General features: G+C 40.9%; 5 protein-coding genes across 9 annotated transcripts in view; all 5 read left to right on the top strand.

Moving 5' to 3' along the window:
• The window catches only part of chd4b (chromodomain helicase DNA binding protein 4b), a 31,730-nt gene extending 29,125 nt beyond the window's left edge, over window positions 1–2,605 (top strand). For both annotated transcript variants that reach the window (XM_014410590.4, XM_014410589.4), the window contains exon 40: window positions 1,348–2,605. In XM_014410590.4, the coding sequence (XP_014266076.3) occupies window positions 1,348–1,550 (203 nt within the window). In that variant the 3' untranslated portion in view covers window positions 1,551–2,605. The remainder of the gene's footprint in view (window positions 1–1,347) is intronic.
• A 5,191-nt stretch (window positions 2,606–7,796) lies between these two features.
• On the top strand, window positions 7,797–39,752 carry ptpn6 (protein tyrosine phosphatase non-receptor type 6). Of its 3 annotated transcripts, none has more exons than XM_012919073.5 (16): window positions 21,071–21,613; window positions 21,983–22,008; window positions 23,435–23,557; window positions 24,959–25,153; window positions 28,365–28,548; window positions 29,771–29,887; window positions 30,166–30,294; window positions 31,674–31,770; window positions 31,884–31,963; window positions 32,092–32,238; window positions 34,257–34,388; window positions 34,498–34,652; window positions 37,230–37,297; window positions 37,430–37,581; window positions 37,880–37,944; window positions 39,466–39,752. In XM_012919073.5, exons 2-16 carry the CDS (start codon window positions 22,001–22,003, stop codon window positions 39,560–39,562), a joined length of 1,749 nt encoding a protein of 582 aa, XP_012774527.2. In that variant the 5' UTR covers window positions 21,071–21,613; window positions 21,983–22,000; the 3' UTR covers window positions 39,563–39,752. The 3 variants fall into 3 exon arrangements, with proteins under 3 accessions (XP_004550848.2, XP_012774527.2, XP_004550849.2); XM_004550792.6 differs by having other exon boundaries at window positions 21,931–22,008; XM_004550791.6 differs by lacking the exons at window positions 21,071–21,613; window positions 21,983–22,008 and adding an exon at window positions 7,797–8,855.
• Window positions 39,753–41,987: 2,235 nt separating this feature from the next.
• rbp5 (retinol binding protein 1a, cellular) lies at window positions 41,988–45,983 on the top strand. Its single transcript, XM_004550789.6, has 4 exons — window positions 41,988–42,401; window positions 42,800–42,984; window positions 44,771–44,872; window positions 45,705–45,983. Exons 1-4 carry the CDS (start codon window positions 42,326–42,328, stop codon window positions 45,756–45,758), a joined length of 417 nt encoding a protein of 138 aa, XP_004550846.2. The 5' UTR covers window positions 41,988–42,325; the 3' UTR covers window positions 45,759–45,983.
• Window positions 45,984–47,179: 1,196 nt separating this feature from the next.
• On the top strand, window positions 47,180–62,863 carry c1s.2 (complement component 1, s subcomponent .2). Of its 2 annotated transcripts, none has more exons than XM_076890070.1 (11): window positions 47,180–47,271; window positions 57,718–57,916; window positions 58,015–58,195; window positions 58,756–58,881; window positions 59,089–59,282; window positions 60,818–60,968; window positions 61,069–61,184; window positions 61,291–61,375; window positions 61,463–61,597; window positions 61,684–61,758; window positions 61,840–62,863. In XM_076890070.1, the coding sequence occupies exons 1-11, from the start codon at window positions 47,192–47,194 to the stop codon at window positions 62,664–62,666; spliced, it is 2,169 nt and encodes a 722-aa protein (XP_076746185.1). In that variant the 5' UTR covers window positions 47,180–47,191; the 3' UTR covers window positions 62,667–62,863. The 2 variants fall into 2 exon arrangements, with proteins under 2 accessions (XP_076746185.1, XP_012774524.2); XM_012919070.4 differs by lacking the exon at window positions 47,180–47,271 and adding an exon at window positions 57,458–57,600.
• Window positions 62,864–67,274: 4,411 nt separating this feature from the next.
• The window catches only part of LOC101486209 (ovochymase-2-like), a 9,381-nt gene continuing 8,115 nt past the window's right edge, over window positions 67,275–68,540 (top strand). Inside the window, exons 1-2 of the mRNA XM_076889646.1 lie at window positions 67,275–67,382; window positions 67,743–67,956. Coding sequence (XP_076745761.1) covers window positions 67,282–67,382; window positions 67,743–67,956 — 315 coding nt within the window. The 5' untranslated portion in view covers window positions 67,275–67,281. The remainder of the gene's footprint in view (window positions 67,383–67,742; window positions 67,957–68,540) is intronic.

The following is a 68,540-nucleotide window of genomic DNA, read 5'->3' as shown; positions in this document are numbered from 1 at the left end:
AGACAACAGTGAACTCACAGTAATTATCCTTCTAATGAAAAGTGTCTCAGTTATAGCAGCAGTAGTTTTCTCCCTCTGTGCCGGCGTTGGGCCAGGGGCTGTTTAACACTAAGACTACTTTTATTAAATGGCATGAAACAATAATGTGACATATTTTATATTTATTAAAAAAAAGACCTTGTGGAGCTGATAAAGCATGTGAGTTTAGTGAAAACAGTAATGTTTAAAGATCATTCGAATAGTGAATGAATGATGAAGAATTTATTTTTTTTCACAATCCAGTGGTGATGAAATGGTGAAAGTAATGTTTTTTTTCTTGTGTTTTGCTTTTGATGCTCTTTTCTGAAATGCCTTTTCTATATTTTTCAATTCTCTGACTATGTTATTTTGAAAAACTGCAGCACAACGATGAGAATAATTGCCTTTACATGTCAGGGTCATGGTGTTTTGAGTTGTTTGACAGTAGACAACTTCAGCTACACACGTTGTTTAAAAACAAAGGAGTGAGCATTGGAAATTTTTGAAGGCAGACATATTGGATATTCTTCAATGCTTTAAAAGTTCTGCTTCAGTTACTTCAGTTACCACAGTACGTTTTCTGAATGAGAAAAGGGCTGTGTAGGTAATGCATTTCAATCTTTAGTAAATATTTGTCCAAAAACTCCATTATATTCCATCATATTTTAACTCATCACCAGTATTCTGTTTCACTTTACATAAACAGACATTTCCGCCATAAACAAAAATTAGCACTGTCCATTAACACTGTTTAAAGGTGTCTAGAGGTAAACTGTCTCAAATTCAGGAAAAAGAGCCTTTTAAACTCACAACTATGGATTCAATGCATCTGTAATGGGCCTGGAACGAGATGAGACACTTTTGCCTCCAAGCTTGATTTCACACAGAGCTCAATATGGGAAATGTGTAAGGTTTATATTTGTCATTATTTTATGAGTGTTGGTGAAATGTTACAAATGGTACTGAAGGAGAGATACTGTGTAACTCTTGTGCTCCATATTTAATTCAGTTCAATTCCATTTTATTTATACAGCGCCAATTCACAACAGTAGTCTCCTCAAGGCGCTTTATATTGTAAGGTAGACCCTACAATAATACATATGGAGAAAAACCCAACAATCATACGACCCCCTATGATCAAGCACTTTGGTGAGAGTGGGAAGGAAAAACTCCCTTTTAACAGGAAGATTCCTGTTAAAGTTTTACAAACCCATCCTTACCGTTTTCTGTCCTCTGCTGCTTTTTGGGATGCCACACTGTTAATTTTAACCAAAAACCAAAATTTGGCTGCTCACCCCTGTTATGCCGATTTCTGTGCTGCATTTCTAGTTCTCAAACAGCTCGAGGAACTGCTGAGCGACATGAAGGCCGACGTCACCCGTCTCCCAGCTACCATCGCCAGGATACCCCCCGTGGCCGTGCGGCTACAAATGTCCGAGAGGAATATCCTCAGCCGATTGGCCAGCCGGGGCCCCGAGGTCACCGCTCAGAACCAATCACAGACCGCACAGCAGATGCAGGTGCCGCGCTGACCAATCCCATCGCACATTTCACACTCCCCAAACGAGGCCAGTCGCACACACCTCACCGCCATGTAGCAGACTTCTTCCCCCTCAGCCACCATGTACAGCACAGACAGGTTAGTACTTCTTCCTCTGCACCCACAACCCATCTCCGGACTCAGAAGAGCATCAGCTGTGCTGCTGGACTTTATTTTGAAAAGACTGGGACTGTAGATGTAGGGCGGAAGCGAATGTAAGAATCAGTTCTCTTTCTTTGCGGCAGACTAGATACAGATGTCTTTCTTCTCCACTGGGAATCAGATTGAACCCCTCTGTCCTGAACACTGAACTGACCTGTCCTTCCAGCAGGATCTAACATGTGTGTGTAACTATATGTATAATGAAGCAGAAGAAGCTTAGACCGGAGGGAAAGCAGCATGTTTGGAGTATACTGGTGCTTTGTGGTAACTTTTGGATTATTCCAGACTTCAAGGGATTTTATTGTGCTTGTTTTCACCTTTAGGAAATTGTGAAATTTTTGTTTGTATGTTTTTTTTAGAAGTCATTTAACTCTAATGTCCTCATCTGTATGTGTGTGCAGAGTGAAGGTGTGTGTGTTTTCTTGTATGCATGTGTGTGTTAAACAGGGCATAGTGGCGTGCATCTCTACTGCAGAATGCCTCGACACTGAGAGGGTGTTCCTGTCACTTTTGTATCAGTCAGTCAGATCTGTTACCTCTTCTTCCGTCCTTCTCAAACTCTTGCCTGGTCCGACTGGTGACCCAGTCGGGGATCAACTCTTTGTGCTCACAAACCCAAACAGCACCTTGACATTCCTAACTGCACCACAGATTTGCTTCATGGGAAGTCTCCTGTAATACAAACTCGCAATAGCTCCCCAGCTTTTTAGGTACATGGGATGGTGTTGAGGTTGATGGCAATCTTAAATTAATTTAATTTCTTACTGTCTATTGTTATGTTGTTTTCCATTATTGAATATTATTATTATGGTTACCACCCTGTTGTTTTTATCATTGCTGTTTGTTTTTATGGACTACAATAAAAAAAAAAAAAACTCAACAGTTTCTTGTTGTTGCCACGTTTTATTTTTAAACTGATTATATAGGTTTGGTTCTCCTTTTTCTTTTCTTGAGCACTGCATTCTTCTGCTTCTGTTTCTAACCATATGAGCGGTGATACTAAAGGGATGGCAAGTTCTATCAGAGAGTGACAACGCCAGACTCTGCGTGGTTTACTGTTAAAATTTATTTAGACACCAGACATTATTCATAGGTTCATTTTTTTTGACACATTGTTGCCTCTGCACCTCTGTATCCTATTCACATTGGTTACGCTTCCTAACAGGACAGATTGATTTCCCTGTAGTTTAACTGACTCCGTGTTGTACTGGGATGATCGAGTGCTTCCTTAATTTTTTGAGCAGTGCCTCAGAAGACGCATCTGCATGGATAATGAATGAGGCTGTCATAGAAAATGTAAACATAGATATTTCAATTAAACCGTCAGCTAGACACAAACAAAGGTCTTTAACTCACGGCAAGGGATAAAACGAGTGATTTACTTAAACCTCGGTGAAATAAATAAAGTAACAGTTAATTTATTTCCCATTTAAAGAGACACGGGTAACACTGAAAATGACCTTAAATTACTTTCTTCAGCCATGTGTTCTTTCTAGGGGGGAAAGGGGGCGTGTCCTGTTTGCCAAGGTGCAAGTTGCGTGTACGCACTTATTTTGTCCGCTAAGTAAGAATGTTTATGCACATATTGGCGAATGAGACTACGAGATACCCTCCTGGCTTTTTCCTCTAAGGTCACGACGAGCTTTGTGTCTTTAGTAAAACTAGTTATAAGACAGAAACTAAAGGGACCGTCCTTTTAAAGGAAGTTGGCCATAAATGTTCAGCTGCACTGTCACAAAGTGGCTCAGATGGTCATAGATTATTATTTTCCCATTTGTTGTATGCTCACCTTATTACTAAATTAGGCAGAGCACTCTGAATTGAATCAGGACATAAAGCACGGTCTTTATGTTGCTTTATTGAACACTGTCCATCTTACAACTAGCCACTTAACGGGGCTTCCTTCGGACAACAACATCCGGTTCAAAGGTCATCACCTTAAGACATAGCCATATCAATACATGACATCCCCCTTTTCCTTAGACTCAAACTTTAGTTGTAATAACTTTGATGTCTTTTTTTTTTTTTTCCAACACTGAACATTCTTCTTGTCTTACTTTCTAACAAGTATATAATCTAACTGTCTCACCACACATGTACCTTTCTTTTTTCAATATATACATGTCGAAATACACATATGAACTGAAACTTGCCAACTTTAAGTTACCTCTTCACCTTAACATATTATAGTTCATTTCACCACAAAATAACGAAACCTCTCGGGTATCTTTTTAGCCCTCTGTGATCTACTTGGTCTCTCTGGCCCCTGCGAGCCCTCTTGTGGTGTTGGAGTGAAGGTGTCAGTCTTTGTGGGTGTTTCACCTTCCTCCCTTTCAGGTATTGTGTCATAGTGTCCTTCTCTGGTCTCATTCGTCTCGTATTTCTTCACGTGTGGTATTCCGGTGATAGCGAGCTCCTGTTGGTGATTCAATAATGACTTGGTTTCCAGTTCTGCTTACAACTTTGTGTGGTGTTGCGTTGAATGGTGTTGTAAACTTGTCCACTTTGTCTTGTTGAACCAGCACTGTTTCTCCCGAGTCAACTTTTGAATACTCAGCTCCCCTTCGTTCATCAGCATAAGTCTTTGATTTTCCCTTCTGTTCAGCGTCTCTGTCACGCACGTCCAACTCCGTTGTTTTTGCCTCACTGATGTTCGGTAACTTTCCTCTCATTTTGCGGTTGAACAGTAGTTCTGCTGGACTTTTGCCCGTGGTTGGATGTTCAATGCTGCGATACACTGTTACATATTTTCTTAGCTCTCGCTTCCAGTCAAGTCCTTCGGCTTGTGCGATCCTGATTCTTTTCATCAATGATGCATTTTGCCGTTCCACTTCTCCATTTGCTTGAGCCCATTTTGGTGTAGTTCTTATATGTTTGATTCCATTAGTTTCACAATATTCTCTGAACAGCTCAGATTTGAACTGTGGGCCGTTATCAGATTTGATTGTAACTGGTAGCCCATGTCTGCTAAATATACAGTCAATAGAGTCGATGACTTTTTCAGCAGTTGTAGATGACATTACATCATACTCATAGTACCGACTGTAGTAATCTATCAGTACAAGTATTGAGTGGTTCGAAGGTAGTGGTCCCAGTAAGTCTACCGCCACATCTCGCCATGGTCCATCTGGTAAAAGTGTGTTTCTCAGTGGTTCAGGTGGATCTGGTCTGGCTACTATTTGACATCCGTGACAAGCTTTACAAAACTTTTCTGCAGCTTTGTCCATCCCTGGCCACCAAACTTTTGTTCTGAGATGCTGTTTGGTTCCAACAATTCCTAAATGTCCTTCATGAGCTAGTGACAGTGCTTGAGCTCTGAGGTTTTCTGGCAATACAATGCGAGTTCCCCGCAAAACTATGTAGCCGATGACACACAGTTCATTTGCAATGGGTGCATATGTTTTGCATTTTTCAAAGTGTCCGTTTTCAATAGCTCTTCGCACTTCTGTTAATTCTGAGTCTGTAGCAGAGGCTTCTTCAACCTCTCTTGTTGTGAGTGCTTTTGGAGTAGCATTAACTGCAACAAATCTCACGTATTCTTCAGATTCATGCTTATGTATCTCTTTTGACGTGGTGTCAGCCAGCAGTCTTGACAGTAAATCCGCAATGTTTTGCTTTCCCGCAATGTGCACTACTTTAAAGTCATATGGTTGCAGTCTGAGAACCCATCTTTCTATGCGTGCACAAGGTTTAGATTTCTGGCTGTATATGACCTCTAATGGCTTGTGGTCTGTGATGAGGTCAAACTTCCTGCCATACACATATGGATGTAGTCTCTCACATGCCCATACCAGTGCTAGGGCTTCTCTTTCTGTTTGAGAATATCTTCGCTCACAGTCTGTTAAACTCCGACTTACGTAGCACACTGGTACCTCTTCTCCGTTCTGTATTTGTATTAGCACTGCGCCCAAGCCTACAGGGCTTGCATCTGCTATGACTCTGGTTGGGGCTTCTTTGTCAAAATAGGCTAGGGTACCTGCTCTGGCTAACTCAGTCTTTAGTCTTTCAAATGCTTGCTTTTGTTCTGGCCCGAATGTAAACATAGTTTCTTTTCGAGTTAAACGTCTTAGTGGTTCAGAGAGTGTAGCAAACTGTGGTATGAACCTGCTACTGAAGCCTACCAGTCCAAGAAAGCTTCTCACCTCAGTAGCATTCTTCGGTTCTCGGGCTTCCACCACAGCTCTCACTCTTTCTTCAGTCGGGCCGATGCCTTTCTGTGTCAGCAGTATTCCCATGAACACGAGTCTGTCCATGTTGAACTGACACTTCTCTGAGTTTAGTGTCAGGCCACAGTCAGAGAGTCTCTTCATCACAGCATGCAGGCGCTTATCATGTGTTTCTTGGTCTGGCGCGTGTATGATTACGTCATCTGAAATGTTCTCAACTCCTTCAATGCCAGCTAGTGCATTGGCAATCTCATGCTGATATTGCTCACTAGCTGATGAGACTCCAAATATTAGCCTTTTGTACCGGTATACTCCGTTGTGCACTGCAAATGTAGTTATCTCTCTTGACTCCGGGGTAAGCTCTAGTTGATGGTATCCCCACTTGAGATCGAGTTTGGTGAAGATTGCAGAGCCGTTTAGTCCTTGCAAGATTTCATCCACAGTGGGTATAGGGTATCTTTCCCTGATTATTGCCTCATTTGCTTTTCTCATGTCTAAGCACATTCTGATATCTTTGTCACATTTCTTTGGGAGTACCACTACAGGATTTACCCAAGGTGTAGGTCCTTCTACACGTTCTATAATGTCCATGTCAATTAGTTCATTGATCTTTTTCTCCACTGCATCCCTCAAATGATAAGGTATGCGCCTCAGTGGCTGTGCTACTGGTTTCACATTTGGATCAATGTACAGGCTGATCTGTTTGGTGTTTAGTTTTCCTACTCCTTTGAACACTTTTGGATACTTTTCTTTAAGAGTGTGCTTTAAATCTGTGACAGCCGCCACATTTTCACCTATTTTCAACACTTCTAACTTTATGGCAGTCTTTTTCCCCAGGAGTGGTTCACCATTACCTCTAATCACAATAAATTCAGCCTCTTCAGTCCTGTCACCAATCTTGATTTCACATCTGAATGCGCCTTTAACCGTGAGTGCCTGTGCTGAGGAATATGCATATAAATTCCTCTGCTCTTTGGGTACATATGAGTGACATTTTATCTTTTCAGCTTTTAGCTTTTCCCATATGTTTTCTCCCATCACATTACTTGTAGCTCCAGAGTCAACTAACATTTTCAACTCTATTCCCCCAACAGAAAAGGTAAGTTTCTCAGGTATATTATCATCATTTACAGTAAATGCATAATCATCTTGTTCAACAGCATTCACATTTTGTTTCTTTTGTACGACACATTTTTGAAAAGTGGTCCTTACCATTACACTTGTGACATGTTTGTCCTCGTGCTGGGCATTTGGGATCTTTGCCCATGTGGTCAGTATAACCACACCTGTAACACTGTCTTTCTGTTTTATTATCATCTTTCATTTTTCCTTTTGGTCTGTTGTTCTTCTCTTTCTTTGCTGTAAAAATCCGGCTGACCGTGTCCTCTCCTTTCTTTTCCCCGGTGACGCTCATCGCCGCCATCTGCTCCTCCACACGTTCACAGTGTGAAGCCACCTCTAACGTGCGATTTAGAGTTAAGATAAGATAACCTTTATTAGTCCCACACGTGGGAAATTTGTTTTGTCACAGCAGGAAGTGGACAGTGCAAAAGTTATGAGGCAAAAATTAGAATACAATAAGAAGAGTTAAGCCTGGACCCTCCTCAAGCAGCTTTCTCCGTACATATTCAGAAGTGCATTTACTCAGGATAGCGTCCCGTATCTGGTTATCATTGTCAGCTTGAAAGTCACAGTCTTTTGCAGCTCGCCTCAAACGTGTACAAAATTGTTGCACAGTCTCACCTGGTGTTTGGGACAATTTGTGGAAAGTTTGGCGTGCGTATGCTGCATTCACTTGAGGAACACAGTAAGTGTTGAGCGCAGTCACCGCAGCGCTGTAATCCTTTGCCTCTCCCGTCTGTGGTAGAGTGGAGAAGACGTCCTGTCCGGCCATGTGCAGTAGAAGAGCGCGTCTCCGCTGTCTGATCGCGTCTGTAGCATCATCCGTCAAAATAAGACCTTTCCCATCAGCAAACAACTCGAAGGATGTTAACCAGCGCGTCCATCTCGGTCCGAGCGTAGCTGGATCCGTGTAGCAGGCGAACGGTTGAATACCCGACTTTTCCATGTTAGCCCACAAGTTTTTTTTTCGCTAACACCGTGCCGCCGCTGGGTCTACTTCTCACAAAAACAAATCCAGGTCCGTGTCGTCCTCGTCGCCATTGTTGTATGCTCACCTTATTACTAAATTAGGCAGAGCACTCTGAATTGAATCAGGACATAAAGCACGGTATTTATGTTGCTTTATTGAACACTGTCCATCTTACAACTAGCCACTTAACGGGGCTTCCTTCGGACAACAACATCTGGTTCAAAGGTCATCACCTTAAGACATAGCCATATCAATACATGACACCATTTTTTTGTTTTTTTTATAAAGGGGCGTTAAAAACTTCCATTAAGGCAGGTTTTTCTTTAATTTCTCACGCTTGCATGCACAAAAAAGTACACGTTCAGAACAGCCTGATACTGTTCTCGCACACAAAGCATGCCATAATTTGCATGCAAACCTGGAAAGACAAATTGGAATTTACATGGAAGCAAATGCAGCGAGGCGGAAAAACCCGAGAGAATTTGTATATGGAAGAGTTTGTTAGAGGAAGAGCAAAGAAGAAGGGACAGGAACAGGCACATTTTCTCCCACAGATAGAATCCTAATTAAGAAAATTGGAGTAAATTACAGGGCGGGAGGGTTACTGGGCCGGTAATGAAGCCTGATATCTTATCATGAAAGAGAGTGAGCCAGAGAGGAAGGCTAAACTTGAGCCTGACTGGGTGTAAGGAAAAGGGGATTTAACTTGCGCTCAAAATTCATGAGCAGAATGTTAAAGTAACCTGATGCTTTCTGTGAGTTTTACTCTGATCCGAGACGGAGGAATATTGACTTCGGGATTTACCCCACTATCACTTCCTCGTACAGACTAATCTAGGCTTAGTGCAAAGAGGAGAGTCCACATAATGTCTTGTGGGTAAGTTTCTTGTGCATATGTGACAAATATTTCTTTTTCTGCTGCTGCTTTGCAATACTTTTTTTTTTGTCATTGAGCTTCGTTGTTGCCTGTTTCTACTGCTGCTACTTTACTTTTTATGCTTTGTCTGTTCTTTTGTCTCTTTGAAGACTTTGGAGGATATGTTTAACCCTCAAACGACCAAGCAGAGTTAACAGATAAAATTACTGACTTTAAAAAAAAAAAAATTATACAAGAATGCTTTTTTAATGGCTTTATTTGTGGTTATTATAGCTATACGGGTCCCCTAATCCATGACAGATATTCTGAGCTGTCCTAATGTAATTAATTATAGTTTTTCATCATTTTTATGAGTATTTGCGGAAACAGTACATAAATTGCGTAAACAGTATTTGCGTAAACAGACTTGCTAGTTCACAATAGAATAGTAAAATGTGATAATTATAAGTGAAAAGTTACAGTAAAGTCAGAGATTACAATGTTTAAAAAATTGCCACATTGGTCGATAGATAGATTAGCTCTTTACTATTACTGTACATGTACAACGAAATTATAGGTGCTCCACGCCATCTCGCGGGTGCAAAAACAAATAGTAAAAAAATAAATAAATTAGGAATAAATGGCAAACAGAAGATATATATATATATATATATATATATATATATATATACACACACACACACACAAAACAAGAGAAAGGCACACAATAGAAAGCAAAGTGCTTGGAAGCAGTGCAAAGGGGCATGGTCCTATGAAAACTACAAAAAGCTGTCGGAGAAGTCGACAAATTAATGGCAGGTGGCATATTTATGATTAAAAATATCACAGTGGCACTCCATAAGTTGATTCTGTTCATCTCACGTAGCGTTTTTCAGTGGAAGAAACGTTTTGTCACTCATCCAAGTGACTTCTTCAGTCTCAGCTGACTGCATTTTATAAACAGTTCATTTGCATAATGACTGAAACCAGCCCAGTGAAGGAACAATGGGCCGGGTGGTCAGTTCCTTCATCGTAATTATGCAAATTCTCGTGACCATTGATCAACACCCGCTGATTAGACCACTGAGGTTGTTTGGTTTCCCCGATGTATAAATCCTGCAATCCTCCCGGCACTTAACAGCGTACACTATGTTACTCTGTTTGATCCTTGGGGTGGACCAGTTTTTGGCGCAGCGTGTTTTGAGGTTTAAAAGCCACAGAGACAGAGTCTCAACTGATCCGATACTCCTGACACATACGGGATAACTGCAGGTTTTTGCTTAGGCGGCGGTTGTCCTTCTCTCCTGAATCGGCTGAAGCTTTCTTTAGGCGCCTTCCCAGCTTTGACAAATGTCCAGCTGGGATAACCACATTTACTCAGGGCCTCCTTGATGTGATGTTCTTCTACTTCCCTGGCCGCTGCGTCTGTGGGGATGGTGTTCGCTCTGTGTTGTAGCGTCCTGATGGCACTCAGTTTATGCTCCATTGGATGATGAGAGTCAAACCTTAATTCACGGATCACATTAACTCGGTGGACCGACATCAAATTCACCAGGGAGGATATGAAAAGTGGCAGGTTAGCCTTCTTATTACTGAGATTTCCATCAGTGGGGGACATCTAAAAGCTGATGTGTACCGTAAACCTTCACATACAGATCAGTATCTAAGGTTTGACTCTTTGACTGTAAACACAGCAGGAAATTATGAGCAGGAGGAACAAAAAAAACAAACCAAAAAAAACAGGTAATAAAGCTCCAAGATCCCCGAGGAGAGTGAAAGTCTGTAGTTTTAGGACAGTTTGGATTTCCTTCAGTCTTTGTGGTGCATTGTACCTGAAAGCAGATCTGCAAAGGTTAGAGTATATGAGAAATATCTTGAGTATTTAACGGGTCTTGAATTGTAGTTGCAAGATTTAAATGTTGTGTGGCAGCTTTATAACTGAACTCAGGCTTCTGGACTTGGCTGAAGAGAATGTGGGTCATAATTCAGTGTAGTTCTGAATGCAGATCGAATGTATTCAAGCATTTGCTCACTTTAGTCCATTACCTGTCACTTGTGCTTTCATTACTTCTGTATGGAGTTTGCATTTTCTACCATAGTCGTGCAGGTTTTCTCTACTTTACATTGAAAAACCTGCCTTAACCTGCCTGTATGGATGCATGACACTCTCACAAAAGAGATTCTTTATTTCAAGAGTATCACTTCCTGGTTAGATAAAGGGTAATAAATGCCTATAGAAAATAAACATTGGTTCATAAATCTTGGAAAATATCTGAAGATGTCCAATTGGGATTTGCCTATTTTCTTTTCCTTTTTTTTAAGTACTTTTTTTTAGTAAATCAGGTAACACGCATATGGAAATTAAAAGGTCTACGCATACACTCACCAGACACTTTCTTAACCTGTCTAATTAATTCTTAATGCAGCAGCTCAGTTTATTAGGTTTATATGTAGATGTGGTGAAGATGACCTGCTAAAGTTCAAACTGAGCGTCAGAACGAGGAAGAAAGATGATTTAATTGACTTTGAACATGGTTTGGTTATTGGTATCAGGAGGGCTGGTCTGAGTGTTTTAGAAACTGCGATTTTCCCACACAACCGTCTCTGTGGAGCCTTGTTAATGTCAGAGTTCAGAAGAGAATGGACAGACTGCTTTGAGCTCACAGAAAAGAAACAGTAGCTCAAATAACCACTCATTACAGCCACAGAACAGCATCTCTGAATGCACAACATGCTGAACCTTGAAGCAGATAGGCTACAGCAGCAGAAGGCCACACCCAGTTCCCACTCCTGTCAACTAAGAACAGGACACTGAGGCTATGATTTACATGGGGTCACAAAAACCAGACAATGAAATTTTTTTCTCTCTCTTTTTTTCTTTTTTCTTTTCTGAGCCTTTTCAGTACCTGCTGATATTTTCCATCTGCTTTGTGTTGTTGAGGCTTAAAAAGTGTTGCTTTTCTTGGTACTGATGAGAAACCTTTCATCCATATCTACAACACATTGACCAAGCATCATCTACCAAAGTTCGCTTTGGAAACTTTGAAAACTGCATTCTGGCCTTTACAACCAGGTGCTGCTCACACAGTTTACACCTAAATGCACTGTTAATGACAATGAAATATTAGAAAAATGTCGCCTCATGCGATGAGTCTGCTGCAAAATTCAGATGATATCGTCAGAATTGGGTGTAAACAGCACAATAGCATGGATCCATCGTGCTTTGTATCAACATTTAAAGTGGCTGTTGTGGTGTAAAGATGTGAGGGATGATTCTTGGCACACTTTGGACCCTTAATACCAAGTGAGCATGAACAGCATAGCTTACCTGAGTGTTGTTGCTGACCTTTATGACCAGTGTGCCCGTCTTCTGATGTCGGCTTCCAGCAGGATAATGTGCCATGTCACAAAGCTCACAACTGGTTTCTTGAGCGTGGCAATGAGTTTTCTGTACTCAAATGGCCTCCACAGTCACTGAACTGGACATGTGTGTGCTTAATAGACTGGCAAATTACAGCAGGATTTTCCTATCCTCGGTCAGAAGGCACAGGTGACTTATATGATGAAAGAGAGGGTCCACAGCAATGATAATTAGGGTTCTTTTAATCCAAACATCTCCAGAAGTGAATTCGTGTGAGTATATGTATATGTGTGTGTGTGGTTCTGTAAAATAACAGAAATTACAATTAGCAAACAATTAAAGTCAACCAAACTGGTCTAAATAATACAGAAAGGGTTGAACAGAAATGACTAAACACCACCCCCTGGTGGACACAAATGGGCTGCTGCACAGGGATAGACTCCATCTTTACTTTGGGCAGCTCAGTTCACAAGGGTAGCGCCATTTTGGTCAAATCAGCGTGAATATACAGTGTCTCGTGGCTACACGAACAGCTGGAAAACTCTACTAAGCATCACCCAATGTACATAGCTAAGTATATGATAAGTTACAACCATAGAACAAACAAATACAAGGCACTTACTTATCATTCACGCACACGCACTACACATGTTCAGTACAACAGCCCAGCTCCACCAGCGCTATCAAGGTGGACCAGCGCAAACACAAACAAGGGATGGGAGGAATGTACCATCTTAGCAGTGGTTAGAGGGGGTCCGTGGAACAGTCTATATACACAAATCACAGGGGTTTTCTACAGCCGCCCCCTAATGTGTATAGCACATTAGTAAACATCAAAAACCCATGTGAATATAACTAAGGACGTTCAGCTGACAGTTCAGGTAACGTGATAAGTTTTGACACAGGCCGTTGGTATTTATGTTCCCCAATAGCGACTTCAGCTACTCGCACCTGTCCATCCGGGCTGGGAAACACCTGTGTTACCTGTCCTACGGGCCAGGAAGCCCGTGGGAGCTGATAGTCCACCACCATGACAGTCTGTCCCACTTTCAAAGGTGGAGTAGTCTGGTTCCACTTCTGGCGAGGCTGCAGTCCAGGCAGGTAGCGCTGAATGAACTGAGTCCAGAACCGGTCCGCTATGACTTGGCTGTGACGCCATTTTCGCCTTCCAAGTTCTTCTCTGGTGCCATATACTGCCTGGGGAAGGGAAGCATCGCGCCGCCCCATGAGCAACATATTTGGCGTGATCGGGTCAACATCTGCAATATCCGAGGAAACATATCCCAGTGGCTTGGAATTAAGTATGCCCTCTACTTCAATAAGAACAGTAAGCAACAAATCCTCTGGCACCGCTTGACCTTTGAGGGCAACTTGAAGTGCAGATTTGACTGAACGGATCTCCCGTTCCCAGGCTCCCCCAAAATGTGGAGCATGCGGAGGGTTGAAGTGGAAAGTGATGCTCTGTTCACTGAGCTTCTCCTGCAGTCGTGGCTCCATCACTTTGAATGCCTCCTGCAGCTCTCTGTCTCCTCCTCTGAAATTGGTGCCCTGATCACTCAGTATTTCAAAGGGTTTTCCTCTTCGAGCAATAAATCTGCGCAGAGCCATGAGAAAGGAGTCAGTGTCCATACCAGTGAGAAGGTCGAGGTGAATGCAGCGGGTCGTAAGGCATTTAAATATAATGCCCCACCGTTTTTCTTGTCTCCTGCCTATCTTTATAGTGAAAGGGCCAAAACAGTCAATTCCTGTGGACCAGAATGGCGGCTGATTTAATCGCAAGCGGGTAGCAGGGAGATCAGACATCTTCGGTGAAACAGGCTTGGCTCTCCACTTCTTACACTCCAAACAGCGATACTGATGCTTCCTTATGGCCTGTCTGCCTCTTAAAATCCAATACCTGCGTCTCAATTCGGCAAAGACACGTTCTGGGCCAGGATGCAGGAGACGTGTATCATAGTCTTTGATGATGAGCTGAGTAGTAGGATGGCCTGGTGACAACACGATAGGATGCAGAGTGTCAACATCCATCTGCTCTGCTCGCCGGAGGCGTCCACCTACTCGTATGAGGCCAAGCTGACTGTCATATTCGGGAGAAAGGTTGCTCAGTCTGCTGTCTTTGTACACCTCTTTCCCAGATTTAAGGGTGTGTACTTCAACAGGGAAGCTTTCTTGTTGCGCCTGTTTGAGAATTTGAACTTCTGTCTCTAGTCGTTGTGCTGCTGACATAGGGAGGCCAGCCGCCCCGTGAGAAGACAGGTGGGTGGCCTGCACCAAATCAGCCCAGGTGTTGTATGCAGGATCAGACTGTGCCAAATCTGTAGTGACACAGGCACAGAAAGCTGATTTCTTTAACTCAGTATTATCTTCAGTGTCTGTACTCACAGTAGGTCGTGCTGGCCACTGCTCAGATGCTTGTCTCAGGAAGGGGGGCCCATCCATCCACTGGCTAGGTTTTGACAGCTCACGTAATGGTTTTCCCCGGGTGATGTCATCTGCTGGGTTCAAAGCCGAGGGGACATACCTCCAGCTGGCGGCCTCAGTCAGCTCCTGTATTTCGGCAATACGAGTACCTACAAACACTTTATAGTGACAGGACTCGGACTGGATCCAGTTCAACACAGTGGTAGAATCGGTCCATAAAGTAGTCTCACTAATGGGCAGAGTAAGCTCACTGAGGAGGAGTCTAGACAGTTGTGCCCCAGCCAGTACAGCACACAGCTCTAAACGGGGAATTGACAGTTTCTTGCGGGGAGCTACACGTGATCTGGCCATGATAAAGGCAGTGTGGACCTCATGTTCTGCCGATTTAAATCTCAAATATGCCACTGCTCCGTAAGCACTCTCTGACGCATCACAGAATACATGCAGCTGGAAAGTTCCCTCTTGGGTTGCTGGGGCTATGTAGCATCTAGGCAGACAGATTTCTTGTAGATACTGTAACTCACTCACCCACTCTTGCCACCGCTGGAGTAACTCGCCCTCGATGGGATCATCCCAGTTCCTGTCATTCTGCCACAGACGTTGAACAATAACCTTTGCCCGGGTCGTGAAGGGGATGATGAAGCCCAGTGGGTCGTATTGAGAGGCGAGGATGCTGTAGATATTTCTCATGGTTGACTCCTGAGGAACCACTGGCCGACATCTGTAGGCAATCTGGTCTGTGGAGCAGTGCCATGCCAAGCCTAAGGTTGGTTCTTGGGGATCTGGTTGGTGTTCAGTCAACCACAGCTCGCAGGTAGGGGACTTTGCTTCAGAGGGGAGATGAGCAATGGCCTCTGGGTAGTTACTTGCCCACTGTCGGATTTCGAAACCACCAGTAGATAGCAACTCTCTGATGTTATCGACAAGTGGTCGTGCCTGCAAAGCAAAGGGCAGAGATTGCAAACAGTTATCGACATAAAATGAGCACAGCACTGAGTCTAGTACTTGTTCATTGCCATCTTTATGATCCTGCACATGGCGCTGAAGGGCATACGTGGCACAACAGGGGCTGCATGTGGTTCCAAAGGGCAGGACACACCACTCATAAATGTCCGGGCTCCGATCTCTTTCCATATCTCTCCACACGAATCTCAGCAGGGGCCGGTCATGCGGAAGAAGCCGCACCTGATGGAACATACCTCGTATGTCCCCACTCACAGCAACAGGGTGCTCCCTAAATCTCAACAGGACACCTATTAAGGATGGACCGAGAGTTGGACCTGGTAGCAGCTGATCGTTAAGACAGTCTTGCCTGTATTGGAAGGAACAGTTGAAAACTATCCTAGGCTTATTGTTATGATGCACAATATGATGGGGAATGAACCAGGATTCATCTGTGAGGTTTGCTTCTTCAGGAGTGAGTTTTCTTACATAACCTGCTTGTTCCAGTTTGTGTATTTCTGCATTGTACACAGCCGCTAGATCAGGATCTTTAATCAGGCGCTTCTCTGTGGACCGAAGGAGAGCCATCACTGCGTCATGGTCAGTTCGTAGTTTAGTGGAGTCTCTGCGGCGGAGCAGAGGAGTAGCATAACGAGCTACTCCATCCACCTGTACACGTTCTGTGGTTTTCTGCAGTAACTCCAGTGCCTCTTTGTCTTGTTTAGAGCGAGTTACCTCTTTCTCTGATCGAAAGGGGAGCACATCTAACTGCCACAGCTTCTCAACGTTCTGTCTTAACGCTTGAGAAGGAGATGGTAACAGGGATGTGTGCAGACATGAAGCTTCAGTAGGTAGATGTAGAAAGGTAGCTGGTCCCTGGATGGCCCAACCGAGGTTAGTGTTGACAGCAACAGGGCTGCCTAGTGGACCAACTTTGACAGGTGACAGAGGGGTGATGAGCTGGACATTATCTGAGCCTATAAGAAGCATAGGCTGCACATCCTTAAATGCTTTGATGGGAACGTCGGCCAGATGTGGATATCTCTGACGGAGTATGTCCACTGGGCAGGATTGTTTTGCCAGATTAAGTTCTTTAGCAGTGAAGACACGTCTGATGTGATGTTTGATTTGGGGAGAGCTGGGTGCACTCAGTTCAAAAGAAACCGATGCGCCATGTAACTGTGACACCTCCTGCCTGATGGTTCGTAGTTTGAGGGACTCCTCTGTGATATTTAATTGCAGGTAATGAACCGCTGCAGATAAAACAATAGTCCGCTCTGATCCATCGTCAAGAATGGCATAGGTGGACAGAGATCGCCCATTGTTGTGGAGGGTAACTGGGACCACTTTAAGCATGACTCTGCCTGAATGAGTGACTTGGTCCAAATACACCATGCTGGAGGCTGTACTCAATGTCAGGATACTCTTGTTTGAGCGAGAGGCAGCTTCATGAAGGATCTGCAGGTGTTGTTCTCCACAGGTGGCACAAGGTTTCTTCAGATTGCAACTGTCAGGCTGGTGACTCCGACCACATCTCCAGCATCTCTTATTGTCATTAATCCATGTAATAATCTGTGTAGTACTCAGCTTACTGAAGTCAGAACAGGAACTCAAGTAATGTTCTGTACTGCTACAGAAGGGGCAGTAGGGCTTAAATTTCTCTCTTTTCTTCCCTTTCATAGGTTCTTTACTGTCAGTAGGGGCTGAAGTGGTATTAGCCGTCGGTGTTGTAGGCTTGTCAGTGCCATAGTAGACTGATGAGGATGTCTTTAATGGTCGTGATGACTTGTCTCTACGATCTGAGCGGGGTTTATCAGATATGTAGCTTTCTGTAGCCCTTCGTGATATCTGTATGGCCTGTGACTTCCTCTCCAACCACTGTGCAAAGTCAGGGAGAGTATAGGTGTTAGCTGAGTCACTCCGCAAGATGCCCTTTGCAAGACAATATTCAGCAAAACTGTCTTGATAGGAGAAGGGGAGTTTACTCAAAAGCCTGTCCACATGGGAACCACACTCTAGTTCGCTCTTAGCAGCTCCTTCCATGGAGTTTAGTAGTCCCACCAAACTACTAACTGATAGAGCAAAGTCTTCAAACCCCTGTGCATCTCCAGCTTTCACTGTGGGAGCTCTCAAAATGTTGTTAATTTCACCTTGGACTAATTGGCGTGGTTGTCCATAGCGCTGCTGTAGAGCCTGCATTGCTTTACTGAAGGGCATAGTGTCATGCACATACCTCTTTGCAAGCTGAAACGCAGGAGGAAACTTTAGATGATCCAGAAGTACTTGGAATTTGTAATCCTCAGACAGGTGTGGGTGTGGTCCCAAAACTCCATCCAGACCTTTCTTCAGTAGCAGGAAATCACTTTCTTTTCCTGTGGTGAAGCGGATCAGGTTGGGTTTTGGGATGCCATAAGAAGAGGAAATAGCCATCTCCATCAAGTTCGGTCTCTGAGAGGAAAGCAGAGATGAGGAGTGTTGTGGGCTGCTCTGAATTACATCATGCTGTGAACTGACAGGTGCAGCTGGAGCAGGATGCTGATAGGTATACTGTGAGCTAACAGCAGGTGGCAGCACGGGTGTAACGTATGGCTGACTGAGAGGTGGGCCTGAAGTCCAAGGCGGATAACCTGGAGAGGGCATGCCAGGCGGCAGCGTGACAGGGTACTGCATAGTGCCAGGGATACTAAACTGAGCAGCACTGTGTGGCACAGACCACTGTGGGGTTGATGACTGCCAATTCAGGTCTCTTTGCTGATACCAGGGAGGATGTGGCTGTTCTGTTGCTGTAGATGCAGACCGGGGTACCACTGGTGTTGGCTGAGCAGCTGATGGCATGGAAGAGTGGACGTATAGAGGGGACTGAGGAATAGGTCGGTTAACAGGGAGAGTAGGAGCTGTTGACTGTAATATTTGAGGGTTATCAACATGATGAGCTGTGGAAGGGGAGGTCTGCTGTACAGTATGAAACTGAGGGCCAGGTATTACTGGAGATATGGGAGGGATGTTTTCTAGTCCGCCCATAGGAGGAGCTTGTGTAGGATTATTATCCACAGTTAGTAAAGGCATACTATGGCTCCGGACCTGGGTTTGTAACTGTACTTGGGGGGTTCTTTGGCCAAAGTTCAAAGACACTTGTATAGCGCTCTGTATCTCCCTCATCTGCTCCTGTACCTGGGTAACACACTGCTCCATCCTCCTTATTCTCTCCATCTCTGGTGAGCCATCGATGCCAGCGATTTGGTGTATTGGAGTAGCTGCGTTAGTGTTCGGTGGAACTGGGTTAGTCGGCTGTGGGGGATAGGTCCAGATGAAGTCATCCAGATATCTTGGAGCCCTATGTGGTCTCCTTTGCCGGGCACCTTGTTGTTCTTCATCATATTGGGATGCCGCCATGTTAGGAAATGCTGTAATTACTCCGGCTCGAAGGACCACTTGAACTGGACATGTGTGTGCTTAATAGACTGGCAAATTACAGCAGGATTTTCCTATCCTCGGTCAGAAGGCACAGGTGACTTATATGATGAAAGAGAGGGTCCACAGCAATGATAATTAGGGTTCTTTTAATCCAAACATCTCCAGAAGTGAATTCGTGTGAGTATATGTATATGTGTGTGTGTGGTTCTGTAAAATAACAGAAATTACAATTAGCAAACAATTAAAGTCAACCAAACTGGTCTAAATAATACAGAAAGGGTTGAACAGAAATGACTAAACACCACCCCCTGGTGGACACAAATGGGCTGCTGCACAGGGATAGACTCCATCTTTACTTTGGGCAGCTCAGTTCACAAGGGTAGCGCCATTTTGGTCAAATCAGCGTGAATATACAGTGTCTCGTGGCTACACGAACAGCTGGAAAACTCTACTAAGCATCACCCAATGTACATAGCTAAGTATATGATAAGTTACAACCATAGAACAAACAAATACAAGGCACTTACTTATCATTCACGCACACGCACTACACATGTTCAGTACAACAGCCCAGCTCCACCAGCGCTATCAAGGTGGACCAGCGCAAACACAAACAAGGGATGGGAGGAATGTACCATCTTAGCAGTGGTTAGAGGGGGTCCGTGGAACAGTCTATATACACAAATCACAGGGGTTTTCTACAGTCACCATGTCTCAATCCAATAGAGCACCTTTGGGATGTGTTGGAACGAGAGGTTCACATCATGGGTGAGCAGCTGACAAAGCTGCAGCAACTGTGTGATGCTGTCAGATCAATATGGACCAAAATCTCTGAGGAATTTTTCCAGAACCTTGTTGAGTCTAAGCCACTAAGAATTAAAGCAGCACTAAAGGCAAAAGCTCAAAGCAATAATTGGTAGGAAATGCAGCCTAAATGCTGCCTGACTGTTCCCCAATCAAAGCGGTGGCATTTAGTTTGAAACATACAAAAACAGAGAGGAACAACTCTTCACATTTAGAAACAAAGAAGTTGTGATTGTGAGGCTAAAATAACAAAATAACTGTCACCAATCACTAATATTATCTTCGCTCTTCAGGCCTTTAATGAACAGAGCAGAAGTGCGTGTACTGTAAATTCCTCTAAACAGAAACAGTTTGATGCATTGCAACATACCGATGCATTGCAACACTCAGCAGACTGACCAAATCTGGGAAACATCCTTGTTGTCACTCTGAGGCGGTACAAAGACAAAGTGTGTGTGCACATTTCTGCCTGTGTCCCCCAGCCTGAGAACTGAAGCTTTGTGATGTTAGATGGGGAAGCCAGCTTCAACTGTTAAACATGAGAACCTCAGCGCAGAATAATGCAAACTGCAATAGCTTGTGTTAACCACGACCAGCAGCACCTGCAGGGCTCTGTGTGTGTGTGTGTGTGTGTGTCTATAGGGGGGGTGAGGTGAACTATATGTTGCAGTTTCTTCCACTTTGTCTTAACTTTTTTTTTTTCACCCAGAGTTTAAGCACAGCTTCACTGTCAGCTTTGCAAATTTATCTGTAACGATCTTAAATTAAGACCGTTAGAATTGATTTCACACTTCAGCATGGCCCATGGGTATATATTCTTGGGAAAAGGAATTAAATATTTTGAATTCAAATTTGCCTTCTCAAGCCTGTTATAGGTAAATATGACATGCAAGTTAGATTCAGATTATCTGTGGTTCTTTAACATTTTTTTTTCATGTGTTTGCAGAGTAGCCAGACATTTCTTATGTGTGTCTGTGTTGCATTGCAAGAAACCTGGCCTCTCCTTGAAAATTATGGAGCAAAGATAAACATGTGGCATTAAATTATTTGCCTAATGCCAGTTTTCAGCTTCGGGTTTGGTGCTTCTGCCTCTGTAGTCTGATAATGAAAGGCGCTCACGCTTGCAGCTGAAAGCAGCACATGTGCGCGCACACACACACACACACACACACACAGTTATGTATAAACATTTCTGCACACCGAGGGGGGAAGGTTAAACTGTGAATGAGGAAGCGATCTGTGACTCTGACCTTTGTGTGTTATATACACACCTGGAAGTAAAGCACAAACAGTCAACAGTGGTTGCAGACAGGTGGGCAGGCAGAGGGGAAAAGCTTTGCAAATGCTTAGTGAGAGACAAAGTGCGGGCTTGTTCACGCTGGCACGAGAAGCTCAAACTGCCTATTTGGTGGATGTTTTATTCCTGTAACTGAGCTGGAATTACTGGTGTGTCGCTCTGGCTTGTGATTCGCTGCCGAATGGAACCGTTTGAATCTCGCCTGCTGCCGTTTTTGTCGAGGTCTGCACAGAAAACTAAGCGATGGAGCGCCAGAGGGCACATGTTCATAGCTTAAAACGACACCGTTGTCAAATGTAACAAGTTTTTTTTTTTTTTTTGGTTGCTGTTGTGGTTGTCGTCTAAAAAAGTCTATCTGGTGGAGGAATTCCGGCCTGTCAGCTATTTTGGTTCCTGTCTTGCTTTCACTATTTTGTGAAAGGAGACGTAAAAAGGAAGGAAGAGGAGCGCGAGAGAGATCGACAGAGAGGAGGAGAGGCAGACGTATACAGTCTGTACGTCTTGTTGAGTGTCACTTGTTTGCCGAGGAAGCCGAGGAGAGTAAGTGTTTACCTGTTTTCCTACTGAGACTGAGGGGAGTAGGATGTAGGAAGAGGGTGGAGGCAAGAGTAGATGGAGGAGAATGGCATGGGCTGATGGTTGTTTTGTGAATGTGGCCTTATGCAGAGGTTAACATTAGATGGGAAATGTCGGTGTCTGAAGTCGAGTAAGTAAGTTAAAGAGTAAACGCACACGAATGAACCAGACTTAATTTCAGTTTAAGCGACCGTGAAGTGAGGAAGGCTAGTTTTTGTCTTAGATTAGTGATTTGAAAAAAAGAAGAAACGTATACTTCTGAGTTTACACATGTGACACAGGTACAAGCGGCTCCTGCTCACCAATCGCTCTTCTTCTTCTCTTTGGTCCCAGAAACGTTGACGAGACAACATGGTTCGGTGAGTCAGTCCCCCGCTGGACACTGTAGTACTCTGTTAGCCAGCTCTGGTCGTGTTCTTTGTGTTTTGTGCAAGCCGTAAAGACAACTTCTCTCTTTCCATTCTTCCTCCTGTGTCGTTCTCCAGCTGCCGACTCGTCCTGCTCTCTTCCCCTATCATGTGGTTGCCTTGTCTTGTCTGTTTGTTCTAAAAAAATGTGTCATAGATGATGTTTAAGTTCAGAGCTTTGAGTAAAACACCTGTTAGCCTCAACACTTGCCTTCTTTAGTGGTTCTGTATCACGTTCCCTTTGCATGAGCTGCCACTAGTGTGTATTGGTAACAGTATTACAGATGTTCTCCTTTTCAACCCATTCCCATATAAAGATCACTTTTGGCATCCCAAAGTTAAAGATTTCCTTGATTAAAATGGAAAATGTAATCATTTAAAACAAGTTGGGTTTTTTTAAATTATCTGTGAGTGTAGTTTTATGAACCTTGAATACACCCTACCCTTTTGACAGTGATGTATTCAAACTTGACTAATTCTAGTTCACCGTATTTGTCGCGAAAAACCCAAAGTTAGGATTCTCCAACATTTCTGGGGCCCGTTTTTGTGCCATGCTCTTGCAGTGAGCTGGTGAGGTGACTTTTCCTGATGCAGCGACATTCAAAATGTTCTTGCTGTTTTTTTTTAAAAAAAGCATTTTTAATCTAATGTGCATAAAATCTTTAAAAAGCAACGTTAGGTCTGTTGAATTTTTTTTGTGGTTAGCCACAGAGTGTTAGCCAACGTGTATCATACCTTTAAAGCAAACAAATGACAAACACCGTTTTGGTCCGGAGAGTTTGTGGATTTGTGGGTTATATTTGGACAGATGTGCTGCATAGTATCAATATTTCTGCTGCTGTTTTATTCCATTCTGAAATGCCTTATTGAAACGTTTAAACAGATGTCATTATGTCCTGTTTAATAGTAAATGATAACGAGAATGAGCGGAAAAAGTAATTTTGCATTTTCTGATCAAGATTAAAGTCTGTAAACGTGATTAATATGCATGCACAGCAAAAACTGCCGTTTTGACTGTGAACCATAACATATTAACTGTAAAATTGGCATAATCTAAAAATATCTAAAAAATAGTAACAGAAGTTTGCAGCAATTAGATCAGAGATGTGCTAAAATTGGTGTTCGAAAGGCTGAACTAAGTTTTTCTTTTTCTTTTTGTAGACCGGTGAGATCAGCCTCAAAGTTTCTGTGAGGATGTGCAGCTATTTTGCGTTTTTTTGTGTGTGTTTTTAATCAGTTTACCTTATACTCGCGGCGATCCTGTGCACAGTTACTTGCATGTTAATATGCATACGACATTAATCTCGTAAAGTCTTTTGTGGCGGCTTCGCATTGAGTGCATTTCTATGTTTTACACACTATATTTATGTCTATGCAGATGGTTCCACAGAGATATCACAGGCCTGCAGGCCGAGGAGATACTCAAGACTCGAGGCATTCATGGCAGCTTTTTGGCTCGGCCCAGTAAGAAAAATGTTGGCGATTTCTCCCTGTCTGTAAGGTAATAGAGCACCCAAAATCTTTGTTTGATTTTGTGAATTTTAAAGCTCGTGCTTGATGTGCATGATTCATCTCAAGATACCCCCAGCGCAAAAATTGGATTCCTGCATTCCCAGCTTCTTTAAATCCCTAAATTCCTACAATATAAAGTATTTCTCTATTTTTTGTCTTTTTCTTTTTAAATACAAAAAGAGATGCTGAATATTTGAGGACTCCATGTACTGCAGGTGTAAATGAAAGCACCCGCCACACTTTGTGATCGTGACAAAGTCAAACTGTGAATTGTAAATTACCATTTTATTCCTGTTAAAATAGTACAGATAAATATATCTGATACCTGAAATAATCATCCTGAGTAGCAAAACCTTGTTTCACAGTGTTGGCTTATGTTGTGACTGTGCAGTAGAAGTGTGATACACTCACACTTGTGAAGGTCACATGTCAGAACTTTTTCCAAAGACAATATTTCTGTAGATGCTTTTGCAGTGTGTCAGTGGTCATTTCCTATAAGCAGGTCTTAAAGTAAAGCTACCATGTAGGTCAGTTTCATAATCCTGAAAGCTGAAATGACATAAAACATCTGTTCACTGATGATCCGAGGGGTAAAATCTGTTGTTTAAGAGACAAAAAGATGGAATAAATTGTAGCTTTTTTATATTTCAGAAACCATCGTCCAGTTTTTACACGTTAAAAAAAAAACACTTTTGGCGCTTTTGTCTTTTTTGGGTTGAAGGTTGGTGATCAAAACCACAGCTCCTCTCATTTACCAAGTCAAAGTACATTAAACCCATTAACCACCATCGGAGGATATTTTAAAAACACATTTTAGTTACACAGGTTTCTTTTTCCATCTTAGACACGTCTTGCAGATTGGAGCCTTTACACTGAATAGACACGAAACGGTAACATCCAGTTGCTCCAGTGCCAAGATAACAGTTTAAAATTTTGTCCCAAGCCTAAATTCAGTCGATGTTAAAGGGTATTTATTTCTTGAAGCCAAAGTCTTGTTAAATGCAAAAAGAAAAAGACTTTGGCAAGATTCCTGGTCCAAAGTGATAACAGGAAACACAATATATCTAGAAAAGTCTTTACTACTCAGGCAACCAGAGAATACAAAATATATACACCATGTGTTAAAGTGAAGTCACAGCCCAGCCTGACTGAGCATGCACTGACACACACACAGGTACTATACAGCACTGTTGGCTGCAGAATCTGTGAAATGCTCTGTGAGATTGTGGTTGAGTAATTTGTGGGCCGAGCGCCCTTGATCTTTTTTTTTTTGACAGATAAAAACGACATAAAATTTGTTGTGCAGGTCAATTTTTATTACACACTGTCAACAGGAAGTTTTATGCCAGGAAAACACTGACGGTTAGTTGGTGTGGCCTTATCTTCTCAGGGTGGGTGAGCTGGTGACCCACATCCGCATCCAAAATACAGGAGACTACTATGACTTATATGGCGGTGAGAAGTTTGCCACGCTGTCAGAGCTGGTGGATTACTACACGGCAGAGAACGGCATCCTGCAGGACAAGGACGGCACCGTTATCGAGCTCAAATATCCCCTCAACTGCTCCGACCCCACCACAGAGAGGTGTGTGCATCATTACGTCTCAGCTCTGTGTTCACTGTTCAAGCCCCAGCCGGTTAATGTGGCCCACAGTCACCGGCCTCTCTGCGCTGGCTCCACCTACACTTTCGGGTTAAGTTAAAACAGTGGTTAGTTAGGCGGTTGAGTCAAATATAGTCAACTGTGACCAGGTATATTTCCTCTGTAGTTGGGATAACAGGCATCATTTGTTGTTTCAATATTTCTTTCGGCTTTAATCTTTTCCTCTGTGGGAAACACTTTTGATCTGTGGCCAATTTTAAAAAAAATGTATATGTAATAGCAACTTTTCTTTTACCGTATGAGTCAGTAAAAACAAGTGCCCACGCTGTCGAGCTGTCGAGACTTTATTCCTACGCCAGTCTCCCCTGCCGCAGCTTGTGGATTACATACGAGCAGCATGTATTCTTTTCCAGGTGGAAACTTTATTTGCAATTCAAGTATTTCTTCAGAGAAACCCCCACAGGTTACATATAAAAAATGTAGCTCCCTCAAAACAATCGGATATGGCTTTGGGCCCCAAAAAACTAAGAAGACTCAAAAAATTTTACCTCATCCTTCCTCCCTGATTATTCATAATCCATAATCCTGACATATGATCAAATATTCTGCGTGTTTTGGTTTAAATGCTGCATGACACTGTTTTAAGTGGGGTATTCACCCATGATCGACTCCAAAAACATCATCTCCTAGGGCTTCTCTTGAGCTCAGATTTTTAGTTCGGCTTAACATTTTACTTCCTCCAGAAGTATTTAAAAACACTTTTAACCCAGCTCCGGACATGCATCACACGCACAGTGATGATCAAACATTCAGGTGGTGTGTTTGTTGCATATAAATAGATTATTGCAACACTGGTTTTATTTTTTCCTCTTAATAGAAATAGATCAAAGTCAACCAGAATTCCCTCTAAAATTACTTCTATTTTTAATCAGAGGTGCCAAAAAAAAAAGAGAGAAAAAAAAAGAAGGGAAATCAATATCTGGCATGAATTTAAATATGCAGTGATATCAGACTTTGACTCTTCTGATAGCGTAGATTTATTTTTAACCTTTGCACCCATGTATCCGAGAGATTCTGTCAGTACTTTACGCAGCAGTGCCGGAAGCATTGTTTATCTTTGTTCCCAGAACAGAGCAGTTTAAGTAAGTGAATGTGGAAAAAATAACCAGCAATTATCGTCCACGAAAGCCATTTTTTTGAGAGAAATATTAACGAATAATTTGAAACAGTTTATGTAAATAAAGATTTTTATTTTTATTTAGGATGGAATGAACTCATAGAGGATATCATTTCGAACCGTTTGGAGAGGATCTTGTTACGAGAAGCTGCATAAGGAAGAGCCTGCCTTTTAACGCTTGAGTTTTGAGTGGTTTGGTTACAAATCAGCATTGCAGTCATTGCTGTAACAGGAGTAGTTCTTCACTAAAACGACCGCTTTTAAATTTAACCTAAAAATGTGTTTTCAAATGCAGGAATTTTAGTCGCGTAGCAGAGTTTGTAGCAGTTATCATGCTGCTTCCTAAAACACTTTTTTTCCGTTATTTCATTCTTGCTGATGTCTGACGTGTCTGCTAAATATAGCCACAGATGATACAGATTTTCTAACGTCTTTGTCTGCGTTCACATCAAAGGACAATCTGCCCTTCTGCTATACACATCCAAATCTTAATCTATGTATTGTTTGACAAAAACAACATCAGAAAGCTTGCATATATATATTCTTAGAGCTTATATGCGCAGGCTTTTGAACGCTATGACATTGCTGCTAGAGGTGGCGGCTAATTGACGGTATATTCCTCCAAGCTGGAAACATTGTGCGACTCTAGGCTGCTTAAAGTGGGTTAATGTCCAACTTGTAGTGGTAAAGTTGTACACTTTGACTCCTTTTATGACTCAAGGAGGACACTGCTTTCTGTATGTGTGTATTATGGTGTGTTTCACCCAAACTAGATGCTCTACCCTGTGCCCCCCCTCCCTCCCCGTCCTTCTCTCTCTGTCGGTTGTCTAACTTCCCTTTTGTTGCTGCGGTTGGAAACTTTAAGTTTTGACACTTTTGAAAGCAATGGCCAGACCCTGCTTTGCCTTCCTCTATTGCACACTCCATCATGTTCTTGCTCACTCACTTGCTATCTTCCTCATCTAACCCGAACTCTCTCTCGGCTCTTTGCAGAGCACAGTTACCTCACCAGGTTGCATTGTGATGCAGTCCTCTTTATATGAGAGTTCCTATTTACCTAGAAGCTTAACGCTTCCTAGAAAAAGGACAAAAGTGCTCTGAGGACAATTATCATGTTCAACCTCACACAACACATGCATATTTAAACTGTGCTAAAAAAAATTTTGACCACTCACACGCACAGCTGCTGTTTTCTGCTGCACAGCGTCTGTAAAACGGAGCCAAAACGACCTCTTTTTTTCTGTCTTTGCTGTTTTTCTTGCACACTGCCTTAAATAAAAATCACCAGGTGCAGTCTCTATTTATTTTTCTTTGTAAAAGCATGCTGTGTGATTTGGCAAAGAAGTAAATCTTGAAAAAAAGAAAGAAGGGAATTATTAAAAGCATGCAAAAACTACTTGCAACACACAAAAAAAGAAGAAAAAAAAAACAAAGCGTACTTATCTGTGGATGATAAACCGGGGGGAGTCTATAAATACTTTGTCCTCTTCAGCCACGAAATCTGTCATCAGAAATTTTCCGACCGCAATGCAGGAAGTTTAGACGAAGAAATCGAGAACTGTGCCTAAAATTAAGTCACAGCCCAGCCTGACTGAGCATGCACTGACACACACACACACACACACACACACGAAGTAAGTGTTGGACATAAAAATACACTTGACCTGCTCTATAACGGCAACATCTGTGTATTTTCTCTCGCTGTTTATAACTCCTCTAATTCTCCCGATTCTGTTGTGGCTTTCTATTTCTATTTTACTGTACGGTACGCATAACAGCCCAGTGAACCACATCAGTGTCTCTCTGACAACCGCTCAGGCTTGAATGCCTTTAATGCAGCACCCATGGCGCTACCGGTTCTTAGCTCACGTGTAGAAAGCAGTAAGAAGGAGGTTTTTTTTGTTTTTTATTTTTGTGTCTAAAATGTCAAAGTTATCTTGCAGTGCTCACAAGCCAAAAATCTGCAGGAGACACAAGTTGCCATTTTAATATTAAACAAGTGTGCATGTGTCTCAGGTGGTACCACGGTCACCTGTCAGGGCCCAACGCCGAGAAGCTGCTCTCTGTGAAAGACGAGCCAGGGACCTTCCTGGTCAGAGAGTCGCTGTCCAAACCTGGAGACTTTGTCCTCTCTGTTCTGACGGACGAGATCAGCAAAAGCGGAGGAAAGAGGGTCTCGCACATAAAGATAATGTGCCAGGTGGGTGCCATGCATGTTTCAGTGGCAAATACGAATGCATGAAACCAGGGTATTGTTTTTCTTTATCACTGTCTTAGTGTAAACGTACAGAAACAAGAGACCTTGAAACTGCGTCCCATCACAAAAATACTGAGGGACATTCCCGTATATGTGCAACTCACGTTGAAAAAAGGTTTTAGGTCTCATTTCCCCTTCTTATGTAATAAAAGACTTTTTTCTCATACTTCAGCTACTGATGAAATAAAAAAAAAAGAAAAAAGCAGTGTCATGTTTTAGTGGAAATAGACAAACAGATGAAACCCAACCTTATCCTGATATCAGTCTTTGTTTACACAGCCACAGCAAACAACTGCCAATGATACTCACAAAAACGTCTCACATGGCCGACTCATTTTCATAGATTGTGTCTTTCCGCCATTGGTCACTATCAGGGCCTTTGCATGTTATTTTTAACCACGGCACACCTCACAGAAAACACTCCTCGGCCTGCATTTAAATTGGTTACATGTTTTGTGCACTGCTGGGGTTAACAAGATTAATATAAGATTAGTGGTGGGGTCACAAAGGGGCTTTTCACAAGCACGTGGCAGAGATCAGGCGAGTTTGCCGGCCACACTGCTCTGAATCGTCGGCTGCTGCAGAAGGTTGCTCGCTGCCTGAGGAAATCGGCTTTGTAGCAACTGTAAAACTGAGAATTTTGGGCAGTCTAGCATTGACGCATTTTTGTAGACATGCTTTGAATATTGTTTGCATGTGCATGTCACAGAGGGATGCTCTCTGACAGCTCTTTTGTACCAAAACCTTTCTTATTTACTTTGGATTGAATCGTGTATGCTCCTTAATACACACCAATTCTACACTCTTATACCGTCTTGTACCATACAGGCCATCTCAATTTGGTGACCTATTCACAGAATTTCTGCAGAATTTCCCATGTCTCCCTTTGACATGTCAAACACTGCCCCAGGATCCACCTGCAGGTTTCGGGGCAATATCTACTCATCACTTCCCAATTTATGTGTTATATTTATGACACATAACTTTATGTGTCATATTTGAAATATGAAAGAGTTTGGAGCCTAGATGTTAAACTCTAAACATTTTAAGCTCGGGTTGTCTGACTGAACTCCAATTTTGCTTTGTCTTTAATTGTGGGTTTTCACTTGGCCGTCTTTGAAACTTTTTTTGTTGTTGTTGTCGTTGACATGATTGGTGTGTGCAGAGTGACAGGTATACCATCGGAGGCTCAGACATGTTTGACACGCTGACAGACTTGGTGGAGCACTACAAACGCAAAGGCATTGAGGAGATCTCTGGAAACTGGGTTTACCTCAAACAGGTGAGATAAACTATAGACAAATTATGTCAATAGACCAGAAACTCTAAAAGTGTGAGTGATGTCTGAGGTAAATGTCACATGAAACCATGTTTGAATCTTATAAAACGAGGGCAGGATGTCTTCTTTGTAAATTATTTTAAAAGACGAGCAGCACAGCCCACAGATAGGAAACATTACTCACTTGTTTGCGTTTGTCTTAATTATGACTATGTGTAACGCGCTCATTGGCTTCTTATTTCCTTTAATCTCTAATATAAAATTTTCCTTCCCTCCCTCAGCCGTATTATTCCACTAGAGTGAACGCAGCAGATATTGACAGCAGAGTGAAACAGCTGGACCAGACCACACAGAAGCAGCAGGATGGCGAGGGAGAGAAGAGCAAGGCGGGCTTCTGGGAGGAATTCGACGTAAGATTTAATCCAAACTTATTGCTGTTTCACACAAAGCATTAGCATAAAATAGACCACACATCAGCATTTTATAAACCAACAGAAATTGCCATCAGGCTTTGGTATTTTACTTCCTTGTGGGGCCTAAACAACTGTACAGGCAGTATGCTACCATCTTGTGGTTGGAGAATACACTAAATATGGGGCATTCAAAGCTTCATTTGCAGCTTTGATCACCACACAAGCAGAACATTTAAGTGTTTCTTTTCATCGATTCATTTTGAACTTCTGTTGATTTACTTGTCAAACCAGGTAAAGAATATTAGTAAATTTAAACCCTCGTGGCTTTATTTCATTATTTCATTAAAATGTAAATACTTAATGGAAAGATTGTAAACTAATTTCCAAAACCAGAGTCAGAAATTCTTTTACAAAAGAACATTTTAATCGAAAAATCAGTTCAAAGGATTTTCTGGAGAACTAAACTTATCCTTCAAGTTTCTCCTATAGTGGTGAAATCATCGTGGACCGCACACGGCCCACTTTGATCCATGAGGTATTTTAACATTGCAGTTTCAGCAGTATATTTAATTTTTTGAACATGATAAAATGAATGTGTAAAAGCAGTAGCTCATGTCCAGACTGTCCCTGTAGTTATAAAACAGAACTTTTTTGTTAATTCACAGAAAATGTTCTATTTTCGTGTTTTTAATTGTGAATTCACTAGAAACCCAAAACTTTTTATGTTAGATAGTGGAAAAAACAGAAACCTTTGTCAGTTAATTGTTTAGCCACGACTTAATTACATTGGTGTAGTATGAAAAACCTTAGTCATTTTTAAATGACTAAGAATGTAATAAACATGCAAGAGGCCAGTGACAAAGTACGCATGGGAAACTAAAGGAAAAGAAAACTATTCCCATTCCAAGTAATCCTTTTCTGTCTGTGCAAGGAAAAAGACATTTGTTTGTAGCATGCTGTCACTCTAGTAAGCAGCCCATGTCAGTCATGTGACTGATGGTGCATAAAGATCACCATACGTAGATGGATTTGTGTCTTTTGGGGAGGAAGGGTCATCCAAAAAAAATGTAAAAATGGACAAACATTAATTCCTGTAGATACATTTATGAACTCATGTCCAGGACTGCAGTACAGGACATGAGTTAATGGGTTATTATTGACAAAGTGGGTGTAGCCTAGGCTAGATTAACATGTCCTTTTGTATGCTACATGTGAGAAAGGACATGTTCAGGCCTTCTGCTGACCTCATTTTTCTGTGAAAACAGCTGTTGTTATCATTTCGTGTTAGTATAAAACTGTAACATGCGTTGGTTTGTATATGGAGCATACTGCACAGGTCACAGCAGGCATCACGCTGTCATCCTCTCTCCTGCCAGGCTCTTCAAAAGTTGGAGGCAAAGGTGAAAAAGAGCAGAGATGAGGGCCAAAGACCTGAAAACAAGAGCAAAAACAGATACAAGAACATACTTCCATGTGAGCGCATTTTTATTTTATCATTATTATTCTCTGAATTAAAGAAATCAACACAGAGCTAACTTTCCCACTGTTTCTCAATGAACTTCTTTCCACTTTTTTCCTCTCACAAGTCAATGACACCAGGGTCATCTTGGAGGACAGTGATCCCAATGTTGTGGGTTCAGATTACATCAACGGCAACTATGTGAAAGTAAGAATCCAAAGCCACTGAGCTCATAGAAACACAGCGTGACAAAGACACAGAAGAAAACTGTGATATTTGTTGCTTTGAAGTCTTTCTTGGTTCCGAGTGTGCATTGATTCGCTCTGTGTTTGCAGAACAAACTGCAGGAATCCGAAGATCAGAAAGTTTACATTGCCACTCAGGGGTGTCTAGCAACAACAGTTAATGATTTCTGGCAGATGGTATGGCAAGAGAGGACCAGCGTGATCGTGATGACAACAAGAGAGGTCGAGAAAGGACGGGTCAGTATAGCAACATCCATGCATCCTTTTTTTCCACTTATCCAATACAGGGTCACAGTTGGGCTGGAGGCAGGGTACACCCTGGACATGTTACCAATCTATCGAAAAGTATCAGAATAATTAATATAATAAAATAAAAGCAGATTAGGGACTTTTACATTTTTGTTTTGAGGGGGGTTTTTTTTTTGTGCTTTTTGAATGAATTTGTGAGCTGATCAGGACATCCTTAAACGCTTAATTTGAGCATCGGGTTTTGCCTTCAAAATGGCCTTAAGTCTTCATTTCATAGATTGGTGCTAGATCCTCAGACATTTTGATCCACATTGGCATGAAAGCATCACACAGTTGCTGCAGATTTGTCTGCATTATGTGAATCTCCTGTCCCACTGTATCCCAAATGTGCTCTACGCGGAGCACTGTGGAGGCCATTGGAGTACCGAGAGCTTACTGTCATCTTAGGAAACTAGTTTGAGAACACTGCACTCTGGTCAAGGGATGGACATGTTCAGTAGCAATACTCAGGTAGCTTGTGCTGAATGCTGAATTGGTACTAAGGGGGCGAAAGTGTGACAAGAAAATGTCCCCCACACAGTTATACCACCAATCAGTCTGAATTGATGATGAAAACGCAGGATGGATCCATGGATTCGTGTTTTTTTTGTTTGTTTTTTTTACATCAAATTCGGACCCTACAATCCAAATGATGCAGCAGAAAATTAAGACTCATCAGACCAAACAAAGTTTTTCCAGCCTTCCAGTCTAATTTTGGTGAGCGTGTGTGAATCATAGCCTCAATTTCCTGATCTTAGTTGACAGAAGCAACACTCAGTGTGGTCTTCTGCTGCTGTAGCCCATCTGTTTCAAAGTTCAACATGTTACAGATTCAGAGATGCCCTTCTTCATGCCTGCGTTGTAATGAGGTTTTTATGAGGTTTATCTGTTGCCTTCCTATCAGGTCAAAGCATTTGGGGTTACAGGTGTTTGAACAGATATACCTAATAAAGTGACTGGTAGACATTTAATTATACTCTAATACATTTATTTCAGTTTTTTATAGTGTGCTGATTCTTGTTTGTGTTTCACACCTGTTGCGTGTTGTTGGCTGGAACCTGTAAAACTGATGATCTATAGTAGAGGTGTCAAACATAAGGCCCAAGAGCCGGAAATGAGCGGCCAGACAGTTCAGTGTGATTGTAATGTGAAAATTATAAAGAAGGAGAAATTTTGGACTTTTATCTGTGCCTATCATGTCCCAAAGTAATTAGCTAAAACAAACAATTATTTACAAGTAATTAATTATTGTGTATCATTAAGCTGAAAGAAAAGAGACAAATTTGGAGGGTATTTTTAATAGTATGAGGTAATAGTTTCATTGGTCTGTGCCACTTAACATTATGTGTATGTGGCTTTTGATGTAAAATACACTGATTATCCAGCTCTCACATATTAGCTGCTGTGTGCATGTTAGGTGCTAGACAACTGACTGACAACTTAAATCCAACATTTGTAAGTGGTTTTCACACTTACCATGCTGCCCTGATCTTAAGCCTTTAACCTACTGAGTGAATTCACAGTGTGATTGGTCGCCATGTTTTATCCCTTACCCCCCCCCCCCCCCCCCCAAAAAAAAAAATCTTGGGCGTGAGAAAGTGGCTGAAGCCAACAATTTCCTGTTGTGTGCTATGTGTGAGAAAAGCCACCTTCATACATCACCCTGACCTGCGTCTCCCGACACGGTCCATTTATGCTCATGTGTGAAAACACTTCAAAAGCATGCGTCATCTGACTACTTCCCTCTTAAAGTAACCCTCGTTTGTCCTTCGAGAGAAGACTGGTAAACAATGATCAGCGCGAAACTACTTTAAATAGTTGTCTGCATGGCTTTTAAGTTAAAAGTGGAAGCACAGAAAAAAAAAATTACTATAATTGGAAAGACAACCATGATTTTTAAAAAGCCTGAGATGTTAGTTGATTTTGAAGTGACGCTTAAGGTGAAGTTATTTTTCATTTTTGTGCAGAATAAATGCGTTCCATACTGGCCTGAGCTCCACTCAACTAAGGAGGTGGGCCGCTACGTGGTGAGCTGCGAGCTAGAGAGGGAAGCTGGTGATTATAAAATCCGAGTCCTGGAGATCGCACCCCTGGACCAGGTGACCTACAAACACCAAACTCTCACCTCACTGTGGTTCCTCATCTCTGCACACCTAATGATTTCTCCAGGTTTTGACCTTTCTTGTTTCCCCCCCCCCCCATTCTTAGCCAAAACATGTTCGCAAAGTGTGGCACTACCAGTACCTCAGCTGGCCAGATCACGGCGTCCCTCAGGAATCAAGCGGTGTCCTCGGCTTCCTCACTCAAGTGAACTCTAAACAGGCTGAATTTCCTAACGCCGGTCCCATGATCGTCCACTGCAGGTACCTAACAGCTGCAACCCACACTCTTCACTGAATATTTCACTTCTCAAATCCTTTCTACTTTAAACAAGTGATGTGGAAAACATCTGCATTTTAAATACAGTAGACATATCAAAGCAACACTGTTTCTTTTCTTTTTTTTTGCAAAGTGCTGGGTTTCATAATCCTTAATTAGGTGATAATACTTAGAGGTTTAAGATTAAAACAAGCACATTTTCTGGATTAAGATTAGTAGTAACTAAACAAAAGGCTTCAAGTTTACTGACAGTTTATCCTACTGGAATTTTCCCAGTGTGATTTAAAAGATGCTGAGGCTGCTTGTGCTTCCTTAAAGAGATTTTGCATGTCGGTCAAGTGATTATGTGATCCCCGTGTTAGCATTTTTGAACGATACAGACATGTTTAAAAAATGAAGTATGAAGAATTTAATACTTTACCCAACACAGGACTCTGCATGCAACAGCATGATGTTTCCTTCACTTAGATTTTTGCCTGATAATGTATAAATATAGAATATTTTCAAATGAAAACAAGTAAAGACTTTAAATTAATTTTTTAAAATCTCTCCTACTCTCAGATTGGTTATTTGGGAGTGCCTATCTCATCAGCTAATAATATAGCATCAAGTCCACATTTCTGACATTTCCTAGACAAACCTATTGATTTAGAAAATATTTTTCTGATTAATAATTAATAACAAATGATTTTAACACTTGATTTTAATTTTGTTTTAAAGCTTCATCCTGGCCTTTCTTCTTTTTTTTTGAAACAACTTGTTTGTTTGTTTTTTTGTAGTTTTACATATTTCAAACTAGTAAAAGTGTAAGTTTAGTTGTAAAATCCTGTGCACTTTCCCCTGCACAGGGCCGTGGATGAGTCACAAATGAGCCATTTGTTCAGATCACTGGATATAGTAATCCAGTAACAGGATCAAAATTGTATGATTCTCATGAGGCTCTGCAAAAACAAAATGGCTTAAAAAATATTCACAAATGGTTGCATGTGTATTTTTTCTTTAGAGAGAAATAAATATAGATTTGTGACTAGTGATTCAGAAACAACATAATAATAATGTATACTTTATTGATCCCTGTGGGGACAAATTTCTCTCTGCATTTAATCCATTCACTCAGTGAAGCAGCAGGCTGCCACCAATCTAGCACCCAGGGAGCAATGTGTAGGGACGACGCCTTGCTCAGGGGTACCTCAGGGTAGCTGTTAAGTGGATTCAAGCCCCTGACCTTCCCATCATGGAGCGACCACTCTACCTACTGAGCTATCTGTGCCCTGTTTTTGTCGGGAAGTTTATAATTGGCATTAATGGTGCTGTGACAAGATGAGTTTTTCTCTTGCAGCATCATGAGGCTGACATTTGTGGTTCTTGGAGAAACGTCTCAATAACTACTGAATAGATTTGCATTGATTTTAGTCCTCTTATGCCAGTCCCTTCCCAGCGTTCACTACTATTATGGTGTGCATTACTTTGATTTATGACCAATTTTAGCTTTGCATTGGGTTTTGCTGTATGTAAGCCAGATATTAGATGATAAATGTTGCACGTGTTGCACATGGTAAGCACCAGTATTGATTGAGTAATGCGAGCCTGTTGGCATCTCACTGAGCTGTGAGTGTAACTGCCTCTAGGTCAGTGCTGCCTGTGTGAAAATGTAATCGGAGAAATATTCTGTGGACAGACTGAGACAAAAGCTGAATCCTGTTACAAACTTACACAGCAACTAATATAAAGAACATCATATCAGCAGTCAAACATGGTACTGATAGTGTGATGGACCTGCATGACTTGCTGCAATTGATGGAACCATGAATTCTGCTCTCTACCAGAAAATCCTGAAGCAGAGTGTGTCCGGCCATCAGTTTGTGTCCTAAAGCTCAGTCGCTGTCAGGTTATGCAGCACTACAAATATTGGAAACACACCAACAAGTCCACCTCTCAGTGTCTCAAAAACAAAAGAAAGCAAGAAAGGAACAATAGTTTTGGAGTGGCCTTGTTAAAATTTGAATTTAAATCGGATTAAGACGCTTTGGCATAACCTAAACAACTGTTTCATGCTCAAACCTCTTCCACTGTGGCTGAATTAAAACAATTCTCTAGAGAAGAGTGGGGCAAAATTCCTCCACAGCAATCTGAAATAATCATTGACAGTTATTGCAAATGCTTGATTGCAGTTTTTGCTGCCAAAGGTGGCAAAACTAGTTTTTCACAAAGGGGCTTGGTGGTTTGGATCTCTTTTTTCCACTTAATAAAACAGCATTTTGTGTTTACTTGGGTTGTCTTTGTCTAATAATAAAATCTGTTTGATGATCTGAAACATGAAAGTGACAGACTAAGAAATTGGGAAGTTGGTAAGTACTTCTCAAAGCACATTGTTATTGATGTTTGTATTGCACTTAGAAGAGATCTTACTGTTGCACATGTTGGTTCAGTATCGCCGCTTACTAGAACACTTAATGGACTTTGCATCATTAATCCATTTGTGCTTTCTTTTCTGGTCCAAATTTCTGACCTGTTTGTCTCCGTGGGTGAGATTAACTTTGCTTCTTTTGTGATTTTTGCAGTGCTGGTATTGGTCGAACGGGCACAATCGTGGTAATTGACATGATCATCGAGACCATTGATACTTTAGGTAACAATACAGTAAAGAAATATGTTCTTGATAAATCAGTCAAGTAAAAATGAAACCATTCGACGTGTTTTACTCTTTGTTGCTGTGCCTCCGTTCACCGCCTTCCTTTTTTTCACTTCCCTTTCATTGCAGGTCTGGACATTGATATTGACATTGCGAAATACATTCAGATGGTGCGAGAGCAGCGCTCTGGTATGGTGCAGACTGAGGCCCAGTACAAATTCATCTACCTGGCTGTGGCTGAGTACATACAGATCGCCAAGGCCAAAGACTCCGCCTCAATGGTGAGAGGAGCAGAGAATCTAGTCACTGTGGCTCAAATATAGTTTAAAATTGGGAAACATAGAAAAGAGGCTGTGAATGAGTGTTGGCTCATTTCATCATTGATTTAAACACTACAGCGGAGCAGTTCAATGCCAGCAGAATGATAAGTTATCAGAGTCCCTCATGAAAGATGAACGTTGACCCAAAGACGCGAAAACAGTCGACCACGCAGACTGATCCAGCAACGTGACCTCACTCCCTGTTTGACTAATTCTTTCTCAGTCACTTGTGAAACGTCTTTGCCTCTCTCTTCCTCAGGAAACCGAGACCGAGTATGGAAATCTCCAAATCAAACACCAACCAGCGGGCAGAGTGGTGTCAAAGTGAGTGACTCTGTGTGTGTGATTGTGAATCGAGTGTCCCGAATGCACTCACGTTGTTCCTCTAAATCTCACACTGCCACCCTATTTTTGTTTAAAAACACGATCCGTCTTCGGGTTCATGTCTGCAGTTTCTGGAGGAAGAACTGATTTACAGTCTTGTTTCATTAACATGGGGAGCTATCGGCGAGTAGTTCGTACTCTAGTTTAAACCAGTTAAACCAATTAATTAACCAATTAAAATCTGATTTATGTGTTTAAATATTCTTAGAAAAACAGATTGATTCATTTTAATTTAATAAAGGGACATCAGTACAAGAGGAAGTTAGAAAGGATTTTACTTTTGAAAGATTTTTTGTGGCAATTTTGGCCTTTTTTTTTTTTATTATGTTAGAAAAGATACAGAGAGGAAATCGAGAAATAGGCAGGGCTCGACCCAAATATTTCATTATTTAAATATTGTGTAGTTCCCTGTGTAGGTAGTGCAAAAAAGGACAGGTGCTAACCTCATGGAGATAAAATCTCTGCAATGTAAAAATACTAATGAGAGAAACACTTGTTTAGTTTTCAGTCGACATCAGTAGACCTTTGACCTTTTTATTTGTTGGGGTTTTTTTCAGGCCTGTTGTGTTCAGACCCAGTTGACAGTAAATCTCAGAGGTTTCAGAGCTCTCTCTGGAGCCATAAAAGACTTTCCACAATCTTGTTTTTTCGTAGATGATTCATAGATGTAGTAGCGCGCCTCAATACCTGTAAAGAGAAAATAAAAGTAGAATTCAGCTGATTTGGTCTTTAGCGTTAGGTCCAAAGACAAGTTTAAGAAGGAACGATTAAAGATCAAAGCAGCTGATCTGACTATTAGTCAAACACAGGTTGTGTATAAAAGATGGACACAGACACTCTTCTGAAGCCTCACATTGAGCTTTTTGCCCCTCATAACACTTTAGAAACCAGCCCCAAGTGGCTGTTTGAGAAAGTGCAGTTTTTTGGCTCTACTGCACTGGCCACTTGGTCAAACTCCAAAAACACTGGATCCTACATTTGCTACATCCTGCTTTATGAGCTTGAAGCACAAGTATCCTGCTAAAAGCTGCTTTCAGCCATCATGATGACTTAATGCAAAGAGGACTTTTAATGGATGTAGGTGTAAAAAAAGTGTAAAAAATGTTTTTTTTACATTTTGCACTGTGTGAATGAATGAAGTCATATTGTTTACCTGTTGTCTGTTGTGACCTCTGGACTATGAGATGCTCATACTGGACGAGGCTTTTAATGAACTTAATTATTAGGAGAAAGCAGACACACATTGGCCGGTTCACTGTAACGCTGTAAACTTTGACCCACTTGGAGAGCTGAATAGATGGCCTGCAGCTTTGAGTGATGGATTGTTTAAACGTTTCTCATGCAGCGTGACCTTCATTAATCTCTCCACTCTCTCTGATGCGTTTCTCACAGATCTGTGTTTAATCAGTCTTGGCGGCTAGGATGAAATCACTAATCAGCTTTCTCTTCGTCTCTTTCCAGAAACAAAGAGGACGTTTACGAGAATCTGTCAAAAGGAAAGAAAGACGCGAAAAAGTCAAAGTCGGACAAGAAGAGTGGCTCCGTGAAAAAGAGATAGAAGACTGGGAGGTTTTATCAAAGTATGTCATGTTATATTTATGCAGACACCCTTGTTAATGCAATCTATTTGTTGAAGCCTTACGCAAAATAAAAGGAAGGTTCAGAAAAACAGCATAACTTGATGACATCGTCTATGCTACATGATTGCTTGGCTAATGTTTGTTCAAAATAAAGGCGGGCTGTGTGTACACTTTCTGTGCTGCATCTTTATTTATGTCTGTTCTCCAAGATGAAACATCAGAAGCTATAAGGCATGCAACACCGATGGGAGCTTCTCCCTGTTTGCAGTTCAAGCAGGAGGGATTCAGCACTGGTTTTCATTCAGGAGGGAAAAACATTTTTAATTTCGCTTTACTTCTGTTTGCATAAAGAAAACTGGTGTCAGGTTTTAATTTTAGCGAAACATGAGCAGTAGTAGTATGAATCTCACACAGTTTTAGCAAAACTATACGAAACCATAAAAATTCTCTTTTGTTTTTATTTATTTTATTTTGCATTTATTCAATTTCTAAAGCTTCTCTGGGTTGGACCATTTATAAACTCATCAAATTCATTTTCAGTTAGAAGCATTAAGCAGACTTTTTCTGCCTCTCTGGAAGTTTCGCCCACAGCAGGTGTTATTGAATTTGTATTTTCTACTCTAGTTTTTATTTTTGTTTTGTTTTTAATTTTTGTTTTGAATTCAGTTTAATGTCAGAGTGGCTTTGCTTGTTTCAGTTTCCTTCTTATTGTTTGAAAATGTTTCGTTTTAAATGAGTTTTTATTCATTTCAGTGTTACTTTTAGTCTTTTGAAGTATTATTTTAAGGAAAATCCCCACAGCCATTGCAACAAATCACATAACTTACTGAAAGCATTTGACTCACAGTCATGCAGTCATGATAGAAAATCTTACTAAATTAGCACATCCTAAAACTAAGGATATTTTCTCTAAAATTATTTATTTGAGTTCAAAAAATTGTTTTAGTTTCTATTTTCATTTTTTCTTACATTTACCCAGTTTCTGTTTGCAGAAACCAACAGACTGCTCAGACCTCCTTTAAATCTCAAATTGATACTGATTATGTAGCTAACTTTGGTATTGATCTGATACCAAGTAAATACAGGCCCAGCATTGGCGATACCAGCACTGATACTTTTAACTTATAAAGGCAGTTGTAGAGGAGAGTAGTGTGTCATGACATATAAGATAAATCACTGTTATGAGGTAGATTCTGAACAAACTGTAGCAACCACTGAATCAGAATCAATAATGACTTAATAAAACAAAACACACCTTTCAGCTTTTCAAGTATTTTGAGTTTGACCTGGAATTTAAAAGTGATCTGGGTCAACTTCAGTTGTTTAAATGTGCTATAGGCCAGCGGTCCCCAACCTTTTTTGCGCCACGGACCGGTTTATGCCCGACAATATTTTCACGGACCGGCCTTTAAGGTGTCACGGATAAATACAACAAAATAAAACTAGTACCAGTATCGAAAAAAATAAGATTTATTCATAACACACGTGAAAAGACCGAGGAAAACCGAGTTAACAATAAAAACGATAACAAAATAACGCTGAAAACCGATAAAAACCCTGAAAACCATACATTTCACACCTGAGCCTCTACCCTCGCGGCCCGGTACCGGTCCGAGGCCCGGGGGTTGGGGACCGCTGCTATAGGCTGTAAATAAAATAGACACAAAAACATTCAGACATTTTATAGCGCATGTTTCAAGTATATGAACTAGTTCAATCCACTGTTGGCACTGATACTATAGGTATTTGGATTGATCTGCACTTTTTTTGGATGGAACACCCTTGGGAGAAAGCAGAAGGCGGCACACAGGTAAGAGACACAATCTGGCCCTTTAAAATGTTTCATTGGTTAACTATGAACTTGTTTTCCTGCCTCTCACCTGTTGGCGTAACAAAACTTGCTATACTATATATACTAAACTTCATCAGTACCAGTTGGGAGGCTACCAACAAGGAAACACCTACAAAAGCATCAATCAGTAAAACATGAAAAACCTCTGTGAGTTTTCTTTTGTATAAATAGGGTCAGAGTTAGCCATGTGTACTGAAGAGGACTTTCATTAAAACCAACCGATCAGAGGAAAGCTGGCTTAAACGGAGAAAACAGCCTTTTTGAGAGGAATGATTAAATGAGGTCTGTACATCAAAGTAAATAAGGACGATTTGGAACATGCAAAACTTCTTTAGTATGGTCAAAGAATAAAAGATGGCGCTGGAAATGAGCATATCAGGTTATCCTTGATGTCTCTTTGTTCCTCGCTTTGACTTTGTGCTGCTCAGCTGCTAGTGCACGAGCATACCCGTTTACTTAGTGCATCAACCAACCCTCTGCATGTCTGGGATCCGAAGCGCCGCCTCTTCTTGCAACTGATCCCTCTGAGAAAAGCATTAGTAAAGATGAATGAACCTCCCCCTGCATGAGGTCCTGCAGAAAAGGCCCCGCTCCCTCCCTGGAAACGATTGCATATACTGAGCGTGAGTCACCACCAGAGTTGCATATTTGGAGCAGCTTGCAGCATAACCGAGCACCAAACTCCAGCAACAATCTGCAACAGGCAGCACTCATTCCACGCGCATTCCCGTCAAATCCGGGTCCATTGTCCAAAACGTTGCGCAACTGAAAGTGATATCACAGGAACCGGCAGCTTGTCTGTGAGATCCACACGGGACTGGAGGAAAAGCAAGAACGAGGAAAAACGGGGATTTCTGGAGTTTCGGAAACAACAAAGAAGAAGAAAAAAATGGCAAAACCTAATTACAGCGGCACTTATCATATGGTGGAACAGGAGAATATGGATTCCTACCTCGGAGCTTTGGGTACAAATCTTTATACAGTATTTTAAATACTTTTGTAATCTTCAAGTGCGTTGCTTTTTGTAACAGATGTGCAGTTAAAACCCTCCAATGTAACAATAATCTTTCATGTCTTTTATTTTTTTAAGTATTCATATGTTCACTGACTCGTTGCCATTAGGTTACTTTAAAAGGTAACCTTAAGTGTCTGATTTAATGGTGAGGACCATCTTTATTTGCTGAAGCACATTAGTGTAATGAAATCACCACCTTGTCCTCTGTGTGACCCCGGATCCATTCACTCCCTCACACTGTGCGTCCCCTCTGCCTGCAGTGTGTGTGAGAGACAAAAAAACCTGCTTTACTGAAGTAACAGACTGTGGCTCATGCTACAACATCTCTCTCTCTCTTTCTTCTCTTAGATATAAATTTTGCTCTGAGGAAGATCGTCTGTCTGTTGAAGCCCACTAAAGAGGTCACCCATGACCCGGCCACAGGAACCATGAAAATCCGCACACTCACCACCTTCAAGAACTTCAACATGGATTTCACTATTGGAAAAGAATTTACTGAGGACCTTGGGCCAGTGGATGGCCGTGTGTGTCAGGTACGTGTTTTGGTTTTTCCAAATGTGCACATCGGCATGTTTGTACATGCACGCAGTTTTAACATTACATTGATTTTATTAAGTCATTACTTGTTATACAAGTTTGATTTGCATGCTTAGTGTTCAAACAAAGTCAACACACCTGCTGAGGTTTTTTTTTTCCATAGCTGCTACTTGCTGCTTAGAGGAGGGCTTAAGAATTGCAGTAACGTACATTAACTCCACAATGATTTTGAAAAGGTCCAAGATAGGAGGAGACCTTGTGCTTGAAAGTTTGAACTTTTTTCTAAATAAATATGTTTGTCACATAAGCATTTAAAGCAGATCTGCTGTGGAAAAATATGTAATGTATTTTCACTTGCCAAGGTGAAACTGGGTTAGGTTTCATTGCTTTGCATGATGTTCAGGTGTGAGTGGGACGGGAATCGAAGGTCAGATGTTCAAAACACGAACGTGCATCACAGCCCGAATAGATGCGGCTCCTCAGAAAAGGATTTGCTGATGCTCATCAGGCTGTGAAGGCTAAAACCACCCCTAAAGAGTTTGGTCTACACCAAAACACAGTCAGACAAATGATGGAAATCATAGGTTGTTGTTGCCCTCCCCAGGTGTAGTCAACCAACAAATATCACTCCAGGAGCAACATCCAAAAACTTAAAGGCCTCTCTAACAGTGACAATCTTCAGCTTACTGAGTCTAACATCAGCAGAACTTTAAACAGCAATGGGGTGTGGAGTAGGGCTACCAGAAGAAAGCTGCTGATCTCCATTTGCAGCTTGCAAAAGATCTAATGGGTGGCTGTAGCTCAGGTGGCAGAGCAGGTCAGCCACTAATCAGAAGGTTGGTGGTTCGATCCCAGGCTGTCTCCTCGCTGCATGCCAAATATCCTTGGGCAAGATACTAACCCCGTGTTTGCCTACTGGTGGTGGTCAGAGGGCCCGGTGGCGCCAGTGCCCGGCAGCCTCGCCTCTGTCAGTGCGCCCCAGGGCAGCTGTGGCTACAATGTAGCTTGCCATCGCCAGTGTGTGAATGGGTGAATGACTGAATGTAGTGTAAAGCGCTTTGGGGTCCTTAGGGACTAGAAAAGCGCTATACAAATGCAGGCCATTTACCATTTACCATCTAATTGAAAAACCAGGACACTGAACTATAATTCAGGTAAAGATGATATTGAAGCAGAGCTTTTTGGTATAAAATGAGAAACCAGTTTAAATGAAGGAAATGTTGATGGTGGCTTGTTTTGCTGTTCTTAGTTGTCTTTTTCTCATTAATGAAGCAATGAATTCTGAATGATACCAGCAAACTCTCAGGGAGGTGACAGGATGCCTGTCCGTGGACTAAATCCCACGAGAATGTGGGTTATACAACAAGATAATGGCCTCAAACTCACAAGTTCCCCCATCAAAGTGAGGCAAAGAAGAATGAAGATGTAAAATGTATTTTTTGTAGTCATTGCTGTCTACATGATACAAAAAAATGCAAAGGTTCATAAATTTTTTCCACTCAGAGATCATTTTTCTCAGCAAACAAACCAGAGTCAGACTTAAATAATCTAATACATATAAATCTTAAACTTAAATCCACTTGTATAAAAATCAGATGTTTTTTTGTCACATGTTTGAACAAATGAAGTATATTTTAAAGGGTTCATGACCTTTCACGGATCACTGTATTAGTCTCCCCTCTTTGCGCTGCACAAAGCTTCTTGTCTCTGTGTGGCTAAGCGTTGTGTGAGCTACTGTACATGCTAATGTCTCACACTAACGGCATCTCTGTGGTTACACAGACTACAGTAGATTGGGACGGAGACAAGCTGGTTTGTGTACAGCGAGGCGAGAAAGAGGGACGAGGCTGGACGCACTGGCTGGAGGGCGACAAGCTGCATTTGGTAAGGATGTACGAGGGGAAGAAGAGGCCAGTGCAGAGAGAAAGCAAGGAAGAGGGAAGAAGGAAAATGAAAGCTTAAAGGGAAGTGATGGAGAAATTGATATGCTAAATGAGGGAGGGTATTCAAATAAGGCAGGTTTTAGAAGTTATTCATTTCTGTTACCGTCTTTGTGTGAAGAGGTTTTTATTAAGAGGTCAGTGGAGTTTGTACATGCCTAAGGCCAAACTACGACCTGACAAAGGAGTACACACAAAGGAGGCAGAGGAGCCCTGAATGCACGTCTTTATGGAGTGAAGCTCAGAGGCACTTTTGAGCTCAAACAGTTCAAGCTCATAGCTTATCTTTCATTACTGGTTACGTTTTCAAACGATCTACATTGTTCCGCTAAAAAGCTCTCACGAGGTTTTTTTTAATACCTTTGTTGCAATCGGGAGAAAACAATGTGTTGTTGATGCTAAACTCAAGAGAGAATTGGGAAAGAAATGCCAGCTAGGATCAAGACTTATAATGGTGGGTTTTAGAGATTACACAAAGCAGGGGAAGGGAACAGTGAGGGACTAATATAGAGGCGGAGGAGGAAAGTAGAGAGCGGGCTGAAAAGACCTGATGAATAGATGGTGAGAGAGTAGAAGACGGATTACGAGGTCAAAGGATGAGAAGGAGAGAGGTGGGGTGGAAATGGTGTCCTGGACACAATCCCAGTTTTGTGCTCGTCTTTAATGTGCCAAATGTTCTCGTTGTTTCTCACCATTCATTTACACCCTCTCACTTCGTGTTTTTCTTTTTTTTTTTTTTTTTTTCTTTTCTCGTCTTTTCCACTTCCTCTCTGCAGGAGATGAGAGTCCAAGGAATCAAAGCCAAGCAAGTCTTCAAGAAGGCAAACTGAAGTCACAGGAAATGTTTTACAGCGAATAATCCTATTAAAACAAAGTAGCCGGTACAAGAGTCACGTTTATAGCATTTTTATTATAATCAGCAGTACTGAATATTGAAAACAGAATATGAACTGAATATGTCTGATGGGTTTAACAAAGAGAAGAGAGCAGTTTAGCAGAATGACTGCATCCTTCCCCATATTGCACAATGTTATAAAGAAGTCATAATTCATGCATCTGTCGTGTTTCTATTCCGTGTTTTAAATTATACAAAATGTGTGTGTGCGTGTGTGTCTGTGCGTGTTGCTGCTTCATATCTAAAGTCATTTTCACTCATGAACTGCAGCCCTGAACTTTTACAGAAAGTACCAAAGTAAAAAAAATGCAAAAACGACAACAAAACAACAAAACAGTCTGACAGAGTCAGCTCAGACATTAGCCTTTAACCTCCTGTTCCCTGGTTCAAAGTCTATGTGAAGCCGACTATTTACTGATGTGTGCTGCATGGCAGAAAGGAAAACTTGAATCAGTGTGTTCATGCGCATTATAATGATTTACATATACAATACATTCAAATCTGAATTACTGACTTAAGTGGGAACAATATAAGTTAAACAACTCAATATATACAGATTCCATTAAACGGTCAGGATAGCAGTAGATTTCCCACTATCAACAAATCCAAGGAAAAGCTACAAAGATTCATGTATTTTCTGATTTCACTATCTTATCAGCAATAAAACGATTTGTTCCTATAAAGAAAGCAAATCTTTTAAAAGCAAAGAAAAAGCCTTTGGTCATCGGGATACCTAAAAATGTTTTTGAAATGGGTGGAAATGATGCTATTTTTGTAGGATTTATTCCCGCTGCTCAAAAATACTCATAGCAGCAGCAGGATGTGGGATGATGAAGGATGATATCACGCACTGCGTCACTTTGGCTCACTTAAAATGTAAACTATATTAGGCTCTGTTTGTTACTATCACCGCTTAATTTTTTTTGGTCATTTCGTGAGAATTGTTGTAGTAACAAAACTAAACAAAAACAAAACATGTCAGATTATTCCTGAGAACAGGACACCACTGTGCATCACCAGTGTTTTTTCAGCTGTGTGGTCAGGACAGCACAGAAATGTCACTTCATTTGAGAGGAAATTCTCATGAGTGTCCTGCAGGTGGCATCAGTCAACCTTCAAGGGACCTGAAAGAGAGCCCAGTCTCTCTCTTTTGGTATTAAAAGGGTTTAAAGGTCTTGAAAAGAACTGCATTGCCTCCGATCCAGTGAGGGTCTGAGGTTGGGTAAGTATGCCGTTACACTGGATTATGTCCCACAGTACTCGTCCTCCTGTGGCTCGGATTGCGACCTGAAGAAGTTGTTGCAGTAACTCGCGTTTCCATTCGTGTTACTGGATTCGACAAAGGAAACGGAAGCTTTCAGTGGAGTTATGGGGTGGCTGGTGTTCAAGGTGTCCTCTGTGCAGGAAATGACCAAAGGATCATCTGAAGAGAACGATAAAATCATTAAGTATGACCATTCCTCACTGGAAATGCAGTTTTGCACTTTATGAGCTGCAATGTTTGTAAGATGAATGTAAATGAGTTCCTGAGAAACTGCAGAAATGACCAACATATAGCATCCAGCTTTAGTGTTGTGTCACATAGATCAAGAGTGTCAAACATAAGGCCCCAGGTCCAGAATTGACCTAGGAAAGACCCCAATCTGGCCCACTGGATGGCTTTGGAAGCTTTTAGACCATTTCTACCCATAAAACCCTCCCTCATCGCCATTCACAATCAGAGATGGGCAGTAACGCGTTACTGCCCATCTCTGATTGTTACTTGTAACGCGTTACTGTAATCTGATTACTTTTTTCAAGTAACGAGTAAAGTAAGGGATTACTATTGCAAAAACGGTAATTAGATTACCGTTACTTTCCCGTAGGAACGCTGCGTTACTGCGTTACTAAAACCGTGATTTTTTGCGAGAATGTCTCACGAAGATGACGGACGCGAGTGCAGCGTTAGTGACAACAGCTGTGTGCAGATCAACAATGGATCACATATCGATTGTGGGAGAGAGTATGAGCGTGTAGCGTTTAAAGCGTGGAAGTACTGACCTTACTTTGAGTTTGATTCCATAAAAAGTGACAAAAACATTAGCGTCCATCGTGCGTGAGAAGAAAACTTCTTTTTACAGCGAAAAAAACCCCTAAACTTCCAAGCAAGCACCGAGTGCGCAACGATGTAATGGGAAACTCACAGAGAAACTCGCGGATTCTTCAATTGACCGCGGCACACCTGCACCAGGGTAAACCTCCGCCTACTGCAGTCCTGCTTTACAGGTGAAAATAGAGCACAGGACCGCTGAGTCTTTGACTTTATTTATGTTCTGCTGTGTTTTACTTGCATCTATTTGAAAGAGTGAGTGTAAACACAAAAAATATTTTATTTTATGTGCTGGAATGTGTAGAAAATAGGTTTAAATGTTAAACTAATTTATTCAACTCAGAGAATGTTGCATATAATTAAATTTTTGCTTGATGCATAAAGTTAAAAGATTAAAACTGATAAAACAAGTTAAAAAAAGAGACTTTTCCATTTGATTACATTTTTTATGATGGATTATGCAGTAAAAGTAGAATTGGGCTGAAAGATCTATCGCTTTATCACCTCTTCAGGTTGTAAATCGTGTTTTAAAAAAGTAACTAAGTAACTAAGTAGTAACGGGATTACTTTTTTGGGGAAGTAATCAGTAATTCGTTACTGATTACTTTTTTTGAAGTAACTTGACCAACACTGTTCACAATACACCAAGATCATTGATTTCTAGAGTTGTGTAATTTTATGCGCGTTCTCACGATCCAAGCTCAAAAACTCACGGTGACACCAGAGCAGCACTTCTTTACCATGTAGGAAAAATGAGTCATACTGTTGAAATTGTGGTTCTTTGTCCTATTTTAAGTTATCTCATTGATTAAATGTGTAGTTCAACTTTTCACACTGACAGAAATTGTAGTTTCACCCATCTGGCCCACATAAGATCAAAGTCGTGGCCTGCGATATAAAAAGAGTTTCACATCCCCAGCATAGATGAAGCAGGCTTGTCCTACATGAATTAAGGCCGTGTTTTGACGATTTTAGGGGGAAATGCTGTTTTGATTATCAACCAAGGCTGCCACAGTCTCACCTAGGTGTTGAATTAAGCTGAGATCATTGGAGATTTATTATTTACATACATTGTTCTTGTATTTCTGCAATCACTAATTCCAATGTCAAACACTAAGTGTGTGTGGAGAGATAACTGAGTTGTTCTAGGCATTATGGGGCTGTGCTTAGAGTAGATACAGTGTTGAAAAACAATCATTATAGTGAAATTAATAACAATAATGTTTCAACAAGCCAAGCATGTGAGCAAGGTTTTATAATGGCACTAAATACGGGTGAAAATGTTTTACAGAAAATGATTTTCGAGCCTAAACAAGTGGACTGCTGCACCAACACAAAAGTCTTGGGGCACTTTTGTTGCACGCAGTGACTTTGTTTCAAACTTAAATCCTGCTGTTTGAGAACAAGTCGGTAACATTATGTGTAAATGATGTAAAAGAGTCGATGTGATTCTTCACCTTCGTTAAAAATTGGTAACTTGCAGTCGGGCATGATGCAGGTTTCTTGGCAGTAAGAAGGCTGCTCTCGAGGCATTACATCTGGAATGGGAACCACTGCTACTGGAGTAACACAAATACTGGATCGAGCTGTCACACAGACATCACAAATCACAAGGGAAAAAAAAGGCATTTTAGCTTTATGCTCACAAACATGCACAAAACATACAAATAATTCCACCAGTTGGACTTTAGATGGCACTAAAGCCTCCCCAAAACCCCCAAAATCCAAGGGGTTGAGTTTGACCAAAGCACCTCCATGTAAAAAAAAAAACACCAGCCACTGGTCATTAGAGTCGCGACATTGAGTCCCTTCACTGTCTTTTGACCATCTGTGTGAACTTTGTTCTGAGTCAGCTCCGAACAGCTCTGAGAACAGCTCTGAGATACAGACAAGCAAACCAAGGCTGTTAGAGTTCCCGAGACTAAACAGAACATTAGCCATAAGCAGGTTACTAGGGCGATCGTGGCTCAAGAGTTGGGAGTTCGCCTTGTAATCGGAAGGTTACAAGGCGGCTCGGACAGTCTCGGTCGTTGTGTCCTTGGGCAAGACACTTTACCTACCGCCTACTGGTGTTGGCCAGAAGGGCCGATGGCGCGATAACCCTAACCCTCGCTTCTGTCAGTCTGCCCCAGGGCAGCTGTGGCTACAACTGTAGCTGCCTCCACCAGTGTGTGAATGGGTGGATGACTGGGTGTGTAAAGCGCTATACAAATATACAAAGGCCATTTACCATTACTGATTTTTTTTTTTTAATCCACTTTTAGTCTTTGTCAGCTTTGTTCAGTTTGTCAACACAACTAGCTCGAGAAGGCGTGTTAATTACGCTTGTTTACTGAGACCGGGGTTTCTACATGACTGTGAGATAATTGCGCATGTTGCAATAACTGCTGTAAACTAGCCCCTGACTAATACTGACCATTTCACAACGAAAGAAAGGAAAACTAATACTAAAACTAAACAGTTTTAAACAACATACACGCCAATAAAAATAACCAGTGTGTAACGAGACTCAGGAAACGACTGATTAAATAAAAACCCACAGAATTAAAATAAATTCAAAACTATAATTACTCTGAAGTGTTTCTAAAACGAGACTCAAACAAGTGGCATTAAGAAAAAAACTTTCTGAGCAAAGAGAAACTTCCAATTTATATCACATACTGAAAAAAACATAGCAATAAATTATTACTAGAAAACAAAACTTTGAGCTGCACAAACCAACATATACAGTATATTTATACCATCTACTGTACTGAGCTGGCAGTAAAAATCCTAAAGATAAGTATCTCCAAACCTCAGAAGATAAAACTGAAACTGTTTGCATGGCAGGATATTATGAGGCTATGAAAAAGGAAACTTGCATTTTGGTAATTTCTCTAGTAATAAGCCTTTGATATATCCACGTGCAGATATGTGGAAAATACAGGCATTATGTCATGAAATCAAAGGATCTTATTGGCTCAGAATCACTCTTAAACTTTTCCCACATGACTGTACAAAGAGTAACAACTGGTGCTTTTAAAAGTAACACACACCCCTTCCTGTAATATTAGCAAAACGGCACACACGCTCTCTAAGACAATAATTATATTCTGTGAGTTCATCAGTGATTTCCAGTACTAGCACATTGTTTCTGTGGAAATAAAAGAAATGTCAGTGAAATAGAAGGGTAGCCAAAATAATAAGCTGTGTGACTGTGTCACATACGTAGGAATTGTTTCTCAGTATGAGCTGTCTGCCCGTGAAGAGTGCGTCACATTACACCAAATAACTGTGTCAGCCTGAATATGTACAGGATGTGGTTTCCTCATTGAGACAGTCATGTTCGCTAAAGCTCCTCGAGCATCAGACTCGGCTGCTGCTTTCTTAATCTGTCAGAGAGTTCAACTACATCATATCCTTTTCAAGCGAAAAGAAAAGGAGAAATTCAACTTACTTTACATGAAAGATCACATTTTAATATTCAAAAAATCCAGTCTGCAAATGTAATATTAGGTTTCCCTGAGGTTTTGTTATTAATACACTGCAAGGAAACAGTGGGAGGCCATGTTTGAGAGAGATAAGCAGTGACCTTCAACTGTAAGACTTCAAAGCCAGTACCCTCTCACTGTTGTGGCTTAAAGCATGAGTAGTTACTGCCAGTGGGTGGGCTTACACGCACATCATTTTGCCGCCTCTTCAGGAAGACAATTATGAGAACAAGTGTGAGAAAAAGTGGCAAACATGCCCATCCGAGTGACGTGTCGTACACACCTGCATTGTACGTTTTGCATTTCTTTCTCCAGAGGATGAAAATCAACACGATGACGATTGCGGTCAACACGAGCCCTGACCACAAACCTGCTGGCAACATCCAATAACAATCTGGAAAACAACGAGAAGAAAATGTTCTTAGGGCCATGCCGAGTACATCTACAGTGGGTTATTCACCTGATTGCACAATAAATTTTCACAAGCGTAATATAACTTCTGGGAAACTTAAAGTGGGAGGGAGTGATTACTGATTACAACTCATGTTTCTTCATTAATAAGGTAGTGAGTGAAATGACTGTGACGAGGAGAAACTGGATTTTTTTCTGACTTTATCAAAGAAATAAAAAGACTGATTATTGTTAGTGAAAGATTATATGCATTTCTTTTTGAATTTGCAGGTGGTGACTCATGATCCGTGGAAGCTCACTTAAAGAAAACTCTTTCTGGTGAAGTGCCAACATGTCTAAGCAGCATTAATTCTTAATAAATGGCCGCAATCCACTCCAGAACAGTCCAATCATTTGTAACATACAGCTTTACGTACTGTGTTCATAAAGCAATGATATCTACAACAAAATATCATAAGGTCTAAATGTGCTGTATAAATATGACTCGCATATTTGTTAATCACATTGCTGATTATATGTTGAATACATGTTTAAAATAATATTTTGAAAGATATAAATTATATGTATTCAATTTAAATCAGTTTTATTTAAGGGAGGGAGCCAAGGCAAAAGACGTCAGTTCAATATATTTTCAAGCATTCACTTACTGACTGTACAGCAGGTTAAGCCGCTTCATCATTCAATTCAGTTCAATTTTATATGCATAGTGCCAAATAAGGTAATAGAACAATCAGATGACTTCCCCATCCATGAGCAAGCAATTAGTGACAGCGGGAAGGAAAAACTCCCTTTTAACAGGAGGAAACCTGGCTCAGGGCAGCCATCTGCCACGGCAGGCAGAAACAGGACAAAAGACACACTTGGAAGAGAGCCAGAGATGAATGAAAACTAATCATTAAACACAAAGTGGTGTATAAACACTGAGAGTAAAAAGAGGGGAGTGAAGAAGAAACACTTGGGAAGCCCTCCTCAGCCTGTAGGAGCTTTATGGTAATGCAGCAATGCATTATAGAGTTATACACTATTATACTTTAAAATATATTGGATTAAATAATAATTTATGCTGTTTTTTCTACCTAAGAAGATGAAAAAGGTAAATCGGACTCTAATTTAAACCGTTTTAGGTTAAATTTAGACTTCAACATTAGACTTATGTGTGAGTTTCACTACTGATTTGACTCAATTTAATGGAAATAAGTATTTAAGGGGCAAAATATGCATTTTATGAAACCTGAAAGTAGGCTTTAAAGCTTGCATAACATGACTATATTTAAAATGTGATAAACACTGGAAATCTTCACCATCTTCAACATCCCCACCCCCCTCTCAGTATCACCCCAGCAAATATCACAGTAGTTAAAAGAAGTCATCTCATGCGATATTTGGACTTGATTCATTGTCTGGAGTATATTTAGACATTTCAGTATGTCTGTATTCTTTGTCTGTGTGCTTCTTCTGCCCCCTCTTTTTTTTTTAGCTGCTCAAAATTCAATGCGCCTCACAAAAACACTTCCTGTTAAACAATGCATGTGGCTTCATGCTTTCCCAGAAGTGACTTTGATAGGTGAATTTGTTTTTAGTACTGAAGCAAAAGAATGTCTTCCTTTGGTTTCATTAAAAAGAAATACCACTGAAAAATAAGGCTCGGCGGGGTCGTATGCAAAATCATTTTTCGCGGTAATGTAGATGTTCACACGAGGTATTTTAAAAACTTTGATGGTTTTTAAAGTTTTCTGCTGACACCACCATCAAACTGATTTTTAATCCAAAAAACTTTAGCCAAAAGAAAAATGACTATTTCCATATGCCATTACTTATATTTGGTGGTGTGGCTCTGCTTTGGGACTTCTCTGCATTTCCATGCTCAGATGGGGAAAGCCTACGGTGAAAAGAGCAGCAGCAGGACCCCCTCACAGAACAAAACTAACGTCGATTACGACAAACATCACATGAATTGAGTCAGACGTAGTGTGAAAAGAGGGAGCTGGGGTTGCAAAATAGCTCACACTGCAGCTATAAACAGGCTAAAGCAGTCTAAATAGGACACCCTACATAAGATTTGTCAGTTTGAAGCACAGAAGAGTGTCAGCTGACATGTGCTGATATTAAGATCAGCCGTTATCAGCTGATCTACTGGGACTGTGGGCTGAGCTCAGCTTAGTAGCCTTCCTGAAGTAATGCTAGGCTCAGTTTGTGGTTTAGATGTTTCTGAAAGAAAGTTAAGCACCTCTTAACCTTCTAAAATTAAAATCTAAGGTGGTGAGCTAGTTAAGCAATATACGTTCTTAACATCAGGGTGTTAACAGGTCAAAAATTAATACCTAAATACAGCCTTACAGGGTTACTGATGTGGCCATACACCACAGCACTCTGCTACCTAACAAATACTACTCTCTTCTTGTCAGTGCCTTGAAAGTATCTGCCCTAAACCCATGTTTCTTCAGAGAACTACACCAACTCATGGTACAAAGACCGAACTGACGCTTCAATATCTTGCTCAAGAACAACATCTTGCTTCAACAAACTGACTGGAGAAGTTTGTGAGTGTACCACTCACCTTCCGACTTTTCTTTTTTAAGCTTGAGGATATAAATTTCAGATTAGTTAAATGGACCACACAAATACTCTTTGTCTCGCATTTAGTTGTTGGAATTTTACGCTGGCTGACTGTGAGGCTGTTTGAGTGGCACATTAATTTAGTGTTATTTGCCGCTCACAGCCTCTGACTAGATATGATGTTTGGTTTTTAAGGCAAGCTATAGATGTAGTGAGCGTGAACTAGAGCAATATTGAGGTCCAGTGGGCTAAACTATAGCTACTACTTTAATTTTACATGAAAAATGTATATATTAGTAATTTTGCATCAATACATCTTCAACTTCCTTTCTTAATTATAGGTCCTGTTACAGGAAGATAATGTCAACAGGAACTCAGTGAATCACTCAGCATAAGAGCATCCGCTGACAACTCCATCTCTCTCTTTTTTTTAACAAGATCTCAAACACTGATAAAGCCAGAAACTTACCAGATTTGAAGTTTCCACAAACTGCATCTCTTTCACTATCTCCTGGAATTTTCAGCACTCCTCCGTAGTCCTCACATCTAAAAAAAAATACCACCAACAACAGGTGAACACAATAAATATGAATAATAATAAAATAATAAAAGTCGCAATTTATAGTTGTTGTTTTTAAAAAAAAAAACTGGACAAGCTTTTGCTACAAAATCGGTGTTAAAGGGATTTAAAGAAAAAGGCCTCCTACAAGCATGGGAAACTGTTTCAGCACAATTTTTACAGTCTGGATGAAATATTTACAGTAGGTAGGATGTGGGATGTTGTACGTTTCGAGTTTGTAGACTGAGGGCACCAACCGAAACCAAGAGACTAATTTCGGCTCTGTGTCAATGGATGACTAATTCACTCACAGTCTACATAAAACACACAGTTCTTCAGATTTAATAATAACATAATAATAATAACAATGATAATAGTTGTAATGCAGTCTTGCCTGGTGTGAGGTTTACAGGGTGACACATAATCTGTTACGTTGCTGAAGGTCCCCTTTCCACATGGAGCACAGATTACGTTACTCGTGCCGTCGCCTATAATGAGGAGTGAAATTTATTCACCTGACTTTGTGGCACTTTAGCTAAGAATGTGAAACATCACTGGAGAAAATTATCATCCATTATGATTTTTATAGTTCAAGGTTACCTGGAGTCTTGACCCCTTCACCCACTTGGCAGCGGGTTACAGGCAAGCAGTGTTCACATTCAGCATCGTTGCAGTAGAAACCTGACACACACTTGCACACTGTGTTTGCTTCAGCTTTGCATTCATTGAGTGTCTGCTGTTTGATACCTGAAAGAGCAAGGGAGAGACGTTATTTTCTTTGCGTTTAAGTGTGTGTGTGTGTGTGTGTGTGTGTGTGTGTGTGTGTGTGTGTGTGTGTGTGTATAGATGGGGGTCGTTGATCGCCAGTTCAAAGTGTCAAAGTGGCTTGAACATAAAGAACAGTGAAAACCCACCTCACAGTTTCTGCGCTATGAAACATTTTGAAAGTCTTGAACTTGAAAATGTAAGTTCCTTTATTGTCTCAAAATCGTCTCTTAACACAATTATCTTAACATAAATCTGAGCTAAGCTCTGTGGGATTTACAATTAGTTCAAAATGGAAATTTAGTTTAATTCAATTTTCCCTTGAACTTTAATAGCGCCAAATGACAACAACAGTTGCCACAAAACACTTTTGGACGCTGCAAAAACACAAAAATACAAAGAAACTTCAACAGTCAAACGACCCCTTGTGAGAAATAAAGAAGATGTTAAAGAAGTGGATCTGTGAGCATGTGGTGCTGACTTGGACAAACAACAGCAAAGCAGGTATTATTACTCCATAAGTATAGATATCAAAAGCCATCAGCTTTCACAATCTGCAACATCATTATTGCGCAGTTTCCTGCTGTCCAACAGTATATTTCTTTCTTTCTTTTGCTGTGAAAGCAGCACTGCTAGCTTTTTTGTATTTTGCATAGTAGAGTTCAAATACGGTCTTTCTAGTTCTATATCGTCGTATTTCTATTAGAAATAGACTGAATTGTGGTTCTGTGTTTCTTTGACTGAGCTTCTAAGACTAATGCTGCGTGTATGCCTGTGTAACTTACTGAGAAGGCATTGCTTGCAGCGATGGCATTTGTCCACATGATTTTGAGAGTCTGTGTAGAACCCATATTGACATGTGGCACACTCGGTCTCTTTTGTGCCATCGCATGCTGTCTTCATGTACTCTCCTGACAAGGTGAAACAAACAGACTTGTATATTAGATGTTGGTTAATGAAAATACGTTTTTTGAAAATTGCTGTGCAGCCTGTAAAGAAAGTTTGTTAACCGAGGAGAAACGTGAGGAACTGAAGCATTGTCGTATTCACTGACCTGCATTACAGCGTTGACAGCATCTGTCACCATACTCGAACTGATCTTCTTTGCACATTTTGTATCCTATTCGTCAACAGCCCTCCACCTGCGTGTAAACTCTCTAAACTGTAAAAGCCTGCGTCTTTTCAAGCTGTTTCTATACCTGAAAATTGGCTAAATCGGTATGGTAGCTCAGAAGATAAAATCCAGAAGTGAACTCTGTCGATCGCCTTGGCTTTTCTGATGATCAAGCAGTTGCTGCTCAGGTTCATCTGCCTCCACTCTATTTCTGACGTACTGTCTCTGATTTGTTCCCCCTCCTCACTCAGTCTTACCTACTTCTAATGTCTTTTCTAGTCCTACACAGTGGAAAGCCCCAGTGACCCTCATCTGCTGTTTCTCCCCCTTCGCCTCTCTGTAGCTCTGTCGTTCCTCATTTCCTTCCTGTACTAGCCTTCTCATGTTAACTGTAAATGTGTTTCCGTACTGTAGCTACAGGACTAAATGCTGATTTTGGCACTCGAAGTGCACAAAGGAATATTTCCTTCATCCACTACACCCTTTCCTTTTATCCTGTCACCATTGTTTCAATACAATATTTGTCCCGCTGACAAAGGATCGGTGTTGAGTTGAAAAGTGCAAAGCTGCTGAAAAGCTTTTGGCTCGGTTTGTCTTCCTGTTGCTCCACAGTCACCCTCCTGTTGCCGTAGATGCATAAAGAAACTATCTAGAAATAGATTTATAAATGCTTACGGGTGCAAAACATAAGCAAGAGAGGAAGGGGGCAGCAGGAAGAGGGTGAAATAGAAATTAATATGAAAAGAGGAAGGAGACATGTTCAAATGCTTTATTTGAGAAGAGATTTGATCAGGACAAGATGTTAAGATCAAGGTGGGTTTGGATTTGTTTAATTATCACAATAGATGTGCAAAGAGTGATTACAGAGTGTCTGTCTCTGACATCCAACTACTTAATTTCTGTTTCTGTTTAACGCTACATTTTCTTCAGTCTCCTGCTTCTCCCGCTCTTCCACTCCACGTACTGCATGCTGCTGGGATGGGTGGAGTCTCCAGGTTATCCCAATGGGTACTTACCTCATGCTAGTCTAAATTGGAGCAGGTGCGCCCCCAAAGGTCACAGCCTCTCCATAAGGTTCATCCACCTGGACCTGGAGGACAGTATCGACTGTGAAAATGATGCAGTGAAGGTAAGAGGATATCTTACCATATCAAGAATATTAAATTTTGTTAATACCTGCCACATACTATTGTCTCATTATGCCTCTCATCTTTTTTTCCCCCTCAGATCTTTTCAAATGGAAACTTAATTTCCGTTTTGTGTGGCACAAAGGAATTTGAGGAGCTTCAGTCCACTGTAAATCCTGCGCTTTTCTCGCCCCCGGGTGGCTGCCTCGCCCTTTCGTTCCACTCGGACTACTCAAACATAAAGAGGCACACCGGCTTTAGAGGCTTTTATACAACCCAAGGTGAGAATCAGAGTAGAAATCTGCAGAAGGAGCTCAGCTTGTGGAAATATACTTATACTTTTGTAATCATATTTCAAGGAAGTCATTTTTAGAGAATAAATCACAGTGTAAAAAGCTTTTTGTTTAATAAAGAAAACATAAGATTAAAAAACATTTGTGTGCAAGAGTTTGTCTTCTTGCACTGCAAAAAAAAAGTGCTGACGACACTAACGTGACTGATGTTTCACCTAAACCTCGTCTAGTATCAGTAGACTCTTGTTCCTCTACTGAAGACTTTTGCCACACATGTTACCTAGAATACAAACCAGGAGAACTGATGCGAAACTGTGGTTTTCTCTGATTTTTTTTAATGCAAGAGATGCAAAATGTCAAGGATTTTTGTTGTCACTCTGTCGAGATGAACAAACATTTGCTGTTTGATCACTTGTTGAGTTATGACTTCTGTTAAAATGTTACGATAGATAGCATGATTGATATATTTATCAAGTCATTCCAAGGAATTGTTTTTTTTTTTTTTAATGCTTTTCTGCGTTTAACCGTTAGCTCATTCCCTCTGTTAGACTATGACGAATGCAAGGATAACGAAATCAGCCAATGCACCCAGTTCTGTCACAACTTCATCGGAGGGTACCACTGCTCCTGTCGCCACGGCTACCACCTGGATGTGGACAACCACACTTGCACTGGTACAAATAATCAAATTTGCTTCCAAACATTCAACAGAATCAGGATTTAACATGTCTGAAGGAGACAAAAATACACAAAGAGAAGTGAAAATGGGAAAATAGAGGAAGCAGAAGTATTGTGGGGAGATTTTTGGGAAGGTACTGATTGTGTAAAACTTATGATTTTGTTAAAATGAAGGTAATGGCAATGATCTCTCATGTTCACAGTGAACTGCAATAAGGACCTGTCAGGAAAGAGCAACGGTATCATATCCAGTCCTTCCTGGCCCAACTCGTATGCAGAGAACGCAAACTGCCAGTACACGCTGCTCGTCGACTCCCAGTCTCAGGTGGAGCTCGAATTCTCGGACGTTTTTGATGTGGAACAAGGCCCCAATGGTCAATGCATAGATGCACTGAGAGTAAGTGATGACTCAGAATATGCAAATACCCCTCGAAGCTGTGTGTGTGTTCCCCCCAGAAACTTTAACTTTGCATATCAATAAACAAAGAGGAAGTTCAGAAAAAAAAGTGTTGTAACCATGGATTTGACAACAGACAGTCATCCTATTTTTGACGTTTTATGGTTTCTCTGTGTTACACATTTGGGTTTTTTCTTTGTGTACCATTCCTGTGTACATTGATCTCATCTTGTTTAGTTTCAATTTGACATATAACCTAATTATTATTTTGTTGTTGTACTGTTGTTGTTTCTTGTTTCAGAGCCACAGAAAAAGAGTCTCTAATGACATTTGAAATAAATTTTCTCCCAAATAATAAAATAATAAATGGATAAGTGCTAGAAATATAAGTTAGGCTAGTTCTTTGTCAGTGTTAGACATCACGTCTTTTGTCATTTTCATCTACACAGGAACTTTAAGGCTGATATTTTTAAGGTCATATCAGGCCTCAGTTCTTACATTTAGAGCCCATGTCGTTCACCAAGTAACAGCAGTTTTTTAGCCCTTAACCAGGAAGTGAAACTATTCGAGATTCAGAATCTCTTTTGTGAGATACCTGAGACAAGCGCTAACCAAAAGGGGGAGGGAGGGTGAGTACAGCTGCTACCAAGAGAAACCAGAGCTCCAGAAGAAAACCCCCAAAGCGGTGGGAAAAATGTGCAAACTCCAGAGAGAGAAGGGCCCTGCTGGGGCTTGAAGCCCAGGCCCCTCTTTCTTTGAGGAAATGGTGCTAACAACGTCACCAACCTGCTGTAAGCACATTCAGAGGAAATGGTGCTAACAACGTCACCGCCCTGCTGTATGCACTGTCAGAATTTCCTCCAGGATTTCTCTGTAATTGACTTCAATCATTTTTATCTGAAAGCCTCCTGTATGCATTTTCTGGCAACATGTTACTTAAATGTTGTGACTTTTTTTTAAGTCTGTCGCCTTCTAAAATTGACGATCTTGTTGGCTGCTGCTGTGTAGTCTCAGTTACAATAAGGACAGGAGGCTGTGGAGGTTTGTGGTCAAAGATCCCTCATAGAGCCTGGAGGTGTGTTTTAGGTCATTAGGTCTTTTTCAGAAATGAATAATCATCCCACTGAGCACAAACCACTGCAGGATACTGTGGTAGTCATGCTGGTTAACAGACTATCACACCTTAGACTTGTATCAGTAACCACATAAGCAGATGCAAACCATAAATCCAGTTTTTAAGTGCAACCTTATGTCTGGAAAGCATTGATGTGGGTTATAATATGTGATTTCTAAGGCTGGTCTTCCTCTGTAGCTGGGAGGACAACACACTGTTGTGGGCCTAATGATTTCTTTTTTTTTTTTTTTACAAGGGTTTTCTTTTTTTAAACGTCCATGTCAGAATGCTATAAACGGATAGTCTCGCACATCCATCGAGCAGTTGTGTTCAAATTCTTGACAGGTGCTGCACGTCTGCATCTTAAAGAAAGTCTGTAAACTTGAACTTGGTGACAGTGCCTGTGTTGTTTTGTTTGCAGATTGAGACTCCCTCTGGGACTCTGGGACCGTTCTGTGGCAACACGCCTCCCGAATCGCCATTTCTCACTCACGCAAACAAGCTCACGATCCGTTTCACCACTGACGACTTTGGCACCAACAAAGGATTCCACCTCAACTTCAGGACCAGAGGTACTGCAGCCTCCTCATCTCAGACACAGCTGGTAAAGAGCATCTGTTTGGATGTTTGTTGGAAACGACTGTGACTCTTCTTCTCACATCTTAATTGCAGATAAGGTCTGTCCAGCAGTGGTGACCTCACACTCCACCGTGACTCCCAAGAAAGCAGAATATAATCGTGGTGAAGAAGTGAAGGTCACTTGTGAAGAGGGCTATGTTGTAAATGATGTGAGTGCAGAAAGAAATCTGAAGTGTATCCTTGACATTTGATGTAAATATTTAATTTATTAAATAAATTGAATTCTAAATTAAATTACATTCTCATTTTATTAAGGATAAAGGCATCCATGATGTGAAATCAGAGTTCAATGCAATGTGCCATAGCACAGGCGTATGGACTCCCAGCTACACCTGTGGATGTGAGTCTGACTACAATTAATTTCAGATTTTTCTGTTTGTGTCTACTTGTTTTTTTCACACTCAGTATCATTTTTTCTCATATATAGTGGTCAATTGTGGACTTCCTGATATACCGGAAGATGGTATTCTTCAGTTGGTGGGTTCAGATGACCCACAAACTCAATATAAAGACCAGATCCAGTTTAGCTGCAGCTCAAAGTACTACACGCTGGAAGGAGATGGTGATTACAGGACGTTTTTGCTCATACCTTTTCTAGTATCACTGATCTGTTATTCCTTTTGCAAATTTCTCCTTGACTCTTTTCAGACACATTCATTTGCGGTGCCAGTGGCGAATGGATATCAACTAACGGAAATGCAGAGTTTCCAAAATGTCTTCCAGGTACGGATGTATTCCTTCTGTTTTTCAATGTCACTATTCGTTTGGAGCTCTGGGTTTAATGATGACTTCTATTTGTTTCAGTGTGTGGGCAGCCTGAAACACTGATAGCAGGTACAGGAAGAATTTTGGGAGGTCAGGATGCAAAACTGGGAGAAATACCATGGCAGCTATTCATAAAAGAGCCCAGCAGAGGAGGAGCATCCCTGATAAATGATCAGTGGGCTGTGACAGCGGCTCATGTTGTGGATGGGCATGAGAACAGCCCTTTGAGTGTCTTTGGTGGACTGATAGATAAAACGACAACAAATGCCCCAAGCGCACCTTCCTTGATCACTAACAGGATCATAATTCATCCTGGCTACAGAAAGGGGATCACTGGAAGTGCACGCACTGATTTTAACAATGATATTGCTCTTATAAGATTCACCTCCAGAATCACATTAGGCCCAAACCTGCTTCCCATTTGTCTGCCAGAAGAAAACAGTGATGTGCTGGAAAATGAACAAGGTACAGTGTCAGGCTGGGGGGTGACAGAGAAAAAACAGTTATCAGATGTTTTAAAATATGCTCATGTTTCAGCCTACTCACGCAGAGAGTGTGAGAAAACACCTGTCACTTCACGTGGGAACTCCATGATTTTCAGTAATAACATGTTCTGTGCTGGAGACAGCGGGAAGGACAGTTGTAAAGGAGACAGTGGAGGTCCTTTTGTTTTGCCCATGTTGTCTTCTAGCAGTGGGCCTTACTATCTGACTGGGGTTGTGTCATGGGGAGCTCGCTGTCTGATTCCCCAACGAGACTCAACTGCAATAGTGAACAAGGGTTATTATACCAAGGTAGGGAATTATGTGAAGTGGATTAAGCAGACAATAGAGAGAGTAGAGGCAGAAGAATCAGAGAGAAAGTAAAATAAATGATGAAGAAAACACTCTGTTATATACGATAATAAAATCATTTTCAGGGCTGATTCACATTTTAAAAAATTACTTTGCTTATAAAATAAAGACCGCAACCTTATAATCAAATGTACCAAAATAAATAACACAATCAGAACAGCTTGTTATTTCTACATTGTTTCCTATTAAAGAGAAATGTTTGCAAATCATCTGCAGACAATCTGTGTGTGTGTGCGTGTTTTCAATTATTTAATCCCTATTAGTTAAGAGACACACAAAGCTGCATTTTTAAAAACTCTTGTATAATCAGTATATTTTCCCTATAAGTGACAGCAGGCTATGATCTTCTTTTCCTTTCCGGTGCTTCTTTTAGGGGTTGCCACAGCAGATCATCTGCCTCCATATCACCCTGTCTCTATAGTCTATAGCATCTTCTTCTGTCACACAAACCCTCTGCGTGTCCTTCCTTCACTACATCCACCTTCCTCTTTTTCTTCCTGCCCGGCAGCTCCATCTTCAGTATCCTTTGTCCAATACATATCCACTACGCCTCCTCTGCACATGTCCAAACCATCTCGACATCGTCCCTCTTTATTTTCAAATCGCTTAACCTGAGCCGTCCTTCCGATGTACTCATTTCTAATGTAGTTAGAACCATAAATTAGAGGATCATCACAGTGCTTTACAGACAAACAAGCTTTCTCACATTAAAAAACTAACACCAGTAGCTCCAGATGTTGCTCTCAGTATTGAATTAATTAACCAATTCGCCTATTTTTTTTTTAAACAATTTATTTTTTCAAAATAATTCTTCAGTTATTTGTTATTTTTGTGGCAGAGGTCTGGCTATGATATCTACTGTTATAACATACAGACACACTCTATAAGAAGTGGTGTATTGTTCTGATATTGCATGACAGTGTCTGCATAATAGTGCATGACAACTGAAAACAAGGCCCTCAAACCAACAGCCTGACAGAGCCACACAGGAGAAGGGCACTTATTTTTAGACAGCCACAAACCATCGGCCTAATCCCTGACACTGCAGTGTTTAACATCAGTATGAGAAGCATGTTCTAGCGTCACAGCAGTGCAATCTTCATAAAAGTTGTTCTGATTAATACTGCAGCCAATATGCTCTTTAAAAAAAACTAAACTATAATTAAAAACAACCCTCAGCTCATTACGAAAACAAATCATGGCTCCAGTCTCACTTCCTCATTAGGGGTAGTGATGCTCTACTGCCGCTTAGTGGTGACACATATTACTTACTGTAATTCTATCCATCCAAAACAAAACTGAACTTATTAACTGCCCGTTATATGTTTTTTCCCCATACATTCACCTGTATTTCTTTTCCGAATACAAAAATGATCAATGCATGAATGTGCATACTTTAACACATGATCAAACTGCGAGGCCGTCTCACCAATCGGATGATTGCAAGACCCAAAGAAACTGAGTTAAATGGTGAGAGAGAGAGATGCTTGTGTTTAAAAAACAAACAGAATTCAGTTGCTTTGCTTTGGCCTTCAACAGCAACAGATGTTGGCAGCTGTAGACGGTGCACATGGGGTAAGTTTGAATTTTTGGTTATCTCTCACACAGGTTTCTGAGACGTCCTAGATTCAGCCGAGTGGTTTTACTTCCTAAACTGAACTACACTGTGACAGAAAACTTAAGATGATATAAAGGAGAATCAAACATCCAGCTAAACGCCCACAAGTCAAACTAGCCAGCTGCATGTGAGACCACAGACTGTGAGAGTCAGAGCTCATGGAGGCAATAAATATACTTTAAAAAACACAGACCTAAAAATAAATAAATACATGATAGATTTGGCCTTATTTCAATGTCCTGCTCATTTTTCTCATAGTGAAGTCTATGAAAGCTTATGTAAATCACAGGAACCAGCTAATATTTAGAAATGACACAAATGAAATTATTGTATGGGGTTGGTTGGCATGCACTGAAAACAATATAGTTACAAAGAATGACGCGATAAATGTAAATAGTGTGAGCATTTAATTCAAGTCAAGTCAAATTTATTTGTATACCACATTAAAAAAACCCCAGCTGCTGACCAAAGTGCTGAACGGCTGAAACCCCCCCACAGTGCAACATCTGCTTTCATCTAAACCTAACCTCCTCTACCACACCAGCTCTCTGCATGTTCTCCTTCAGCTCATCCATGAAGTTTCTCTCTGGTCTTCCTCTTTTCCTCCTGTCTGACATCCTCTGTCCAATACGTCCACCATCCCTTCTCCGCAGATGTCAAAACCAACTCAGCCTGAGCTGGTCCTCAAATTTTTAACCCTGTTCTTCTCGGTCACTCCCAGTGAAAGTCTTCAAACCTTCAGCTCTGCCTCCTGTCTTTTTGCTACCATCTCCAAACTGTACATCATAACAGCTCTCACTACTAAAAGCCACCTCGACAGTACAAGACTCCGCTATACAGTTACACCTAAAGTATAAAGGTCCCTCTTTCAAGGAATGAGTTCCCATTTTGGACCGAGAAAACAGATGATTTAAAACTGTAAATGACCATCACTGAACAGAGGGGGTGGCTCACACGCTCTCAGTCTTTAGATGCCTTCCCAGACACTTCAACCCCGACTCACATCTTACACCAGGTGACCTCAATAGATCATGTGATAAGGTAGTTCAAGGTGTCACGATGGTGTCATCTACACCTCTGACCCATTCCCCTTATTTTAAGGTCATTTGCAAACAGGATTCCATTTAAAAGCACAGGTACACACTGCAGACGTTGCACGCCATATACCTTTATATATTAGAGATATTTGTATTATTGGAGCTACTGAGCAATATTTTGTAATGTCATGTATTATTTAATATAGTACTTTAACTCATTTCTTACTATTTTTACTGTCTTGGACCAACTGGGACCACAGAATTTTCTCTGGGTTTAATAAAATATTCTGATTAGGAGTTTGCCTTGGTTCATGAGATGATGCACATGATTGAAAGTATAGGTCAAGGGTTTAAATATTTGGGAGCTCTACACGCTTTGGTCTTAGAACTGGACAAGCCTCTTGGATGACAGGAGACATTTTTTTCAATTAAAAAAGACAAGAAAGGAACGCCCAGTTGCTCTCTTTTCAAGCACGTAAGTCTCATTATTATCTTGGAAATCTTCCATTTTCCTCACTATGTCATCTGCAAGCATCATACAATCACAGGCCCGGAGACTCTGCTTGACCTCATCTGTCAACCTGTCCAGTGGATCAAAGCTGACCCCTGATATCATCCCACCCCAGTCTGTCACCCATATCACACCCCTCACCACTGCCTTGTTGTCCTCATACATGTCCTGCACCACCCTCACTTTCACCCTCACTCTGCCACACTTCCTCATGCAGAACCACACTTCCTTTCTTTGAACTCTATCTTATGCTTTCTAAAGATAAACAACGACACAGTGCAATTCCTCCTGACCTTTTCTAGACTTCTCCATCAAAACAAAAATAGCATCTGTAGTTCGCTTTCTTGCTCAGTGACCATCACCTGTCAGCCTAGCTTCAAAAACTCTTTCCCATGGGTTTATCCCTTTGTAGTTTGTACTACTACTACTACTAATAATAACAATGAATTATCCTTTGTACTACTTTTTAATAAAAAACATTAAGAAATATTCATTGTTTTCATTAAAATGTGTATTAAATGTATCTGTATTAAAATGTGTTAGCCAGGTAGCATCATTGTAACAGACTTTCTAATTTTGTATCAAATTATAGCTGACTCCTGTCTCTGTCAACTTAAAATAACAGATTTTCTATGCCTCGATCAGTTAAAGTTTTAGGATGCTTTTGCTGGGAGGAGCTAAATTAAATAAAATCGAGAAATATACATGGTTGTTGCGACCAGATAAAAAATGTAAACCTTTCAATAGTAGATTTTTGTTGGTGGCCCCCTCTAGTGGTCTGTAAAATAACAGCATGGCGGCCCCTACACTCAGATCAGTCCGTTTTGGCAACTAACAAGGTTAAACAAACACAAGAACACAAGACTAAAGAGCGTCAGACTTATGGGAACTAATGCAAAACATTCTAAGGTAAAGCAGAGAGGAACAGGTTGTTTCAGTTCGCCTTCAGAAACTGAAACACTGATGCTATTTTGAGGGCAGAAATAAACCACATGCTGATATAAATAATGACAGGCAACAAACACATCCACATACTTGATGAATCTGATTCCTCATTCTGGAAATCAGTTGCTTCACCTGCTATTTTAACATCCAGACGTTTCGGCATGTCTGCTTGGCCTCAAGTTAAACTCTGAAAACACTTGCTGTGATCAAGGATGCCTAAAAAACTGTTAATGCCGCCCTCTGGTGGTAGGATGAGGATTAAGAGTGGATTAGACAGTGAAATAAATCAAGATCGCTTCATTATTCTAATGTGATAATTGTGCTCAAAAATTGCATGAGTTTATGTTATATTTTTTAGATGTAGAATTTGCAAAGTCTGTCTCGTTCTCTAGTTTAGAACAAAATTTTTCCTGTTTATCTGCAATTTGGAGTTGCTTGATTTTGCCAAGATAAACAATTCCTGGCATTAACGTAGAGAGTTGCTAAACACTGGAAACGACAGACTTTGTGACATTAATGTTTTACTTGAATGTGAGACATTTGCTCTCGCAGCAGCCGACCAGTTCACTCATGGATACGGTTAATTGGAAAATGCGCTGGGTCTCTTGTATCATCTGGTAAGTGGATTAGACATTTTCAAGTTGTCAAATATCTCCTAAAATCCCTTTTTTGGTCATAAATTTCCACTTTTGTGCAGAAATTTTCAAATCATGTAGCTGAAAATAGTGGAGAATTACTTGTGTTTTTATACTGATAATCTGCAAGAATTCACTTTAGATGAACAGTGTTTTATATTTTTATTCATCAGTCAGTATGCCATATATATGCAGTCTTGACAATATTATATTAGTTGCACAGTGGTGTCGATTGTGCCACTGTGTTTGTTCTTCTGTGTTTGTATCAACTTTGGACTGGCAGATCAGATGACTGCAGACTGATAAACAGATCAAACTCTTTCCTTTTTTGTACCTTTCTAGGTTTCTGTATGTCTCAGTGTGTGAGTGCTCACCTCTGCCAGAACCAGAGCCTCAAATGTACGGGAAGGTCCAATCTCCTCTGTACCCTCAGCCTTACCCTCCCAACCTGCAGGAGCAGTGGGACCTCGTTGTCCCTGAGGGCTACCAGATTCGACTCACCTTCACACATTTGGATATTGAAGCTTCTGCGAACTGCTACTACGACTCACTTACAGTCAGACCCATATTTCAATACATATACAGAATTACCCTAAAAATCATAATATTAATAAATAGCTTAAGGTGAAAACCCAAATATGATTCAAGAGTAACGCTTGACAACCTGATTTGAGTTTACCACTTACATATGTTTTCATGTTTCTGTCAAGGTAATTAACAAGGTTATTATAGTTAAAACTAGATGTAAAAGTTTTGAAAAACTTTTGAATAAAATTAAAACTAACTGAAATTTTTTTTTAAAGTTGGGAAATTAAAATAAAATATAATTGCAGTCACAAAATTTTATCGACACTTGTCTGATGAGATGTTGCCAAACATGTTTAATGAGACTTTGGATATCTAGAGGACTGTCAGTCAACTGCTTTCAAAAATGCGTGTTTTTATTGTAGTACTTGATTTTCCTAAATCTTGCCTCTGAAATATACATCCATACAATAATACTTAAAAAAGACTAAACTGAAACTATGATAACCCTGGTAATCACCGTGATCATCTTGTTGATTGTGATAATTGTAAGTTAAAAATTTACAACAGTGTATAACCACTGGAGACAACAGCAACAGATAGCTGTAGCTTATC

This window comes from Maylandia zebra, linkage group LG11, assembly GCF_041146795.1.
Source record: "Maylandia zebra isolate NMK-2024a linkage group LG11, Mzebra_GT3a, whole genome shotgun sequence".
Classification (NCBI taxonomy): domain Eukaryota; kingdom Metazoa; phylum Chordata; class Actinopteri; order Cichliformes; family Cichlidae; genus Maylandia; species Maylandia zebra.
The sequence above is the reverse complement of the archived record's forward strand: the minus strand, read 5'-3'. Positions and strand labels throughout refer to the sequence as shown.

Bases quoted from the DNA above. Each gene is read 5' to 3' on its own strand.
- c1s.2 (XM_076890070.1), top strand. From the start codon at position 47,192: ATGGGGTGGCTGGTGTTCAAGGTGTCCTCTGTGCAGGAAATGACCAAA. The intron at 47,272-57,717 runs GTATGACCATTC...CATTTTCTTCAG, and splicing joins GAGAACGATAAAATCATTAA to TCTCCTGCTTCTCCCGCTCT. The intron at 57,917-58,014 runs GTAAGAGGATAT...TTTCCCCCTCAG, and splicing joins GTGAAAATGATGCAGTGAAG to ATCTTTTCAAATGGAAACTT.
- ptpn6 (XM_004550791.6), top strand. The intron at 25,154-28,364 runs GTGTGTGCATCA...CATGTGTCTCAG, and splicing joins TCCGACCCCACCACAGAGAG to GTGGTACCACGGTCACCTGT. The intron at 31,964-32,091 runs GTAAGAATCCAA...CTGTGTTTGCAG, and splicing joins TCAACGGCAACTATGTGAAA to AACAAACTGCAGGAATCCGA.
- rbp5 (XM_004550789.6), top strand. From the start codon at position 42,326: ATGGCAAAACCTAATTACAGCGGCACTTATCATATGGTGGAACAGGAG. The intron at 42,985-44,770 runs GTACGTGTTTTG...GTGGTTACACAG, and splicing joins TGGATGGCCGTGTGTGTCAG to ACTACAGTAGATTGGGACGG. The intron at 44,873-45,704 runs GTAAGGATGTAC...TCCTCTCTGCAG, and splicing joins AGGGCGACAAGCTGCATTTG to GAGATGAGAGTCCAAGGAAT.